General features: G+C 35.0%; 3 protein-coding genes across 9 annotated transcripts in view; all 3 read right to left on the bottom strand.

Annotated features, from left to right (window-relative positions):
* LOC142337628 (uncharacterized) overlaps window positions 1-14,354 on the bottom strand; it is a 93,319-nt gene extending 78,965 nt beyond the window's left edge. For 2 of the 5 annotated variants that reach the window (XM_075387000.1, XM_075386995.1), the window contains exons 1-2: window positions 14,140-14,354; window positions 13,564-13,830 (exon numbers count right to left, since the gene is read on the bottom strand). In XM_075387000.1, coding sequence (XP_075243115.1) covers window positions 13,564-13,775 — 212 coding nt within the window. In that variant the 5' untranslated portion in view covers window positions 13,776-13,830; window positions 14,140-14,354. Of the gene's footprint in view, window positions 1-13,563; window positions 13,855-14,139 lie in introns of all 5 variants that reach the window. The other 3 variants (XM_075386997.1, XM_075386998.1, XM_075386999.1) reach the window with 3 other exon arrangements.
* Window positions 14,355-32,148: 17,794 nt separating this feature from the next.
* On the bottom strand, window positions 32,149-46,047 carry LOC142338398 (uncharacterized). 2 transcript variants are annotated; one of them, XM_075388154.1, is made up of 4 exons: window positions 43,683-46,047; window positions 41,379-41,626; window positions 40,593-40,778; window positions 32,149-32,477 (listed from the first exon to the last, which is right to left on the bottom strand). In XM_075388154.1, exons 1-4 carry the CDS (start codon window positions 45,947-45,949, stop codon window positions 32,215-32,217), a joined length of 2,964 nt encoding a protein of 987 aa, XP_075244269.1. In that variant the 5' UTR covers window positions 45,950-46,047; the 3' UTR covers window positions 32,149-32,214. The 2 variants fall into 2 exon arrangements, with proteins under 2 accessions (XP_075244269.1, XP_075244271.1); XM_075388156.1 differs by having other exon boundaries at window positions 32,149-32,471.
* Window positions 46,048-53,594: 7,547 nt separating this feature from the next.
* On the bottom strand, window positions 53,595-59,722 carry LOC142338397 (uncharacterized). 2 transcript variants are annotated; one of them, XM_075388152.1, is made up of 3 exons: window positions 59,457-59,722; window positions 54,302-54,481; window positions 53,595-53,969 (listed from the first exon to the last, which is right to left on the bottom strand). In XM_075388152.1, exons 1-3 carry the CDS (start codon window positions 59,567-59,569, stop codon window positions 53,849-53,851), a joined length of 414 nt encoding a protein of 137 aa, XP_075244267.1. In that variant the 5' UTR covers window positions 59,570-59,722; the 3' UTR covers window positions 53,595-53,848. The 2 variants fall into 2 exon arrangements, with proteins under 2 accessions (XP_075244267.1, XP_075244268.1); XM_075388153.1 differs by having other exon boundaries at window positions 54,317-54,481.
* Window positions 59,723-72,089: the final 12,367 nt, after the last annotated feature.

Genomic DNA, 72,089 nt, shown 5'->3' with positions numbered 1-72,089 from the left:
TGAATAACTCCTTGACCCGATGAAAAAGACCTATTTTTAAAATTCGTTATTTGCGAAATTCGCAAATATCTGTATGAAAAAGTAACTTTTTTCCTAGGCAAGCTATACCAAAAATTCTTCAACTCCTTGACCCGATGAAAAAGACCTATTTTTAAATATACTTAATCAAAATAATTCGGAAATAAGAGGAAATTTCCGTATGAAAAACTAACTTTTTTCCTAGGCAAGCTATACCAAAAGTTTCTTCTGTTTTTCACTCTAAAAAGACCTAAGATACTACACACCGGGTTTGGTTGGATTTGAATAACTCCTTGACCCGATGAAAAGGACCTGTTTTTGAAAATATTTATTCGAAATAATCGCAAAATTCCGTACGAAAAAATAACTTTTTTCCTAGGCAAGCTATACCAAAAATTTTTTCTGTTTTAGACTCTAATTACCACAGCTATACTCGGTACCAAATTTGGTTCACTTTGAACAACTCCTTGACCCAATAAAAAAGATCTATTTTTAAAATTCGTTATTTGAGAAATTCGCAAATTTCCGTATGAAGAACTAACTTTTTTCCTAGGCAAGCTATACCAAAATTCTTTTCTGTTTTAGACCCTAGTTATCCATGGAATACTCGATACCAAGTTTGGTTCATTTTGAACAACTCCTTGACCCGATGAAAAAGACCTAGTTTTAAATATACTTATTCAAAATTATTCGGAAATAAGAGGAAAATTCAGTATGCAAAAGTAACTTTTTTCCTAGGCAAGCTATACCAAAAATTTCTTCTGTTTTACACTCTAAGTAGACCTAAGATACTCCACACCGGGTTTGGTTGGATTTGAATAACTCCTTGACCCGATGAAAATGACCTATTTTTGAAAATCGTTATTCGAGAAATACGCAAATTTCCGTATGAAATAATAACTTTTTTCCTAGGCAAGCTATACCAAAAATTTTTTCTGTTTTAGACTCTAATTACCACAGGAATAATCGGTACCAAATTTGGTTCACTTTGAACAACACCTTGACCCAATAAAAAAGATCTATTTTTAAAATTCGTTATTTGCGAAATTCGCAAATTTCCGTATGAAGAACTAACTTTTTTCCTAGGCAAGCTATACCAAAATTCTTTTCTGTTTTAGACTCTAGTCATCCATGGAATACTCGATAGCAAGTTTGGTTCATTTTGAACAACTCCTTGACCCGATGAAAAAGACCTATTTTTGAATATAATTATTCAAAATTATTCGGAAATAAGAGGAAAATTCCGTATGAAAAAGTAACTTTTTTCCTAGGAAAGCTATACCAAAAATTCTTTTTGTTTTAAAATTTAGTTACCAATGGGATACTCGATAACAAGTTTGGTTCACTTTGAACAACTCCTTGACCCGATGAAAAATACCTATTTTTAATATACTTATTCAAAATTATTCGGAAATAAGAGGAAAGTTCCGTATGAAAAACTAACTTTCTCCCTAGGCAAGCTATACCAAAATTTTCTTCTGTTTTACACTTTTAGTAGACCTAAGATACTTCACACCGGGTTTGGTTGGATTTGAATAACTCCTTGACCCGATGAAAAAGACCTATTTTTAAAATTCGTTATTTGCGAAATTCGCAAATTTCTGTATGAAAAAGTAACTTTTTTCCTAGGCAAGCTATACCAAAAATTCTTTTCGTTTTACAATCTAGTTACTCATGGGATACTCGATAACAAGTTTGGTTCACTTTGAACAACTCCTTGACCCGATGAAAAAGACCTATTTTTAAATATACTTAATCAAAATTATTCGGAAATAAGAGGAAATTTCCGTATGAAAAACTAACTTTTTTCCTAGGCAAGCTATACCAAAAGTTTCTTCTGTTTTTCACTCTAAAAAGACCTAAGATACTACACACCGGGTTTGGTTGGATTTGAATAACTCCTTGACCCGATGAAAAGGACCTGTTTTTGAAAATATTTATTCGAAATAATCGCAAAATTCCGTACGAAAAAATAACTTTTTTCCTAGGCAAGCTATACCAAAAATTTTTTCTGTTTTAGACTCTAATTACCACAGCTATACTCGGTACCAAATTTGGTTCACTTTGAACAACTCCTTGACCCGATGAAAAAGACCTATTTTTAAATATACTTATTCAAAATTATTCGGAAATAAGAGGAAAATTCCGTATGCAAAAGTAACTTTTTTCCTAGGCAAGCTATACCAAAAATTTCTTCTGTTTTACACTCTAAGTAGACCTAAGATACTCCACACCGGGTTTGGTTGGATTTGAATAACTCCTTGACCCGATGAAAATGACCTATTTTTGAAAATCGTTATTCGAGAAATACGCAAATTTCCGTATGAAATAATAACTTTTTTCCTAGGCAAGCTATACCAAAAATTTTTTCTGTTTTAGACTCTAATTACCACAGGAATAATCGGTACCAAATTTGGTTCACTTTGAACAACACCTTGACCCAATAAAAAAGATCTATTTTTAAAATTCGTTATTTGCGAAATTCGCAAATTTCCGTATGAAGAACTAACTTTTTTCCTAGGCAAGCTATACCAAAATTCTTTTCTGTTTTAGACTCTAGTCATCCATGGAATACTCGATAGCAAGTTTGGTTCATTTTGAACAACTCCTTGACCCGATGAAAAAGACCTATTTTTGAATATAATTATTCAAAATTATTCGGAAATAAGAGGAAAATTCCGTATGAAAAAGTAACTTTTTTCCTAGGAAAGCTATACCAAAAATTCTTTTTGTTTTAAAATTTAGTTACCAATGGGATACTCGATAACAAGTTTGGTTCACTTTGAACAACTCCTTGACCCGATGAAAAATACCTATTTTTAATATACTTATTCAAAATTATTCGGAAATAAGAGGAAAGTTCCGTATGAAAAACTAACTTTCTCCCTAGGCAAGCTATACCAAAATTTTCTTCTGTTTTACACTTTTAGTAGACCTAAGATACTTCACACCGGGTTTGGTTGGATTTGAATAACTCCTTGACCCGATGAAAAAGACCTATTTTTAAAATTCGTTATTTGCGAAATTCGCAAATTTCTGTATGAAAAAGTAACTTTTTTCCTAGGCAAGCTATACCAAAAATTCTTTTCGTTTTACAATCTAGTTACTCATGGGATACTCGATAACAAGTTTGGTTCACTTTGAACAACTCCTTGACCCGATGAAAAAGACCTATTTTTAAATATACTTAATCAAAATTATTCGGAAATAAGAGGAAATTTCCGTATGAAAAACTAACTTTTTTCCTAGGCAAGCTATACCAAAAGTTTCTTCTGTTTTTCACTCTAAAAAGACCTAAGATACTACACACCGGGTTTGGTTGGATTTGAATAACTCCTTGACCCGATGAAAAAGACCTGTTTTTGAAAATATTTATTCGAAATAATCGCAAAATTCCGTACGAAAAAATAACTTTTTTCCTAGGCAAGCTATACCAAAAATTTTTTCTGTTTTAGACTATAATTACCACAGGAATACTCGGTACCAAATTTGGTTCACTTTGAACAACTCCTTGACCCAATAAAAAAGATCTATTTTTAAAATTCGTTATTTGCGAAATTCGCAAATTTCCGTATGAAGAACTAACTTTTTTCCTAGGCAAGCTATACCAAAATTCTTTTCTGTTTTAGACTCTAGTCATCCATGGAATACTCGATAGCAAGTTTGGTTCATTTTGAACAACTCCTTGACCCGATGAAAAAGACCTATTTTTGAATATACTTATTCAAAATTATTCGGAAATAAGAGGAAAATTCCGTATGAAAAAGTAACTTTTTTCCTAGGAAAGCTATACCAAAAATTCTTTTTGTTTTAAAATTTAGTTACCAATGGGATACTCAATAACAAGTTTGGTTCACTTTGAACAACTCCTTGACCCGATGAAAAAGACCTATTTTTAATATACTTATTCAAAATTATTCGGAAATAAGAGGAAAGTTCCGTATGAAAAACTAACTTTTTTCCTAGGCAAGCTATACCAAAATTTTCTTCTGTTTTACACTTTTAGTAGACCTAAGATACTTCACACCGGGTTTGGTTGGATTTGAATAACTCCTTGACCCGATGAAAAAGACCTATTTTTAAAATTCGTTATTTGTGAAATTCGCAAATTTCTGTATGAAAAAGTAACTTTTTTCCTAGGCAAGCTATACCAAAAATTCTTTTCGTTTTACAATCTAGTTACTCATGGGATACTCGATAACAAGTTTGGTTCACTTTGAACAACTCCTTGACCCGATGAAAAAGACCTATTTTTAAATATACTTAATCAAAATTATTCGGAAATAAGAGGAAATTTCCGTATGAAAAACTAACTTTTTTCCTAGGCAAGCTATACCAAAAGTTTCTTCTGTTTTTCACTCTAAAAAGACCTAAGATACTACACACCGGGTTTGGTTGGATTTGAATAACTCCTTGACCCGATGAAAAAGACCTGTTTTTGAAAATATTTATTCGAAATAATCGCAAAATTCCGTACGAAAAAATAACTTTTTTCCTAGGCAAGCTATACCAAAAATTTTTTCTGTTTTAGACTATAATTACCACAGGAATACTCGGTACCAAATTTGGTTCACTTTGAACAACTCCTTGACCCAATGAAAAAGACCTATTTTTAAAATTCGTTATTTGAGAAATTAGCAAATTTCCGTAAGAAGAACTAACTTTTTTCTTAGGCAAGCTATACCAAATTTTTTTTCTGTTTTAGACTCTAGTTATCCATGGAGTACTCGATACCAAGTTTGGTTCATTTTGATCAACTCCTTGATCCGATGAAAAAGACCTATTTGGAAAATTCGTTATTTGCGAAATTCGCAAATTTCCGTATGAAGAACTAACTTTTTTCCTAGGCAAGCTATACCAAAATTCTTTTCTGTTTTAGACTCTAGTTATCCATGGAATACTCGATACCAAGTTTGGTTCATTTTGAACAACTGCTTGACCCGATGAAAAAGACCTATTTTTAAATATACTTATTCAAAATTATTCGGAAATAAGAGGAAAATTCCGTATGCAAAAGTAACTTTTTTCCTATGCAAGCTATACAAAAAATTTCTTCTGTTTTACACTCTAAGTAGACCTAAGATACTCCACACCGGGTTTGGTTGGATTTGAATAACTCCTTGACCCGATGAAAATGACCTATTTTTGAAAATCGTTATTCGAGAAATACGCAAATTTCCGTATGAAATAATAACTTTTTTCCTAGGCAAGCTATACCAAAAATTTTTTCTGTTTTAGACTCTAATTACCACAGGAATACTCGGTACCAAATTTGGTTCACTTTGAACAACTCCTTGACCCAATAAAAAAGATCTATTTTTAAAATTCGTTATTTGCGAAATTCGCAAATTTCCGTATGAAGAACTAACTTTTTTCCTAGGCAAGCTATACCAAAATTCTTTTCTGTTTTAGACTCTAGTCATCCATCGAATACTCGATAGCAAGTTTGGTTCTTTTTGAACAACTCCTTGACCCGATGAAAAAGACCTATTTTTGAATATACTTATTCAAAATTATTCGGAAATAAGAGGAAAATTCCGTATGAAAAACTAACTTTTTTCCTAGGAAAGCTATACCAAAAATTCTTTTTGTTTTAAAATTTAGTTACCAATGGGATACTCGATAACAAGTTTGGTTCACTTTGAACAACTCCTTGACCCGATGAAAAAGACCTATTTTTAATATACTTATTCAAAATTATTCGGAAATAAGAGGAAAGTTCCGTATGAAAAACTAACTTTCTTCCTAGGCAAGCTATACCAAAATTTTCTTCTGTTTTACACTTTTAGTAGACCTAAGATACTTCACACCGGGTTTGGTTGGATTTGAATAACTCCTTGACCCGATGAAAAAGACCTATTTTTAAAATTCGTTATTTGCGAAATTCGCAAATTTCTGTATGAAAAAGTAACTTTTTTCCTAGGCAAGCTATACCAAAAATTCTTTTCGTTTTACAATCTAGTTACTCATGGGATACTCGATAACAATTTTGGTTCACTTTGAACAACTCCTTGACCCGATGAAAAAGACCTATTTTTTAATATACTTAATCAAAATTATTCGGAAATAAGAGGAAATTTCCGTATGAAAAACTAACTTTTTTCCTAGGCAAGCTATACCAAAAGTTTCTTCTGTTTTTCACTCTAAAAAGACCTAAGATACTACACACCGGGTTTGGTTGGATTTGAATAACTCCTTGACCCGATGAAAAAGACCTGTTTTTGAAAATATTTATTCGAAATAATCGCAAAATTCCGTACGAAAAAATAACTTTTTTCCTAGGCAAGCTATACCAAAAATTTTTTCTGTTTTAGACTATAATTACCACAGGAATACTCGGTACCAAATTTGGTTCACTATGAACAACTCCTTGACCTAATAAAAATGATCTATTTTTAAAATTCGTTATTTGCGAAATTCGCAAATTTCCGTATGAAGAACTAACTTTTTTCCTAGGCAAGCTATACCAAAATTCTTTTCTGTTTTACAATCTAGTTACTCATGGAATACTCGATAGCAAGTTTGGTTCATTTTGAACAACTCCTTGACCCGATGAAAAAGACCTATTTTTGAATATACTTATTCAAAATTATTCGGAAATAAGAGGAAACTTCCGTATGAAAAAGTAACTTTTTTCCTAGGAAAGCTATACCAAAAATTCTTTTTGTTTTAAAATTTAGTTACCAATGGGATACTCGATAACAAGTTTGGTTCACTTTGAACAACTCCTTGACCCGATGAAAAAGACCTATTTTTAATATACTTATTCAAAATTATTCGGAAATAAGAGGAAAGTTCCGTATGAAAAACTAACTTTTTTCCTAGGCAAGCTATACCAAAATTTTCTTCTGTTTTACACTTTTAGTAGACCTAAGATACTTCACACCGGGTTTGGTTGGATTTGAATAACTCCTTGACCCGATGAAAAAGACCTATTTTTAAAATTCGTTATTTGCGAAATTCGCAAATTTCTGTATGAAAAAGTAACTTTTTTCCTAGGCAAGCTATACCAAAAATTCTTTTCGTTTTACAATCTAGTTACTCATGGGATACTCGATAACAAGTTTGGTTCATTTTGAACAATTCCTTGACCCGATGAAAAAGACCTATTTTTAAATATACTTAATCAAAATTATTCGGAAATAAGAGGAAATTTCCGTATGAAAAACTAACTTTTTTCCTAGGCAAGCTATACCAAAAGTTTCTTCTGTTTTTCACTCTAAAAAGAGCTAAGATACTACACACCGGGTTTGGTTGGATTTGAATAACTCCTTGACCCGATGAAAAAGACCTGTTTTTGAAAATATTTATTCGAAATAATCGCAAAATTCCGTACGAAAAAATAACTTTTTTCCTAGGCAAGCTATACCAAAAATTTTTTCTGTTTTAGACTATAATTACCACAGGAATACTCGGTACCAAATTTGGTTCACTTTGAACAACTCCTTGACCCAATGAAAAAGACCTATTTTTAAAATTCGTTATTTGCGAAATTCGCAAATTTCCGTAAGAAGAACTAACTTTTTTCTTAGGCAAGCTATACCAATTTTTTTTCTGTTTTAGACTCTAGTTATCCATGGAGTACTCGATACCAAGTTTGGTTCATTTTGATCAACTCCTTGATCCGATGAAAGAGACCTATTTGGAAAATTCGTTATTTGCGAAATTCGCAAATTTCCGTATGAAGAACTAACTTTTTTCCTAGGCAAGCTATACCAAAATTCTTTTCTGTTTTAGACTCTAGTTATCCATGGAATACTCGATACCAAGTTTGGTTCATTTTGAACAACTCCTTGACCCGATGAAAAAGACCTATTTTTAAATATACTTATTCAAAATTATTCGGAAATAAGAGGAAAATTCCGTATGAAAAAGTAACTTTTTTTCCTAGGCAAGCTATTCCAAAAATTTCTTCTGTTTTACACTCTAAGGAGACCTAAGATACTCCACACCGGGTTTGGTTGGATTTGAATAACTCCTTGACCCGATGAAAATGACCTATTTTTGAAAATCGTTATTCTAGAAATACGCAAATTTCCCTATGAAATAATAACTTTTTTCCTAGGCAAGCTATAGCAAAATTTTTTTTGTTTTAGACTCTAATTACCACAGGAATACTCGGTACCAAATTTGGTTCACTTTGAACAACTCCTTGACCCAATGAAAAAGACCTATTTTTAAAATTCGTTATTTGCGAAATTCGCAAATTTCCGTATGAAGAACTAACTTTTTTCCTAGGCAAGCTATACCAAATTTTTTTTCTGTTTTAGTTTCTAGTTATCCATGGAGTACTCGCTACCACGATTGGTTCATTTTGAACAACTCCTTGATCCGATGAAAAAGACCTATTTTTAAAAATCGTTATTTGCGAAATTCGCAAATTTCCGTATGAAGAACTAACTTTTTTCCTAGGCAAGCTATACCAAAATTCTTTTCTGTTTGACTCTAGTTATCCATGGAGTACTCGATACCAAGTTTGGTTCATTTTGAACAACTCCCTGACCCGATGAAAAAGACCTATTTTTAATTATACTTATTCAAAATTATTCGGAAATAAGAGGAAAATTCCGTATGAAAAAGTAACTTTTTTCCTAGGCAAGCTATACCAAAAATTTCTTCTGTTTTACAATCTAAGTAGACCTAAGATACTCCACACCGGGTTTGGTTGGATTTGAACAACTCCTTGACCCGATGAAAATGACCTATTTTTGAAAATCGTTATTCGAGAAATACGCAAATTTCCGTATGAAATAATAACTTTTTTCCTAGGCAAGCTATACCAAAATTTTTTCTGTTTTAGACTCTAATTACCACAGGAAAACTCGGTACCAAATTTGGTTCACTTTGAACAACTCCATGACCCAATGAAAAAGACCTATTTTTAAAAATCGTTATTTGCGAAATTCGCAAATTTCCGTATGAAGAACTAACTTTTTTCCTAGGCAAGCTATACCATTTTTTTTTTCTGTTTTAGACTCTAGTTATCCATGGAGTACTCGATACCAAGTTTGGTTCATTTTGAACAACACCTTGATCCGATGAAAAAGACCTATTTTTAAAATTCGTTATTTGCGAAATTCGCAAATTTCCGTATGAAAAACTAACTTTTTTCCTAGGCAAGCTATACCAAAAATTCTTTTTGTTTTACAATCTAGTTACCCATGGGATACTCGATAACATGTTTGGTTCACTTTGAACAACTCCTTGACCCGATGAAAAAGACCTGTTTTCAAAATTATTTATTTGAAATAATAGCAAATTTCCGTATGAAAACTTTACTTTTTTCCTAGGCAAGCCATACCAAAAATTCCTTCTGTTTTAGACTCCAGGTACTCACGGAACGCTCCATGCCGAGTTTGGTTTGATTTGGACAACTCTATGATCTTATCAAAAAGACCTACTTTTAAAATTATGTATTTGAAATAATAGCAAATTTCCGTATGAAATACTAACTTTTTTCCTAGGCAAGCTATACCGGAAATTCTTCTTGTTTTAAAATCTAGGTACACATGGGATACTCCATACCAAGTTTGGTTCAATTTGGATAACTCCTTGATCCGATGAAAAAGACCTATTTTTAAATATATCTTATTCAAAATTATTCGAAAAAATAGGAAATTTTTGTATGAAATACTAACTTTTTTCCTAGGCAAGTTATACCAAAATTTATTTTTGTTTTACACTCTAGGTACACATGAGATATTCCATACCGGGTTTGGTTGGATTTGAACAAATCCTTGATCCGATAAAACTTCTATATTTTTAAAAATAGAATAAGCGAATAAGTCGAAATTTCCGTATGAAATACTAACTTTTTTTCTAGGCAAGCTATACCAAATTTTTTTTTTCTGTTTTAGACTTTAATTACCACAGGAATACTCGGTACCAAATTTGGTTCACTTTGAATAACTCCTTGACCCAATGAAAAAGACCTATTTTAAAAATTCGTTATTTGCGAAATTCGCAAATTTCTATATGAAGAACTAACTTTTTTCTTAGGCAAGCTATACCAAAAATTTTTTCTGTTTTGGACTCTAGTTATCCATGGCATACTCGATACCAAGTTTGGTTCATTTTGAACAACTCCTTGATCCGATGAAAAAGACCTATTTTTAAAATTCTTTATTTGCAAAATTCGCAAATTTCTGTATGAAAAACTAACTTTTTTTCCAGGCAAGCTATACCAAAAATTCTTTTTATTTTACAATCTAGTTTCCCATGGGTTACTCGATAACAAGTTTGGTTCACTTTGAACAACTCCTTGACCCGATGAAAAAGACCTATTTTTAAATATACTTATTCAAAATTATTCGGAAATAAGAGGAAAATTCCGTATGAAAAAGTAACTTTTTTCCTAGGCAAGCTATACCAAAAATTTCTTCTGTTTTACACTCTAAGTAGACCTAAAATACTCCACAACGGGTTTGGTTGGATTTGAATAACTCCTTGACCCGATGAAAAAGACCTTTTTTTTAAAATTCGTTATTTGCGAACTTCGCAAATTTCCGTATGAAAAACTAACTTTTTTCCTAGGCAAGCTATACCAAAAATTCTTTTTGTTTTACAATTTAATTACCCATGGGATACTCGATAACATGTTTGGTTCACTTTGAACAACTCCTTGACCCGATTAAAAAGACTTTTAAAAATACTTATTCAAAATTATTCGGAAATAAGAGGAAATTTCCGTATGAAAAACTAACTTTTTTCCTAGGCAAGCTATACCAAAAATTTCTTCTTTTTTTCACTCTAAGTGGACCTAAGATACTCCACACCGGGTTTGGTTGGATTTGCATAACTCCATGACCCGATGAAAAAGACCTATTTTTAAATATACTTAATCAAAATTATTCGGAAATAAGAAGAAATTTCCGTATGAAAAACTAACTTTTTTCCTAAGCAAGCGATACCAAAAGTTTCTTCTGTTTTTGACTCTAAAAAGACCTAAGATACTACACACCGGGTTTGGTTGGATTTGAATAACTCCTTGACCCGATGAAAAAGACCTATTTTCAAAATTATTTATTTGAAATAATAGCAAATTTCAGTATGAATACTTTACTTTTTTCCTAGACAAGCTATACCAAAAATTCTTTTTGTTTTACACTCTACCTACAAAGGGGATACTCTATACTCTATACTCTATTTGGTTTGATTTACCTAGTTTTACCTAATTTGTACCTAGTTCCAAAAAAGTATCTGAATTTTTTCTATCACCGAACATTGTTTTGGTGACCAAATCGTCAATTATGTATGTATGTATGGATGTATGTTTGTATGTATGTATGTATAGATGTATGTATGTATGTATGTATGTATGTATGTTCGTTTGTATGTTTTTATGTATGGTTGTATGTATGTATGTATGTATGTACGTATGTATGTATGTATGTATGTATGTATGTATGTATGTATGTATGTATGTATGTATGTATGTATGTATGTATGTATGTATGTATGTATGTATGTATGTATGTATGTATGTATGTATGTATGTATGTATGTATGTATGTATGTATGTATGGTATGTATGTATGTATGTATGTATGTATGTATGTATGTATGTATGTATGTATGTATGTATGTATGTATGTATGTATGTATGTATGTATGTATGTATGTATGTATGTATGTATGTATGTATGTATGTATGTATGTATGTATGTATGTATGTATGTATGTATGTATGTATGTATGTATGTATGTATGTATGTATGTATGTATGTATGTATGTATGTATGTATGTATGTATGTATGTATGTATGTACGTATGTATGTATGTATGTATGTATGTATGTATGTATGTATGTATGTATGTATGTATGTATGTATGTATGTATGTATGTATGTATGTATGTATGTATGTATGTATGTATGTATGTATGTATGTATGTATGTATGTATGTATGTATGTATGTATGTATGTATGTATGTATGTATGTATGTATGTATGTATGTATGTATGTATGTATGTATGTATGTATGTATGTATGTATGTATGTATGTATGTATGTATGTATGTATGTATGTATGTATGTATGTATGTATGTATGTATGTATGTATGTATGTATGTATGTATGTATGTATGTATGTATGTATGTATGTATGTATGTATGTATGTATGTATGTATGTATGTATGTATGTATGTATGTATGTATGTATGTATGTATGTATGTATGTATGTATGTATGTATGTATGTATGTATGTGTATGTATGTATGTATGTATGTATGTATGTATGTATGTATGTATGTATGTATGTATGTATGTATGTATGTATGTATGTATGTATGTATGTATGTATGTATATGTATGTATGTATGTATGTATGTATGTATGTATGTATGTATGTATGTATATGTATTGTATGTATGTATGTATGTATGTATGTATGTAGGTAATTATGGATGTATTTGTGAACATGCTGATCAAGCAGACTATACTGCTCATGCTGATCATACTGTTCATGGTACTGATCGTTCTGATAAAAATTATTGATATTTGCGCTACATTTGTCTCCTTTCAACACTTTCGATCTTCACTTGCAGCCAACTGATTTTTTTTGAAAAACTGAACGAATAATTTGAAACAAATAACAGCAAGAACTCAAAAACCTAGGTTGGGTTATGGAATTTTTGGTCCACCATCTAGAAAATTTTATTCAAAAAGAAAATTTTCAATATGTGCACTAGTTCGGTGTCATTTCAAAATTTTTCAGTTCCTATTGCATCCAACTGATGACATGAACGAACTAAAGTTTGATGAACGCACACGAAAGTCTGGACATGGTCGCACAAAAATCTGATGAACGCATTAAAGTCTGGACATGAACGCACGAAAGTCTGGTAAACGCACGAATGTCTGCTGAACGCACGAAAGTCTGGCGAACGCACGAAAGTCTGGTGAACGCACGAAAGTCTGGACATGAACGCACGAAAGTCTGGTGAACGCGCGAAAGTCTCGACATAAACGCACGAAAGTCTGGTGAACGCACGATAGTCTGGTGAACGCACTAAAGTCTGGACATGAACGCACGAAGGTCTGGTGAACGCACGAAAGTCTGGACCGTCTTGGACGGTCTGGACATAGGCACTTTCCGTCTGGGACGGTCTGGACATATCGACTGTCCGTCTGGGACCTCAACCTGGGGCTCTTTTTTACATATTAACGTATTATGTGACAATATAAATTGTAATTGTGAAACTTAAAAAACGCTGGGGTAGCCGAAACAGAATAGATGCAACTTTTTATATGTCGGTGAATAAAAAATTACGACACTTTTGATTACAAAGGGATCAAGGAAACTCGAAAATATTTTCATCGCAGTAGACCAGTAAACAGATAGTAAACTTGATATATGCAAATAGCGCCGTTAAAATTAACATATAAGCAAAAAGAATTTGCTGTGAGTTTGAAATCACGTAATTGAATCGTCCATTTTCATATTTTCTACCTAAATTAGAGAGTTCAATTCAGAAAAAAGCTTAATGGTAATGTTTTGAAAAATCTTCTACAACTGGGAATGCGTGTATTAGCAACGTACTTGTTTCGAAGTTTATTCTGAGGTCGCAATTTGGTGATTTCTCCACTTGAAGATTTGTTCCGCCTACTATCGTTGCCACTTTCTGCTACCCTTTTACCTCTGAGTTTTGGATCAACAAAGTTGCCCTGGTAGATATATTGCTGGTTAGTGAAATTTTTCGTTGGGTTCTGTTTCTGCTCATCCTTGCCAACATCCTCATTTTTGTCACCCATTAATCCACTTTCTTTTGGGATTCAGATTTTGCGCAATGATTTCTTCTGTTTCAGACTATGCGTTACCATAGGATCTATTCTGTTTCGGACCCAGCTTAACGGGCATGCCCCCAGGCGTACGTGCAATTTTTTGCATAGTAGCGTGCTATACACAATTGGTTAGTGTGGTCATAAATACTGCGGCAGGTTACTAAAGCTACTGTAATACCCTCATCCCCCTTCCCCATACCAAACTTGATTATGTTAGAAGGTTTTTTAAATAACCCTGCCTCCAAAGAAAGCCAAGTTTGAGGGCATGTATCTACGAGCACATTGTGTCTCTTTGTTTAGTCTCTGTGGGGATGGGGAAATTAAAAGTCCGAACAGATTAGATCCAGATTTTTTCCTGTGGATATGAGCCAATGCTGTCGAGGGCAAAAGAATCAAGAACGGCTTCAATTGCTTTTATTTTACTGTTTCAGACACAGGTTGGAATATGTGATTGTTTTGGGACGAGTATTTGTTGATGATTCTTTGTTCAACTTAGTGTAGAAACTGAGAACAGCAAAGAACAAAGGTGGCCGAAATTGGCACGTGCGCTTAATTGCACACATAATTACTGTGTCCTCTTTTATCGGTTACAAGCACCACACCTAATTGTCTAATTGTCTCGCCATAAACCAATCTATAATGGGCTCTGAATATTAAAACTTTTACAGGCTGCGATGCAAAAGAAAGCCAAGCTGGATGTATTCAGCTACGCCCTCCTTGTGTTTTTCATGGCTCCCGCGTACATATTATATGTTGTTTATTTAGCACGTTAATATGTAAAAAAAACAGCACATTCGATAGTGGGGAATGCATTCGAAAGAGAATGCGGCATCATAGCCTCATCAAAGAGAGATGTCGCAATCTATTTCCACTGAATTAAAATGGAATCTCCGTTGTTATTTTATCCGTTTAATAATGGTTTTTTGGAAATGATACTACGAGTTTTCATAATTTTTTTAATGGTTCCGACCCACTCTTTAGTGGGGAGGGAGGAACTATATACTCAAATGTTTTTTTGTTTTGTCGATTTTGACCGATCGATAAATTGATCGTAGGGAGTTGTGAGTGGTACCATTAGAAAGCACGTACATCCTAGAATATGAAATTAAAAACACTTCAAAAGATTTGGCTCAATTTTGTTAAAATTTTTAATGATATTGCGTTTTTGTTTTCTTTAAAGATATAAGAGCGTTGCTGATTTGTTTGATTAAAGTTTTTTGGCTAAATTGTTGACAAAATTTTCAAAATTTGAAAATTTTATCAAAAAGTGTCACAACATTTGCTTTTTCTGAACCACATGGTGTAAGTTTACCAAAAGTAGAGACCAAAAAACCGCTGATGCAATCTCCGTAATCTCCAAAAGAGAGCTAGTTGACTTTCGGCGCCCTAGAATTGCGGCAATAAGTCTCCTAGATTAAAAATATTGCTGTGTTTTTGCAAATTTAACTCAAAAATTATACGAGATGCATCATTGTTTTCTGATTTTTGAAATATTTAAATTAAGAAAAGATCTAATTCACAAAAATTTGGAACGATTGAACGATTAGTTTGTTGGGCGCGTGGAAAAATCAGGCGTAAGCTTGATCTCAAAAGATTCTTACAATCAAGAATTTTTTAAATTTTTAATTGGGTGGCGCCTTATTTTCCAAAAAATTTTGTGTTCATTGTTTTTTCAACGTTAATTTTCGACAAAATTCTCAATTCACCGCTTAATTAGCGGTAGCTCCTAATCACGTGAAAATGGGTCCAAAAGTAGATAAAGCTTATTTTCAGAGAAAGGCTAATAGTTTTGACGAAGATTTTTGGTAACCAATAACTGAAATCTTGTTTTTTGCCTTCTCTGTAATTCGTTTTGCAGTATGATCTCTCATTCTAATTGGCCAAAGATTAAAATGTCTGTTTCAAGTTAAACTGCACTATGCTTTCGGGAGTAATCTAACAAATCTAATGAAATTGAGAATATTTGTTTTGAGAAAATGTCTGTAATTGCTTGAATTTCGCCAATATTTTATCTTGATTCTCTCAACTCCTGACGTATTCTCCGTAAAAAAACGCCCATTTCCTGTGAGTAATAAATTATTGTGAGTTATATAATAATTTTTTTTAGCATAATTGCATATTTTGTAAGTTCATTTTGTTTCCTTATCGAATTATCACGTTATTGACAGTTCCAATTGAAATAAAGCATAGCTCAGAGAATGCACTGCGTTGAAAAAGAGTGTATATGAGTGTGTTAATTGTTTTTATTGAATACTTTTTGCGTTAGTGTTGAGACTCATTTCGCTCGCAAAATTTAGTGAATTTTCTTTAATTTTGCCTATGCTTGTCTTTTTTTTGTTTCACGACTAATACCTGATAGTGCTAGGTCTCAATTGCTTCCCCAGGATGTTTAACTGAACCTGTTAAAACAATCAGATTATATTTCGATATTCCTTTTGCAATCTGATTTATCATTCTAACTTAGGAAATATTAAAATGGCTTCTTCAAGTTAAACTACACAAGGCACTTGGATGTTATCTAATATCTGTTATGACATATAATATAATTTATCTTAGAAAATTTCAGTGATCATTTGTACTTGTCAATTTTATAAATTTCATTTCTGGCAATTGTTAGCTTATTCTCATTAAATGCGGGTCTATAATTCTTTCATAGAAGACACAAAACATTTTTCGAGGTGGTTTTTTTCAAATAAGGGCTTCTTTGTTCATGTACTACAATTTTTCATAAAAAATTTGGAGATTTTTGTGCAAATTCACCCATTTTTGTTGTTCTTTTTTGTTTCTGAAGCTTAACTGTCACGTTACTGAATAATCAAATCGGGTTAAACGCTTAAAATACGAAATTTCACATATTTCTGGATTTTATATTTTACGATTTTAGGGGCTGTGACACCCTTCTTTTGCAGAATTTACTATTTTTTTTTACCTCTGACCTGTTTTTGTTAATTTTTTTTCTTTTCATTTGTCTTATAAATTTTGTATTTAAGCCCTCAAAATTGTACGATTAAGTTAACGTTTTGTTGAGACAAGAAATAATCTCTATGGTCGATGAACGCTTTGATTGATGTCCTTAGGGCTTAATCAATATTTTCAGATGAATTTTGAGAGTTTTAGGTAATTTTCAATGTTTGTGGTTCAATTTTCTCGCGGTTTAAATCTTATGAAATCAATGGTTTTGACACTGTGGTTTCATAAAGTTGTTAGTAATTTTTTTTCTCTCTAATGCTATTTTTTGATATTTTGTGGTTTTATGACTTAATTTCAATGATAACAAGAGCATTTAATTAAATAAACAGTCTTTTCTTTTAGTTGAAAACCTATGTTTGTTATAAGTTTTGGCAATATTTGTTTTGAAGAATGACAATCAACTTTTGAGCTTTGCCAATCTTATTTCTGTTAAATATTTCTGTCATTTAGTTTTTTTATAGGCAAGTCCCATCCATTATCCAGTGAACTACAGTTTGCTCTCCATAATTGTTTCATTTTCCTCAAATGATCCTTTTTCTTGGATCCACGAGTTATCAAGGTATATGCGTGATTCTTGCATATTTACAATTTATTAGATTTTTGTTTTTTTCCACAGTATCATATTATTGGTTATTTCTGTTACCACTTGAAAAATAAACAATTACAAAATATTAATGTTCTTAGGGAACAGATCAATGTTTATTTGGCCTGGTACACCTGTTTTGTTTAATTTTTTGCCTTTTCTTGTCGTTCTTTTTGTAGTCGTATCACATATCCTGGATAAAAAAAGGTCTCAATAATTTTTTTGGAGATATAAATGAATCTCCCAGTGGTTCAAGTTAATACATAAGTTTTTATATCAGTTTGGCATTGATTTTTCCTTAAAAAAGCACGTTTTTATAAAAACTTTGCCCTTTTCCTGTTTTCTTGTCGACTCGTTATCAAATTGTTGACCTTATTGTTGCAATGTGGTGAATTTTTATTTTTTCAAACGAAGTACCTGTTTATTTTTTTACTATATAGTTTTTATCTGATGCCAATTTGAATAATCAATCAAATATTTTAAAAAATGGACGAGTTTTGGTCCTAAATAATATTTTTTTTCGCCATCTTTTCTGCTAGTCACATCAATGACGGTTGGTATCATCGGTCCTCTAAGGTAAGCTTCTCTAAGGTAAGTTTTTTATTTCACTCTAAGGTAAACTGGTTTGTTGTACGATATAGTAATTTTTTTCCTCATTTGGTAGACAATTAAGTGAAAATGTAGTTGAGCGTTGTCGGAACATTACCTGCGAACGCACATTACCGAGCCTCCTTGTTTACTTTTTTTGAGGTTTTTTTCTACCATTTGATGATGATAAAGTCAAAAGAATAACAGCCAACATCTCACGATAATGGCGTTGAAAGAATGCGCAATTGATCATTTTTTTTATTTTTTTTGTTAATAGACTATTATTTTATAGACTTCGCTACCGTTTCTTCGCAGTTGAATAGACTTTAGGTTTTTGCCTGTATTAGTTTTTTTTTGTAGTCGTATTGCATTCTGGATAATGAGAAGTTTCAATCTTTGGAGCGAAGGTATGAAGGAAGCAATTCATTGATTTTATTTGATACCAAGTGAAACGAAACTTAATACACCTTGAAAAGACATGCAAGATCTTTTTAACTCTTGCAAAACTTGAATTATGTTGTCAAGATCTTGATTGACAACCATTTATTGGAACACCTTGATAAGATCTTGACAAGATCTTATCAAGACATGTCAAGAAATTTTCTTGGCGTAACTTGATAAGATCTTGATAGTTCTTGACACATAGAAAATTTTGTGTCTAGGCAACCCGGAGTGACGTGGTGGAAATATGAGCCGGGAATCCAAAAAAACTCAGTTCTTCCGCATAAACTTGTTTTTGGGGGTAATTTGGATCATTCAGGAAAAAATCTTGTTCCATTGTGCGTTGATTAAAGATCCCACGTCACGTGAAGAGCACTTACAATACATTCAATACCCTCCTTTGTTTGTTTTGCGTTTTGGCAAGCAACAAAATCATAAAAATAATTTGAAATCTGCGGTCAGTTTAATTCTAATATCTGTCCAAATTTCATCATAGTCTAGAAATTAAACGGTATTACCTGCGTTCACAACGTAGGTGTGATCTGCGGGTATTACCTGCGTTCTGTGGGTATTACCTTATCTGTGGGTATTACCTGCGTTCAGAACAATGTATACCAGGACGACCATTTTTGTTATAAAATAGAATGGTTTTTATGGGATTTTAGTGGGGGCTTTTCCGGTGGCAGTCATGTATAAGCTGTGTACTTTGTACATACCGAGCTAGCACCCACCTAAAAACTTAACTATACTGAAAAAAATAGGCTCAATTGTTGGTTGATGAACTAACGGGAGCTGGATTTTCCGACAATTCTTGACATTTCTTGATAAATCTTGATGAATCTTGATAAATCGTGCTTAATCATATGAATTCGTGCTAAATCTTGTTTGAAGGTGCTTTTTAATTTTTACAATTTTGTATAACTTGCCATGTCATTGTTAGTATTTCTTGGAAATCTTGCTGAGATCTTGTTTCTTGATAGCCATGAAAAGATCATACAAGTTCGCACAAATCTTGATGTTTTCTTGCCCTGTAACTTTTTGTGATTTTCCAAGAATAAGATATTCCATGTTTTATCAAGTTTCTTGTCATGGCTATGAAGTTTAATTTCGGCGGGTAACTAATGTTTTTCATAACTTTGAAATTAATGTTTTCAATATATATAAGTGCATTTTTTTTAATTTGCCCTCTTTGATTTTTGTGTCCTCAATGCAGACAGGTCCTCCCGGGTCGAGGTTTTAGGGAGATTTTTTTGTAGGAAATGCGGTGAATGCGGTGAATTTTCGTAAGAAATGCGTTGATTTCGGTGAATGCGGTGAAAAAAAATAAATCACCACTTTTCACCGCATTTCTTACAAAATTTCACCATGAAATTCACCGCATTTCCTACAAAAATTAACCGCATAGACTATTATGGCAAATAATGTAAGAAATGCGGTGAATGCGGTGAATGCGGTGAATGCGGTGAATGCGGCGAAAAACAATATTTCACCCTAGACCTAGATGTCAATTAACGTTAAAAAAAATTATGTAAGTTTGGCGCTGTATGCAGACGAAAACAGCGCTACCGTTGTCGCGTAGAGGCTCAACTGGGAAATTAATCAAAATTATTGCTTTTGGTTGAAACGCTTGAATAATTGCATAAAATGAGTAAAAGTTGCTCAACAGTGAAAAAAAGTTGCTGATGGAGATTGTCTGCAGTGAGCTGTCTGACAATGCCTGGTTTGACCAAAAAATCAGCTCAAGCGCTGACTCAGGTAACAAAAATTCAGCCGGGATTTCATAGAGGACAGTGAATTTTCGTAAGAAATGTGGTGAAAAAAAATTATTTTTCTGCGTATTTCTTACATCTTTTTGCAGTGAATCGCGGTGAATTATTTTTTTCACCGCTTTCTCAGTTGCGGATAATTAATTTTTTCACCGCTTAGTGCGATGAATTTTTTTTCACCGCGTTCTCTCAAGCGGAGAAATATTTTTCACCGCTAGATGCGGTGGAAAAAAAAATTCATCGCATCAAGTGGTGAAAAGTATAATTCGCCGCCACCGAGAACCCGGTGAAAAAAAAATTTACCACGATTCACCGCATTCACCGCAAAAAGATGTAAAAAATAGGCGGCGAAAATTTTTTCACCGTAGTTCACCGCACTTCTTGCAAAAATTCACCGCCAAACCTCGACCCGGGCTATATCTTTTCTGACGTAATTCCAGTCAATTGATTTATTTTTATCTAAACTCAAAGTTCTTTTTGAAATCTGATATGTCTCCATGATTTCACAATCCCGCGTGTTTGTGTAAAAAAGCAGTGTAACTTCGAGTGCAAATGTCAGAGGTGGATGATCAAGCGAGCTTATATATAGCTGTTTAAATAGGCTGTTAAGTTGTTTTCAAAATAGGAACCACAACTATTACTGGCCTGTCGTTAAATTTCCGAAAATACTTATTGGTTTAAATTATTACAAAAAGTAACCGTAAGTTAACATGGTTAATGATCTCACTAATCGTAATATTACCTCTTGATTAACATGAAAATCGATGAAGGAATTTTACTCACTTCTTTACACGAAGCTATATTTGCAGTGGCTATATTTGTTCCCATCGTCCAAATTTATTTAGGGGTCAAGCAGCTTTGTACCAGCTTGTCTTTTTGATATCAATTGTGATCAACCGACATACTTTGAAGACAGACTGAATACGGACAGCTTCTGAAATCTTGATTGGTCCTCGAAAAAATAGTTTTCAGCTTTGTAATTCTCAAGGAATATTTGAATTTTGAACATTTCAAAGTTTGTCACATTTCGAAAACTTTTACATGTTGTTTCACATCGCATAAAAGCCTACAAAATGCGCTCTATACATCAAAAAGTATCAAAGCATCGTAAAAAGAATGGCATCGTTAAAATTATTTAAACGTATCCTCAGAACAAATCAGCTTAACGCATTAAAAGAACATATTATTTGCAGCCGCGCCAAAAAATTGGCTCTGAACAAACTGTATCTATTTGAAATTATACAAGTTTTTAGCAAAACCTCCAACTGTTGCACATCCTCTAATTTTTAGAAAAGTTTCTAAGAGCCTAAGAAAATTAAACTACGGATTAGCAAGACCAGTTAAGTTGATTTATTGACAATAAACATAAGGAAACACCTAGGTTCATTTGATCTTCGGTTTTTGGAGTCGTAGTTCAGCTTTAAAATCATTCGCAGAAAACATGACAAAAATCAGAAACTTAGAGTTTCAGAGAAGCAAAAACATTAACTTTTACCATGGAATTGATAAACTGAAGCAAAAGTCAAGCGCCTCTAGCACCCTCAAATAAGAAAAACTAATTTGCTAGAACTACAGATTTCCTTTTGCTTATGATTGTGTCGTACACAATCAGAATTATGTCTTTAATCTTGAGACTCGAGTCTCAAGTTTCGAGGTTTTCACCTTTTTAGATTGCTGTTTCGCTTGGTGTGTTCGCTTTGAGAATTTAGCAGAGTTATTCGCCAAGTGAATTGTCTAACTGAGTCTAGTCTGCTAAACTTGAGGATGAAGACGAATTGCAGAATTAATCAACTAAAATTGGGTGACTGTATACGTTAAGTAAAAGTATGAGAATGAGTCTCAGTAGTCATTAAGAGTCATGAACAAAATGATTCCCAATGCGGGAATATAAACAGCCGAATTGTGAGTGAACAAGACAAGTTCAATCCGGGTGCAATTGAACTAAACATGGCTTTATGATAAATGTGTTTCCTATAAATTAAGACAATCATTGAATTAAGTACCTCGTGTATGGTTTTTACTGCACAATTTAAAATAAGTGCTATCATGTACGATATGTACGAAAAGTCCCCTTTTTGACAAATTCAAAAATAGCACTAATGAAAAACTTTCAAATAACGATACTGAAAACATGTTGATAGTTACTCGCTGATTATAGAGCAAATTACAATATATAAACTGGTTATGATAGCTAATGATATTTAGAAAAATTAAAAGAAGTTGGTGTTTCCATTTACTGTTTCGATCAAACTTGTTGTTTTCCTCATCTAAACCCAAGTTGTCATCAGGATTATTATCCGCAGGATAAATTCTCGGGTCTCTAGGTGAGACAAGGGTTGGCAATTGGTTCCATTTGAGTAGCGGTGTCGAAAGTCGATTGTATTGTTGATGGTTGGAGGAACTAGATATCGTTTGCTCTTCTTACGTTTAGATTTCAATCAATTGGGAGGACAGGAATTGCGAGACGACTCTCCAGATGAGTCGTCCCGGTCATATCTGTAATTTTTGGGGCTCTTTGTGTTAGGAATGTGTAGTTCCTGAGAGATGTTAGTTGTTGTAGCTTTAAATATTGTATGGTCGAATGTATGAGCGGGAATTTCTTCGTTTGATTGAGTGGCAAGATTTGCTCGCATTTTTGGCTTGCGCACTCGCATTGTACGTAAAATGTTTGATTAATTTGATGAAACGCTGCACGCGTTGTCACGCCGCGTATGAATGATGCCTAATGGTCCACTTTTTGCTCCACTGAACCTGGGACAACAATTGATACAGTTGGTCCAAATTTGTCTTTTATCGTTTTTGCAGATGACATTTTCTCGCCAGTTTGATTTCTATTGCAGACTCTTTAAGAGTTATCGCCTGATGCACATATGAAGATCACAGAAACCTGGGCTCATGATTCTCTGGCTCGCGTTCCCTGTTTTGGCCTCTTGAGATGACTTGCACATGTTTCACTCATGCTCCACGTCACTTCTATAGTGCCCCCAGTGTTCTTCAGGCAGAATTTCATAGAGGGTTACGGTTTCTTCGTCTAAATTGTGATATAGTATTTGTCACAACCTAAATCAGAAAGTATAGGTGAACTACTGATATTGCTAAGCGGAGTATTATCACGACAAACAAAATGTGAATCGAAAAGCGTGATCCCAAAACTTCATTCTTTTCATATGAGGAACTGCTAAATTGTTATTTGAAGCGCTGCTTTAATGTTAAATGAAATTGTTTCTTGATTTTCATCCTCAACACATGAAAGACGTTGCTTAATTGTATCAATAAGACGCGTTACTAAACCAACTGCTCCTTGACCAATTGCCGGAGCTGGAAATAAAAAAATACATTTTGTACGCAAAAAAGTTCATTGGATTATCAATTTGACAACGCGCCTGGTTTATTATCATATATAGTGGTATTCCATGAATTTGTTTATAATAAACTAAAAATTTCACTGCTTTTGACGCTCTTGCATTATAAGAAATTTCTGCGTATGTTTACTTGGAAAACCGATCAATAGAAGAAAAAATGTAAATCTCATTTTCCTTTTCATTGTTAATGGGACCTGCAAAGTCTAATGGGACCTGCAATTTTCCTTGATTATACACGGTTTATGAGGTTGCAACTGCTTGGCAGGTATATTTGATTTACATTTTTTACAAATTGACGTACACTGTTTGCATTCAATTGAGCGAACAATAAGCTCGCGGTTCATTTAGGGTCACCAGCAATGTTAGGCCATGCGAACCATCCGCAACCCTCCAGTGACTTGCATGCCTGTCTTCGATTACCGCGTCCTTTGTTCATCGGGAATTAAGACCTCCTAGTCTATGAAGGTGAACCCAGTCTGAATGGAATTAGGGATTGAGTTTTTTTTGCACGGCCTCATAATTGATTGGTATACAGTGTCTGACTTCTTTAAAAACTGCGACTATGCTAGTTAGGGATGCTTTCAATTTTTTATTTGAGATTTTCCCCAACACCTCATCAAATGATAGACTTAGGGAATAAATGTTAGTGGAGTACTTAGATTAGAATTGAAACGTGAATGGCGGGGCGTGTTGAGGGCAATAATCTGCTATAAACGATAAGCGGGGTAAACATTGAGTTGTGGTTTTGGGCGAAGATGTGCCTTTCATGGAAGATCCTTGATTCACCTTATAAGAGTTTTTAGAGATTGAATTTAATGAACAAATATTCGCCTGAATTTGGGAGTTGATATGGGTATAAAAGTACTGTTTACCAATTGAGCACGTGAATTTTTTTGCGGTATTTGAAATATTAGTGTTAATTTGGAGAAAAGATGCCTTGCACATGCTTCTCTCAAACTCCTCGTTGCATCTATAGTTGCCCCTGTGTTCTTCAGGCAGAAAGTCATTAACTGTTAGGGTTTCTCCGTCTAAAGAAAGATTTAGTATTTGTCAAAGTTGAAATCAGATTATTTAAATGAAGTACTGATGTTGCTTAGCGGAGTGTTATTAGGACAACCAAAATGTGATTGAAAAGGCGTGATCTCAAAAACTTTTTTGTTTGCATATGCGGAGCTGCTAAATTGTTATTTAAAGCGCAGCTCTAATGTTAATGAATTTGTTTTTGATTCGCTTCTTTAATACACGCATGACGTTGCTTAATTGTATCAATAAGACGCATTACCAAACCAACTGCTTGTTGACCAATTGCTGGAGCTGGAAATTAATAAAAAAAATTTTTTAAGCAAAAAATTTAATTTGATTATCAATATGACAACGAGCCTGGTCTATTTCTATAGATCGTGATACACCATGAATTGGTATATCATTAACTAAAATTTTAACAGCATTTGACGCATTTGCATTATAAAAAATTTCTGCGTATGATTATTGCGAAAATTGATCACTAGAAGAAAAACTTTAAATCCCATGATCCCTTATATTGTTAATGGGACCTGCAGAATGTACTTGTATTGTTTGATTGTCAATCATACACGGTTTTTGAGTTTGAAACTGCTTGGCATGTACAATTGATTTACAGTTTATGCAAATTGCCGTAGACTGTTTGCATTCAATTGAGCGATCAAGAAGCTCACGGTTCATCTAGGGCCACCAGCAATTTGGGACCATACGAACCATCCCCCGCTGTGCGGTTGATTTTCATGCAAATCTTTGATTAGCGCGTCTTTTTGTGCATGGCGAGTTGCAACCTCCTCATTCATAAAGGTCACGCCATTTTCAATGGAGACAGGGATTGAATTTATTCAGCCCAGCCTCATCCTCTTGTATTATATAGTCTCTAACTTCTTTTAGTATTGCTACTATTCTAGTTAGGGATGCTATCAACTTTTTGTTAGAGACTTTCCCCACCACCTCTTTAAATGTAAGAACTTATAGACTATCTGTTAGTGGAGTACTTAGATTAGAATTGAAACGTGAATGGCGGGGCGTGTTGAGGGCAATATCTGCTATAAACGATAAGCGGGGTAAAAATTGAGTTGTGGTTTTGGGCAAAGATGTGCCTTTCATGGAAGATGCTTGATTCACCTTATAAGAGTTTTTAGAAATTGAATTTACTGAACAAATGTTCGCCTGAATTTGGGAGTTGATATGGGTATAAGAGTACTGATTGTTTACCAATGGGGCACGTGAATTTTTTTGCGGTATTTGAAATATTAGTGTTAATTTGGAGAAAAGATGCCTAGCACCTGTTTCCCTCAAACCCCTCGTTGCTTCTATAGTTACCCCAGTGTTCTTCAGGCAGAAATTCACTAAGTGTTAGGGTTTCTTCGTCTAAATAGTGATTTAGTACTTGTCAAAGTTGAAATCAAATTATGTAGATGAAGTACTGATATTGCTCATCAGAGTGTTAGCAGCACAACCAAAATGGGATTCCAAAGGATTAATCCCAAAATTTTTTTGTTTGCATATGAGGAGCTGCTAAATTGTTATTTAAAGCTGTGCTCTAATTTTGAATGAAATTATTTCTTCATTTTCTTTTTTAACACATGCAAGACGTTGCTTAAATAATTTTTTTTGATTACCATTATGACATCGAACCTGGTCTAATTTTAAAGAATATGGTATTTTAAAAATTTTTAAATAATGTTCAATTCATTTGACGCATTTGCATTATAAGAAATTTTTGCTGATGTTTATTTGGAAAAAAGGTCACTCGAAGGGGGTACGTAAATTGCATGTTCCTTTCGTTGTTAATTTGACCTGATTGTTCTAATTATTTTCTTTGATTTTGAATTATACATGTTTTATGAGGTTGAAACTGCTTGGCAGGTACACTTGATTTACAGTTTATGCAAATTGCCGTACACTGTCTGCATTCAATTGAGCGATCAAGAAGCTCGCCGTTCATGTAGGGCTACCAGCAATTTTGGGCCAAACGAACCATTCCCCAACCATCCGGTGACTTGCATGCAAGTATTCAATTAACGCGTCCTTTTGTTCATGGGGAATTAAGGCTTTCCAGCATCTGAAGGTCACGCCAGTTTGAATGGAGTTTGGTATTGAGTTTTTTTGCCCGGCCTCATCATTGCGTAATAAACAGTGTCTGACTTCTTTAGGTGCTGCGACTTTGCTAGTTATGGATGCTTTCAATTTTTTATTTGAGATTTTCCCCAACACCTCATCAAATGATAGACTTAGGGAATAATTGTTAGGGGAGTACTTAGATTAGAATTGGAAGGTAACTGGCGGGGCGTGTTGAGGGCGGTATCTGCTATAAACGATAAGTGTTGGCGAAGATCCAGTTGTGGTTGTGGGCCAAGATGTGCCTTATGTGGATGATAATTGATTCACCATAATAGTGGCTTCGGAAACTGAATTTAATAAACGAATTGAGTAATTTTGAGTGTTGATATGGGAAAAGAACCTTCTTTTTTGTGTACCAATTGAGCACTTGATTTATTCGCGGTATTTGACTTATTAGTGTAAATTTGGAAAGGTTTGTGGAAAGGAGATGGATTTGATTGACAGTTTAGCTTAATTTGATTGAAACCATATGGGAAGCAAGCGACGCTTGTATCTCGTATTGGGACGCCGAGTTTAGTAATGGAATAATCTTTTTTTGTTAGGAGGTATTTGTTTTTGCAAAATGAGCGATGAGTGACGGGTAATTGGAGTGTCATTGAACGCCAGAAGCAAATTTTGTACGCAAAATATGCGGATTATTAAGCTTTGTATTTTGAGTAGTGGCTTACTGGGCAAGCGTTAATCTATTTTGAGTAATGCTTACTTGCAATGTGTTAATGGTGTTAGAATTAGTGTGATTAGGCGTTGTGGAATTAGTAGTAGTTTAACGCCGACCGCGAATCAAAACAATTCAAAACAAGCATACTTCCTATGCATGATTTTTATCCGGATTAGAGGATCTATATGTAAGCGTTTTAAGAGGAGTGGTTTGCTCATCAGACATGATGAGCAAAGAATTTATTTAACTGAATAAGAGGAAATAATTTTTTCATTTGGTAATTGCTTATCATAGAATTGAATGTTTGATAGTATAGCCTCTTTAAATTCTTCATGATAATTTGATATAAATTTTGCTGGTGGATATGGATTTCGGCAGATATAGTCCACTAGACCCATTTTAGCTCCGGGTAATTACTCTTTTTGAATTGGAATGGTAAAAGGCGGTCATCTCGGCGTGACAAACGGCTGTTATAAACGGCTACTGGTTAGAAAGATAGTTTTTAAAAATGCAAAAAAGAGCTCTATGGTCTGCTATGACTGAACTTTGTTTACCATAATTGAAATTTTTAAATGCACAATTGACCAAACTACTGAAATTAATTCCAACTCAAATGTACTATACCGTTGCTCAAAGCAGTTTGGAAACCTAGAAGCAAAGGATATGGGTTTCCAACCCTCGACTGTTAGTCGCTAAAGAGTTGCTCCGACGCCGAGCGAGAAGCTTCAAATATAACAGTTTCGAATTGCTGGCTATATTGAACATTTTCACTGTGATTTAAATGCAAATTTTAATAGCAGTAAAAGGAACGAAATGTTTTTAGTCCAATTATATTTCACTGTTTTGCTGGTCTTAAAGTATGGCAAAGTTGAGTTAAGTTGGGTATAAGTTTACTGATAGAGTGTTTGGAACCATGGAAAGTAAGAATCTTTTAATAGGTGTTAGGTAGATTAAATGCAAGAATAGCAAAAGTTTGTGATTCGAGATGGGAAATACCTGAAAGTTATGTTGTAACATAGCCATCAATTTTCTGGCAATGTAGCATTTTTGTAGACTTTTAGAAAGGTTGTGAGCATCAAATTTTGTAAGACAATCTGTTGGTAAAATAAAATGATCTTCTTCAGCAACTTTACTTACGATTAATTTATAATCAAGAAAGCAGAAATTGTTTTTGAGGCCTATAAGATTATAATCTATTTTCTTGGAACTTGGGGAGTATTTTAAAGCCAGTTTTGATTCCATAAGTGCCAGTTATAACTCGTTGATGTATCGGGATGGAGATTTAGGTTAGTCGACTATAGGCGTTTTTGAGATCTATTGTGGAAAAAACTTTTTTTCATAGGCTCAGTGTGGTAGTTTGTCATAATTTGTGATATAGAGTCAACTAAAGTGGCAAAATCAGGCATCCGGTATTGATTTTTGTGGATTGATTTGTTGAGGTTTTTTTGAGTCGATTGCTAGTTTTATAGTTTGATCTCTTTTAACTGTGATGAAAATGGGTGAGATAAAATATTGATCTGAACAATTTTGTAGCTTCTTATATGTCTTTCTTCATTTAAGTTTTTAATTTCGTTATTTAATCTTTCTTTTAAATTGATTGGTAACCGTCTCCATTATTGGTGTTTGGGCTGATTCTATTGTGAAATTTTGATTTGACAATGTGTACTTTAAATCGTCAAGCTCGCGAGACTAAATTTGGCAATTGTTTTGCTATTCTGACTTTGAATGGACACCGTGTAGTGATATTGTTGATCATGCTATTTCTAATAGATTTTCGAGTTTGATTGATTAAAATGCAATGGCAACCAAACAAATCAAGGCCAATGATTAGTCTTTGACCATCTCGGACTACCATAAAGTCAGCGTCCTTGATTCGTCAACCGTTACTTGCCACTTGAGCTTGCATCATGCCAACTACGGGAAATGGCTCTTTTTTCAAAGGTTTTGAGATTTTTTGCGGGTGCGGTTGTTAAACATTGCGTCAGAGATGAGTTGTTGATTATTTCGGTAGCTAGTAAGTTGTTCAGGATGTTACAGACACCGGAATCAATCAAGAGAACCACGCTGCTGCTGTATTCTTTTGTTTAATAGTAAGAGTGGTACTCGCAACGCCTGCTACAATATTGTCATCTGCGCTTTCATAATCAGATTTGCGTTCCCGGTTATAATTCAATAGTACAACACACATGAACTGCGCAACGTCGTACACAGTCACAATTGTGTACTCCATCTTGAGACTCGAGTAATCCTTCACGTTTTAAGATTGCTGTATCACTTGGCATGTTCGCTTTACAAAATTTAGTAGAGCGATATGCTAGACAAACTGTTCCTCTAAGTTTCCAATGCTAAATTTGAGGATAAGGACGACTTGCAGAAATAATGAAATAAAATTGGGCGACTTTACACAAAAAGCAAAAGTATGATAATGAGAGTCATGAACAAAATGATTCCCAATGCGGGAATACGCTCAACAGACTTGTGAGTTGACAATAAAAGATAACTTGGTGTAGAAACGAACTAAGTTTGACTTTATGAAAAGCACCTTTCAAATAAATTAAGTACATCCTTAAATTAATTACATCGTATATGAATTTTACTGCTTTTGATAAAATAATAATTATCATTTAAGATATTTACGACAGATTTTATTTGTTTTGCTCAACAGAAGTGTAGAAAAAGAAAACTTTGAGTGTTTGTCGGGGCTGTTTCTTTTTGACTTATACTTTGATATATCAATATTGTTTCCACGTCGTAATCGGGTTTAACTTAAAATACACACAACTTTTCAAATTTAACAATGTCAATTTTTTTAATTTTTACATTGTTCAAAATTGTACATCAATCTTTGTTTATGTTGATCTATACATCCTAAAAACTCTACATTTCCTTCTATTCTTCCGTTTTTGTTTATTTGATGCTTTTGACTTATGTAGTATTTTGTTTTACAAAGATTTTCGCCGTCAATCATGAACTCAATAAGTTATTCAGTGAAATGAAACTTGTATCTTAATTAGGTAGCAAAAGCAATGGAAGAAGTTAAATGGCCACTAAAGATAGGGTAACAAGACAAAAACTTAAAAAACGTTGAGAATTGCAAAGTTTAAAATCTCATAGTTTTGCATAAGGTTCAAAAAAATGTTTTCGCACTTAAATGTGTTTATTAACCTGTTTGCAAGACCTAAAAAAAACTTCCTTCGCCATCGTAATGATTAATAAACATAGAAAATAAAGAAAATATCAGAAAAATTGAATACAATTTCAAGTTTTAATGAAAAGCTGCTAAAATTTTAGATATTAGTTTCTTCTCAGCCATTTTTTTCAATACAGAGGCAACTCAGTAATTTTAAGCCTTGAAAAACTGACACAAAAAAACTGATTAAAAGACAAATATCAAAAAAAATTTAGAATGTGCATTTTTATCAAAAACAGCTGAAATGTTTTACACTAAAATATTGAAAACAATTTCATTGCAATTAAAAACTACGCAGAAACTTATCATCAGAATTTAGAGGGTTTCCTGGTACTTGAAGCTGAAAACTATGCATGAAATTATTATCAAATTCTCAAAGAGTTTTTATGGACTTTGAGGCCGGAAGGGGTCAAAAAGTGACAGAAATTTTCATAAAACTGATTAAAGTTTTAAAAATTTGTATCGTTTTTTGTGGTTATGTTTGCATTCCAAAAACATTATAGCTGATAAAATGGCCATAAAAACTATTTATATCTTGCCTAAAAATGACCTCTTACCCAGGAATTAAGGCATTCTCAGCAGCTGCACCACTCGAAGCACTTTAAGGACTACTAAACAAGATTGGAGCCTCTAATCAAACTTAATACCCACTGGGCTTTATCTGTTGATCCCGTTTTGAAAGATCAAGGTTATGAAAATCCGTGAAAGCCTCTTCATCGATGCGTCAAAAAAGGCAGAGCACCAAAACAATCGAATTCTTGAATTGTAAAAAAAACCACGATGTCCCCAATAATAGCCGCTATCGCGTCGCGGCGATTAAAAACTGTCCTTCCTCGACTCTTTTTTTCTCCTTAACACTTTCGGTGAATCAAATACTTAGAGAAAAGTAAAACGTGAGGCTTTAAGAAAACTTAATGTTCTCCGGGCCATTTCTATGCTATTTGTGAGGACGAAAAGTGAAAAGAATCAGGCGGCAAAACAAAAAGTCAAAATTTACCAAGCAAAAAGTATAAATTCCGTTTTAGAGCAACTAAAATCTCCTATTCGTTCAGGGGTTACCACATGTTATGAAAAGTAGTACGAAAATGAAGTGACTATAATTTATTGTGCGCTTTTCGGTTGTTTTTACGAAAAGGAAAAATTTTGACTTTCAATAAAGCAAGGTAAATGATTTTGGTTCCGATCTGCTGACAGTTTTTCACTCGAAATTGAATACCACAATAATATGATTTTCGCAATGAAACAATTTGTCAGCATGGGGCGATTTGAGATTGCAGACTGACTGTTTCACAATTATGTTGATTCTTCGAATATAAAATTTGACTGCATTATCCCTGGAATCAGACTCTAAGACTAGCATAGCATTATAGCAGGATCTCTACGTAAGCAATAATAACTAGGAAGAGAAAATCCATTTTTTTTACATCTCATCATATGACGGGTTGGAACATTGTGGTAACGCACATTACCAAATCTGTTTGTTCTATTCTTGTTCGAACATACTTTTTAACACAATATAGTGCTGACAAACCCATTTAATTTGCCCTGCTTGAACAGATTCAAGATTGAAAGAACAGAAAAACACATTCTGGTCGATTTTTTTCCAAAAAAATTATTGAATGAAAAAGTTTTAATGCAATTTTTAATTACAAGGAGTACTTGATTAGAGTTTATCGTTCCACATAAGTTTTCAATATTTTTATTACATTAGGCGAGCGTTCTCTTTGCATGTTTTATCTTTGGCGTAACCGTCCTTCTATATCCAAAAAATGGCGGTTCCCCATGTCCAAATCCAGTGTTAGCCTGCGAAGCCGGAATCCAGTCACCATTAGACGGACTTTGGGCCTGTTGATTCCTTTTTAATGTAAACAGTTCAATTTTCTCTCTTTGACTAGTTGGTGGTTTCCAAGTGCTTTGTTTGACTCCACAGCTTTGCTTCCATTCTGGGTCGGCGTTTAGATCCTCATGCTTTAAAAGCTTTTTATCTTATACTTTTTGTTGTACCTCAGTAATTATTACCTCAGTTCACAAAGTGACTGCTTTGACCCAACAATCCTCTTGTCAAACCATTGCGGCCACACACCCGGCGGATAGTACGATTCAAATTACCTGAACATTTTTGTGTCATAGAATAGAGAAAATGTTTTTTTTTTCCACTCCCCAAAAACGCAACAAGTTTTATATATTTTACAAATTTCTATGTTTAGTAGCGATCAAATGAAAAATGATTTCATGACATTTGAAATTGAAAAAGATTTGGACAATTTGATTTCAGAGGAGTCTTGGCGAATAGGTTTGCCCATTTTGATAAGAGAAAAAAATATTTCCCATGAAAACAGCATATTTTAAAATCTTTATAGAGAACAACCTTGATTCTTGTAGATACTCACTGCTCAAATGTCAAAAATGCGATTTTTTTTCCGGTAAAAAGTGAATTTACTTTAAGTGTTTGTAGAAGTATGACCTATTCTTTACAGAAAACGCCACAAAAATTTTGCCATTCATTTCAAATGCTCAAAATTCTTTTATAATGTTACTATCAATCAGAAGCGGCGGCGATCAAGCTGTTTTGAGCTATGATATGAAAAAACCCAAACACAGTGGCTAAACTTCTTTGATCGAAGCAAGAGAAGTTGCTCAGTTTCTCGATGTCCAAAGAGTTTACCGGTATCCCCTATTTTTTTCTCGAAAGTAATCTCAAATTGCTTAGAAGAGCAACCGAAATTTCCAGAATGCTCCAGCTAAGAAGTCAAAAAATTGTGGAGTGAACATTTTCCATAGAAAAAGAGCTCATGATTACAATTAATCACTCAAGCATAAAAAGACTATAGTGTGCACGAAATGAATTCTTTACAGACCATCTTGCGCTTATGATCGGCCTATGACGTTGCTTTTTCCTGACTAAATTCTGAATAGATATTTTGTTTACACTTTTTTCGAAAGATCAGAAGAAGTTTTTATCGCTTATGGCAAATTGAAAGCGTTTGAATGAAAATGAAGGATGGTTTGGACGTAGTAAAAAACCCAATTTTTTTTTACTTTATTGAATGGTGAGCTCAACATATAGATCATCACAACCTGGTTCTAACAGAAATTTAGTTATTCTGTTTTATTTTATTTTAAAAGATGTTATCTGGGCTACATGCCGGTGCATGGTCTGGTTAAAAGTATAGTTTAATGTTTCGAAACCCATCAAAAATTACTTTTGGAAAAAATGTGTGAGTTTCTTTCTTGTTGTATGTGAACAAAAAATATTTTCGGGATCTGAAATGATAATTGTAGAATTATTCCTACGATTGACCCACGACATAGATTGGACACCGTGGCGTGCAAAATGAAGTCTGAACGAAATGAGTTGTTTGTCTGAAGTTAGACCAACTGCCCGAGTCCGCTGGGGATAGTTATCTTGTAAGATCTTGTAAGATTCTGCCAGAAACTTACAAGAGGATGCATCGTACAAGATTCTGCCAGAAACTTACAAGAGGATGCATCATACAAGATTTTCTAAGAGAAGCCTACACGATGAGCGTTGGTCTCACAAGATTCTTATAAGATAAACATTTGTCTTTTGAAACTTTTACATGATTAATTATCGCCTTACAAGCGTTTCGCAAGGCAAACGGGGGATAAAAATTTGGAGATTTTTGACATGACAAAAAGAAATTTTGTAAATTTTTGTTCAATAATGTAAAACTTGAAACTCAGGAAATATATTTTTTGAGGAATGCAATATAACTCGGTAGTAGTTGGCGTACGAATATAGATTTTTTTTTTCTGTTTCTCCAGATTGACTGTTTCTCCAAACAAGAAAACTCTTTCAATAAGAAAATCTACTTAACGACAACTGATTGAACAACTTTGTCATAAAAGCATAGCAAAGAATGAGAAATAAACTATAATGATTTCATGTTTTTGGAAGTTGCAGTGTTTTTTATTAAACCAAAAATAAAAGTAACAAAATTGTTTTGAGGCAGTAAAATTTTGAGTTTGTTGTCTTGAAAAACAAATTTGATATGAACTAATGCTCAAAAAAATTGCTCAGAAATGCGCAATCATTTCTGAAATTCTCCTTCATTAAATGAAGAAAACTGCGCGCAAAAATATCAAGGAGAATGCAGTTCAACCGGAACGAATGCGTTTGAAACTTAGAAAATAGCCATTCGTCTTACAAGATAAACATTTTTTTGTACGAATTTTGTCAGAACTTATAAGACAACCATCTTTTATAAGAATCTTTCAAGATCTTACAAGGTAGCCATTCTCTTTCTCCTAGGGTCTTTAAGAGACTATTAGATTAGAAATTAATTTCCCAGGCTCATAATAATCATTATAAACTTTGTTATTGTTTTTTGAGGTGAAGGTTTTGAAACAAATATTGCATATCAAAAACAGGAGAATGTGAGAACACGTAGCTGTGGTAGATATCAGAAATACGCATATCAGCTTGACTTTTGTGCATCAAAAGTTCATGAACAACAATTAAAACAGAGACCATCAAAATTAAAACTGATTTCTGATTCCAAATTTGATCTTTGTTTTCCAATTGCTTTGTAAGTTCTCAGGTCTTTCAAGCCTTATAACAGTATAATGAATAGAGTTTCAGTGACTCACCTGTAATGAATGTCAGTCAAAATTTTTACCTTCAGTTTTTATTTTATAAGTGTCTGCAGAAGTCATTTTAATACGTGAGATAATTTGTGCACGCTTAAACAATTATAACGCATCTGCAGGGTGGCATAATGAAGCACCAATAAGTTTTCTTTTCACATCAAGGCACGTAGTCAAATGGTGAGGAAAAATCAAATATTGAAAATGAGGAAGTAGACAACGTAAAAAAACTACATCATCTTTGCCCTACCTCGGGTCCAAAAAACAAGAACATTACAAGATTTTTAAAGTTTTAACTAATTTGTTTTTTTGGAACTAAGGAATTCCAATCGATCCTTTTTTGGCGATAAACTGTGAAACCATTAAACTGCAGTCTCCTAATATTTTTAGTAACAAACCAAAGTTTGCTAAAATGTTGCTAAAACTCCTGAAGCTGATATCTAACACATCTTCAAGCCTTGTGGAAAAATTATTGGCCACTCAAAGTAAATGCTTGAAATTTAATGAAATGGATTTTAATAATTTGCAAATTGTTCCATACTAAACGCACGCAAGGAAGACCCTGGGCTAAACTGGCGTACTTGTACTCTAGAAAACTTTGATTTTATTTTTTTTTCAATTACCATGCCGACAAATCCGTTCCAAGTTTTTCAACTATATTTTAAGTAAAAAATAGCTGATTCTTTACTCGGAAAATTCTTAAATTTTTGGAATTAATATAACTTGTTTGCCAAATGGTCTAATTATCAGTTAATTTCAAAAATGGTCAGCGCATCTCTTCATGTTCTGTACAGCGGTGACTAAATATCGAGGCTTATTTTGCTCTCTCATAGCGGTTACTTAAAATACAAAAAATTTGTATTGTACTGGTGCTCTATTTTATGTAAGATGAGTTCACACATTTTGTGATGACTTTGAGTATTCAAAATTGGACAAACAAGTAAGCACCAGGAGCATTAGGTTGAAATAAGATTTCCTAATATGGCTTCAATAAATGCTTTTACTATGGGTGTTACTGTATTTGCTGAGAAGATCAGAGTTCAATCAGAGAAGGTCAATTTGTGATTTTTTTTAAAAAATTCTTTAATTGGTTTGAACCTTTTTTGACCTATGGCTACTGAATTGACGTTTTCACAGTTCAGAGGTTTCTTTTATGTTAGAATTTCTCTCCATTTTCATTTTTTGTATTTGGCTTGGTTTTATATGGCTTGGTGATGCCAATTTGAAAACATAGCTGGCAGATTGCCAAAAAATAGCCGCAATAGCTTCGTAGATCTACAGTCTCGAAAAGATGGTAAAAGAAACAGACTAAAAATGAAACGTTATCAAAACGCTGAGCTGTTCAATGGTAAGAATGCTTTAACTTACTGCTGATTCTAATAGCTGCCCTTCAATACCCTTCAATTAGAGTGACAAACACTCATTTGACATAATTTCTATGAAGTAAAATAAAGAGAAGTCAATTTTAGAGTGAGGAAGTCATTTTTGAGAGTCACTTGCGACCAAAATTTTAATCGCGCAAACGAACAAAAAACTCGCTCTAATAAGAGCGAAAATGAAGTCCCGCAGGCAATTCAGTTGAATTGCATGAACAAACAAACAAACGGAAGATTTGAAGTGATTGTGATGCCATATGCTTGTAACCAAAAATCTTGACGACGAAATCAAAAAATATAGCTAGAGCAATCCTGAATTACAATTCAAAGAATAGAGCTGAATAACGGCTTCATAAAAAGTTTATTTAATTTTGAACTATAGCAGTAAACAAAGTTCATGACCCTAGTTGAGCGAAACCTGACGAAATAAAAAACAGTCAGAAAAGTTTTTCCAAGGACTTAGTATATTAGGAATTTAAGAAAAATAAAAACACATTATAAAAAACTGACTGAACTCATGCTTAGAATCAGTGAACAAAACAACAACTTTGTGACGATCAGTGACATACAAAGAACATAGCCGGCAGATTGTCGGAAAATAGCCGTGATAGACGCTTGTGGCTTTCCATGAATCGAAACAACTAAAGAACTAAGAAATTTTTGGTTTAGATTCGGACTGTCATTTTTAGGAGACACAAACGCTCTATGAGAAAAAAACCCCGAAAGAGCAAAGAGTAATACTCAAGGATTATGGCATATTTGTATGGCACTACTTAGATTCACACTATTGATCTTTAAATAGTAAATGTTCATAAAGTTTAATGTTCCATAAGTGACTTCAGAAGTCTTTTTTTGAGGTAGGTAAGTTCAGCTATCAACCTAGGAGCAGAAATTACGTCACGCATACAAATTTTAACTACAAATCACTAGAATTCACTGAATTCATTGAAACATAAACCGACAAATGTCGGAAGAATTGCTCTTGAACGACAGGCGAGGCAATTTAATTCATGGTCTTTAGTATAGATAAATTTTTCTTTATGGGTGCAAAAATCCTCAACCCCACCGGGATTTGAACCACTGCCCTTCCAATACCTGGACACACTGACTAACCACTGTATGATTCCCTAAAACTTCCTATGCTGCAATCGTTTTCATAAAAGCAACAAGCTTTACTTCAGAGCACTAAAGATCACTCAAAAATGATGAACGAAAGAAGCGTGAAAAAGTCACTGGAGAAGTCAAAGAATGTTCTAGAAGAAAAGCACAAAATTGTCAAGCAAAAAATTTGCATAAAAACGACACACACGTTTACAATAATTGCTATGATCTGCGTTCAAGAGCAATTAATAAGTCAATTTCAAGAAGTCATGTCGTAAGGATCATCGATGGAGACGACGAAATAAAAAACATATCAGGACAGGTCCTGACGTACAATTCAAAGAATTTTCATTGACTAAACCAGCAACTAGACCTAGAACGGACTATGAGTGAATTAAGAAAAAATTAAGACTAAAAAGAACTATGAATGGATTGGGCAAACCATTTAGAAAAAATCTGATCCAAAAATTCAAAAAAAGGAAAAATCAAATTGAAATTGCAGAATGTGAACAAAAAACTTAAAACAGTTTTTGTTCAAACCCCCTTTTTCACTCTACCTTAAAATTAGAGTGAAAAAACTTCACACCACAAAACCACTCGCTTTTTCGCTCCACTTCTTGTTTCGGCGTGACCAAAATCACTTCTCCAAATTGACTTCAAATGTCATTAAAATGTGTGAAGAGATCTTAAAAAGAAGATAACGCCCCAATACAATTCAAATTCTAAAACCACGAATTGTAAAAAACCACGGTGTTTCCAGAAATAGCCAAATATAGTATCGCGGCTAATAAAAAAAGGACGGAAAAATTAAACGGATAAACTAGATAAAAACGGCGAAATTTGCAAAACTCATTAAATCTTTCTAAGAAAAAAAACTCATAACTACCTGTCAAAACTCTTAACTATAGCAGCCATTTCACTTTAGAGTTTTGTAAAAATTGCCCACACTTATTAGCAATCAATCAATCTTGTCATTAGAGAGACTAAAAAACTATAAAACTAAAAAGTGAACCAATTATTTTGTTAATAAATACTCTTTGTCAACAGATGATGAAATCTGTCAACAATTACATTAGAAGATAAGACAATAGTAATAAAAAAACTCGTCAAACCCAAAAATGCAGTCAAATGCTGAAAAAAGAGTGTCAAAATCATACAACGATTGAACGTAAACAATTTTTTTGATTAAATTTGTTTCTATATTCAAACTATGAGACCAGTCACTAAAAAGAATAAATTGTAAGACAACAAGAAGTACAACAAAATTAACTTAAAAGTTAATTGAAAACTTTTAAAAACAAAGAAACTCAAAGTTATCAAAAAATCACTCGTCACGAATTCAAACCATTGACTAGTTTCATACATGCCTCATTAGCAACGAAAAAGAGCTGTAATTAAAATTATTAAGTGCCAACACAACAGAAATAAAATTAAAAGGGGCAAAAATCAAATGTTGACTAACTTATTCTGCCAAAAAATAGTGTCAAAATCAAAAACATAGCTGGCAGATTGCCAGAAAACAGCCGCAATACCTTCGTAGATCTACAGTCTAAAAAAACTGTATAAAAGACAGACCAAAATAATTACTATTTTCAGTAAAAGATGAGATGTTATATTCTGAATAAAAATCTGTATAAGTTATTTCCTTCTCTATTAGCTGCTCTGAAATAGTCTTCATTTAGAGTAACACACACTCGCTTGACCTTATCTCCTAAAAATGAAGTAAAGAAATCCAATTTCAAAGTGAGAAAGTCAGTTTTCATAGTGAAGTAAGTCACGTCTGACCAAAATTTAATCACGCCGATGAACAAAAAAGAACTGGCTTAACTAAGAGTGAAAAAAGGCATCAAGCACTTCCTTCAGTTGAAATTGCATACAAGAGTGAAAAAAAAGCAGATCTGAAGTGGCTGTGACGTTATATGGTAGTAACAAAAATCTTGACGATGAAATAAAAAAACAAAGAGAAGGCCAATAATAGTTCCAGCAAACGCTGTGCGGCTGGTAAAAAGGATTAGCTAACTGTTGAGTAGCTCAAAAAATTGCGAATAGGCACAATTAGAACACATATATCATAATAATATCGAAAATTAGAGGAGACACTGGAACAGGAGATAATCTGTTCATATAAATACTTCTGACTTTTGAAACAAATCACGCTTAAAAGCTACTCGATTTTCGCTCCCTCTACTTTATCACTCCAGCGTGATTAAAATCCCCACTCTAAAATGACTTCTCGCTGACGTAAAAATGCCGAAAAAACGTGAGCAGATCTTAAAAACATAACCGACTAAACGTCGGAAGAATTGCTCTTGAACGACTAGTGGGAGCTCTAATCAATTGCAGCCTGCTTCAGTCGGTGGGGGGGGGGGAGGGGTAGCCTAAATGGGACTAAGAAGTTCTATAGTGGGCTTCAAATAACCACATTAGAGGTTAACATATACCACTATTAAGATTTAAAGTAAAAAAATGACACCAGTTTCGGCGCATTTTTTATTTGACTTTTAGTATTAAATTGCCGCCAATTGAGTTCAGCTGCTTGAAATTGTGATTGAGAGAGAATTTTAGATCACGCGAAATGCAAAAAGTCAAGGGCGTAAAAGTCACTCGAAAAGTCAAAACCGTCAAGCGAAAAGTTTGCATAAAAAAAAAGACACACACGTTTACAATAATTGCTATGAACTGCGTTCAAGAGCAATTAAAAAAGACAACAGATCAATACAATCCAAATACTTTGGATTGTAAGAAAACTAAGAGAATGCCAATAATAGCTTCAGTTATTGCTTTTGCGGATATTGAAAAAGATATAGCGGTTTTGAGAATCCAAATAACGTTTGGGAGATAACTTATTTTTTTTTACAATGATCAGTTTGTTATCAAAAAGAACAAACTGATCATTGCAACAAAAGAACAAACTGATTTTTGATAACAAACTGATCATTGCCTCAGTTTGTGAGGCAATGATCAGTTTGTTATCAAAAAGAAATTGAGAAAAAGCTCCCTGTCGATTCTGCTCTATAGCTGTTGTGAATTGCTCCGGTTGCTGTTGCTGATATGATTGGGTGACGTCATTATCTTTGCGACAAGTACAGTTACTCGCACAGGTGCAAAGCTTCAGCTCCACCACTATTCGTGGCTCAGTTGCTGGTTGGGATGTTACAGAAGTCAGCTGCTGAGGAACATCTTCTTCTAATGAAAAAGACAGGTAACATCGAAACATCAAACGCAATTTGGAAAAAAATGTGGAAAAACAGACTGGTTTTCCTAACAGACTGCAAGAAAATCGCCTGTTAATAACGTTTAATATGTGACGCTTCAAAACGGAACATTAGAACAAAGCACTCAGTGGAAAAAAATTTAGAAACTTAGACTTGAGATATGCACCGGCAAGATTTAAATATGTTGAACTAATTTAGAACCATGTCAGCAATGAACTTAAGTAATGAATTTTAACAATTTGTAAAAGTTTTAAATCTGCAATGCCAAATTCTCCAGATTCTCAAGTCACAGTTTTTCCTATAAACAGCTCCAGATTTAAAACTGGTCGGTTAATGCCAAATTTTCTGAGTCAATTTAGCAGAGTCACGTAACCTATACTTCAATTATAGGTGTTTTCCTTTTCTCAGATAAAGAATCAACAAAAATTCGGATGTATTCTGTTTTGGCCTTCCCAGCTTAGTGGGCTTATATTTTTTATGCCCCCAGGCGCACATGCTATTTTTTTTACATAGTAACGTGCTATAACATAAACTTTGTAACGGGGGGGGGGGGGGGTATTTCAAGAAATACCTTTGTTTTCAACGTAATAGTTTGGTCTGCTTTTGTTGGATTCTGTTGGAAAACTTCCAGCAGCAGTTGTTACACTGTCAGTCTTTCCTTTTGCGTCTCTTGGAAAACCCTGCGGTTCATTATCTTCAGTCTCAGCATGTGAATTGTCATAATAGTAAAAGCATGTGTCGTCATCTGCAGTCGTGTATTGCGTAGCTGCTTGAGAGAAGAAATCGGCCGCTGAACGATCACCCCTTCTATCTGTTAATATAAGCACGGTAACTGTGGACACATAACTGGCAGATTACCAGGAAATAGTTGCGATAATTTTGTAGACCTGCAGTCTCAAAAAGCAAATGACTATAACTAAGACTATATAGGGGGAACTTCCTTTTTTGATTAGTTGCTGAGATTTCGTATGTCGGTAGGTGTGGATAGGGAATGGGTGGGTGGTAGTTGGGGGAGGCGGGTAGGTTAGGTACCTTGGAAAGACTTATATGGAACACAAAATTCCAGAAATGACCTTTTCACCTTGAATATTACCATCAGTTCTTAATTACAATACATTACAAACTGAGCTACTATTAAAATCCAAGTGTTCGAAAAAACGTCAACGCTCGGAAACAGAACTCAATGTTCAAAAATAAAAAACAAAATTCAATTCATGACTTTAGCTTTAAAAAAACCTGTAGAATCTCGATACTTCTCAACCACTCCTAGAAAAACCTGTGCAATACCATACTCCCATTCGAGGAGTAAAAAACAGACGATAGAACTAAAATAATCTTCGCTGACGATTTAAAAAGTTTAGCAGTGGACAAGGTATACTGGCAAATTCAGGATGACCTCGATGAAATTGAAAAGATGAAAACTGGTTTGATCTCAATAAAATGCTATTGGGAATGGAAAAATGCTCGAAGATAATTTTTGGAGGTCAAATTTGTATGTTCAACTTGCTTTCGCTCAACAAATCAAAAGTTGTAAAAGATTGAGTTATCATTGTAGCAAACAACTTGGTATAGAACGCTCACGTTGAGGAATGACCCAGAAAAGCCAAAAAAATGTTTCACTTATTGAAAAGGAACGTGATGATCACGGTGAAGATCTTCATGAAACTAGGCTTTTACAAGCCTCTACACTTGCCAGTTCTTTTATATGATTTCCACCGCGCATCAACGAACCGAGCTGATCTCCACTTTTTGGAACGATTTTGATAGAGTTTGTGAAATGTAAAACTGGAAACAAGTCAATCATTTTCCTCGATCAACTTTGCTTGCTGAATATTTTGCTTCTATTTATGGTAATAAAAATGAGCGACGGGCTATGCTTTGCAATCTTGTGCTTGAAAAAAAGATAACCTGAACATGCTTAATGTCCAAATGAATAGTGGAAGGTGTAGTGAGATATTAAAACTACCCAAAACAAGAACTGAAAAAGTTAGAGACGAATTTTTCTACAGAACTTGTAGATTAGCAAACTGACCGGATAAATATGTTGAGATTACAAATTTGACTGGATTAAAGAGTAGGCTGCTCAATTTGACTTGGAAATCTTTTTATACCGATTGTTTTGATGTCAAGGGCTGCACATGGCAGTATTTGTGTAAATGCGGCTTCTGCACTGAAATATGTGGGGATTTGAAACATTTCTTCGTTCTGAAACATGTGGACACTTTTTTTAGATCAAAGCAATGGGACCAAATGTGCCCTGCAGCTGTCTGCTGCGAAACCACAACAACAAAAACAACAACAACAACCGCAGCAACAACAACAACAACAACAACAACAACAACAAAACAACAACAACAACAACAATAACAACAATATTAAATTGCTACAAACTTCGTTTGGGTCCAATTAAAAAACACAGCGCCACATTAGAATTCAAATATTATGGTTTGCGAAAAACCAGCAGACGGAATTTAACTGCTCCACTTAGTTATTGCTTTTGCCGATTTTTTTTTAGGTTTTTGACTTTTGAACGCAAAGAAACTTTCATATCTTTAGGATCCTGCGTCTGTTGCCATGTTTTTCTTTCAAGAATCTTTCGAGATAGCGTGTAATCTTGTACGACCATCTTCTTTCACGAAAATTTTTTGCACGACCTTTGCAAGATGATCATCTACACATTGCACGAGTACAGTTTAAAACCCAAGCACCTTGACAAGAGTGTTGGCACCTAAACTTCTTGCTCAAGGAACTGGTTGACGATTTAGACAGAGTTGATTTCCAAACTACTTTAGGCTATTGTTGAAAAATAGTTTACAGCTCTTTATGAATTTTGAAATTGTAATTAAACGCTGAAAAAGAAGCTAAGTGTTTGTACCTGTCTTTATTACTAATGTGCGATGACTCGACGTCGCAAAATGTGTCAATCCGACTTAGAACCTCTGGGTTGGGACTTGTTTGATTGTCCACTGTAATCGTCACCTGATCGTTAAATCTGGATGAGGACTTAGTGGACGGGTTTTCACTAGAAGCTATCACTGCTATCTCAGGGCCATCTCGACTACTGTTACAAGTGCTCATATTGTCACAATTCCAGGGAATTGTACCTATGGGAGCAGAATTGGTTCCAATGTCTCTTTGATTTGCAGGACTCTGGTTCATTAACCCATCTGGCGATGTTGTTCTAGAAGTAGCCCTGAAAGGACACTCGGGGTTCAACGGAGATCCGTCTTCCCGTGGAGGACCCCAACGTCGGGGTGTGTAGGAATCGACCTTGAAGGGGGGTTCTGGGTAACAATTTCCGTGGTCGAAGTTAGCAGATGTCGCCTTTCCATGTCTTTGGCATAGTTGGTCTGATTTCCCTTTCCAGAAGTCATTTCTGTTCTCGGTGTCATCATTATCGTCGTCAATTGAATCAGGCGAATAATTTCTTCCATTATTCTTTGGTGGAAGTTTATGTGTGAATTGCGATCTATACTCGGTGGTCAAATTTTTCATGTCTTCGCGGTTGTTTTTCAAATCTTCAAAGTTGACCAGCTCGCTGTGTCTTGACGAGCCTCTGGACTCCATTTCATCATCTTGAACTTGACTTTCCAGGTTATTGTTACTTTCAAAATCTGGCAACGGACTTTTATAACCGAGAATGTCAAGGCTCTGTACACTGTGTTCATAGTTCTCAGAACTGTTGTCGTCACTACCGCTTTCTCCACCTGGGTTGCAATTCGGTGAATCTCCAGGAACCTTGACAAGATTCTGATGAGTAAGGCCTTCTGTTGTATGCGGGCAATTATTTTGGGTATCCTTGGAACTCTGTCCATTTGTTTCGTTTGCTGTTGATTTTTTCAGAATTGGGCTGCGTGATAAATAAGGACTCAAGCTTCTAGAACAGCTAAGAGGCGAACAACTTCGGGATCTGTAAAATCCGCCTAGGAACCCAGACCCGTAAACATGACATAAAGGGCTGGTTCTTGTCCGCATATTTTCGTATATCGATCGGCTACTTACTGATGAACTATAACAACAAGGTAAGTGTCTAGGAGATAAGTTGACGCAAAATGGGGATGAAATATGCCGTCGCCATCGAGGAATGAAATAAGGCGACCTTCTTCGGCAACCTGGACCGCAAAAACAAGGTGATCTCCTTGTTCTTAACCGAGACAATAAAGGACTGTCAATCAAATTACGGTAGCTGGTACCCCTATCAAGACTGTTCTGATAACTTTGCCTTCCATATTTAGAGTTCACTTCGCACCTGCGTTTCATCTGGTCATCAATGCTTTCGTATACATGTTCTGAGTTTGGACTCTCATATTGATCATTTCTTGTTTCCTTTACATAAATCGTTTGTTTATGTTTGTCACTTGACTTCTGACCGATAATTGGGCTCGGCTGGTCAAAAGCTGATGAAACCTGGCTGATTACCGTTTGAGTAGCACTATTACACGAAGATCTTCTGCTAGAAAGTGGAGCTGAACTCATATCTTTAGAAAAGCGCACTTTTCTGGGACTGGCACCTGAACCAGCTGACCGATGCGATGAGGAGCCTCGACTTGAGTATGAAGAATCAGAGAAATAACCAATACTATTGTCCGTTTTTCTACTTTTAGTTTGCATATAGGGTCCGTTTAAACTTGCCTGGCCAGTTGAAACAGTTCTTTGTACACTAAAGTTGGGTTTGAAATCATTTTCAGTTCGAATTGATGTTTGCCAGTTTTCTGTAGATTGTATGGATCTATTTGGCTGGTAGTCATTAGGGCTTCTGTTAGATGATTGGCCAGATCGAACTTCCATATTTGGAGGTCTGTGTCGACCCTCATCAGCATCAACCTGGGAGAAGTTTTCGGATTGTCGGAATCTTTTATGTTTTTCCATCCGCTCCTGATGTCTTTGATCTCTGCGTATTTCCTTACTACTCGCATAAACACCACGTTCGTGATGTTCACCGTTTTCGGAACCAGATGATTCCTGGTCATAATCTGCTTCTTCCCTATTTTGGGGCAACTTTTTCCGCCTGGCGGGGTTTTTCCAATTCATTTCGCGCGGCGAACGCAGAATAACAGGATCTTGCTGTCTATGTTCACGTCGAGGTTTCCTTGGAACCCAATTTTGTGGACTATTTTGGTTGCCACTCTCAAATTGGGCCATAATTGGTTCTTGGTGAAAGACAATACTCTAAATTTGCTTTTACTGATGAGTTGCTTTCGTTATGTAATATAGATTGTTCACGCTTCTCTTGGGTTTAATTGTCTTGGTAAATGAAATTCACAAAAAAAAATCGGCGTGATGAAAACTACAATCCGTGAACAGCTTATCGAACTTTAACCAATAAAAACCGTTCACATCACAATTTTGCATGATAATGCGACACATATCAGATAACGGAAAGATATCAGATATCACATAAAGTTTAAGAACGATAGCAGAAAAAAAGTAGCAGAATTCTGAAGATATTTTTCAAATATCAACAAGCCAGATACAACAAAGTTGTAGAATATAAATTGACAAGATAAACACTCCAGAAATGTGCTGCTTGCTTATTCAAAAGAACAATTAATTCAGCAGTTTGGTCTCAGTACTCGTCGGACAAATCTACACAGTTTTGCATTGTTTCCACAATCGCTCACCCTTTTGAATCATGTTTTATTGTTTGCTTTGAGTGTTGAATAACTTTTTGCGCACTCTTTTTGTCTCGTCAGTCCATTCGTACCTCTACCACCTCACCCAGGCAACCATCCTACTCTAGACCTGCAATTTATGAAAAGTCGTAAGAGTTCTTGAGGGGGGGGGGGGGTTAAACATTTGAATTAAATTTCATGGTCGAGCCCGTACGCTAGTGTCATGCTATATTAGTACTCAATCATTAAAAATTACATTCTGGATTTTTGGATTACCCTGTTTCTGATCATGTCACTTTTAAAAAATTACAGGACAACTTCCAGAGTGATTCAATTGTGCATGCATTAGTAATTCTGATCAACTTCTTTGCATAATTTTTTTACAGACGGGTTTTCTTCTTGACATAAGTCGAGGCTAATTCTTTTCATAAATTTGGCCAAAAATCTTTCCATTGGCCAAGTAAAAGTCTTTTTAATTGCATTTTTGGTCAAGCCGGATCTTTTTATAGTTATCTTGGGTCGAGCATGCTCATTTCATAGGTCGAGCAAAAGTCTTTTCACAAGACTGTTTTCTACGCAAAACTGGAAGTTTTTATTTTTGTTCTGCTTTTTGTACATACAGAAGCAGTACCGGTGCAAGACCAAACAGTTTTGCACCAGATCAGTCCAACCTATAATATAGCAGAAAAACTACTAAAAAACTAGAAATTTTGCGGTTCTTAAGATAAAATTTTTATCACAGCTAGACTATATTATCACGATAGTTGATTGAGTGAAGATGTGGGAATTTAACTGTAGTAGTCTTCTTCACATAAGCAAGGATGAAAATATGGCGTTATTCATTTTAGCCGTTCCAATTTATAAATTATATTTTTTCAGAAATAAGAACGAAACAGATTTTTAATAGATTGTGGGTTTTTCTAAATTGCAAAACATGAAAATACATGTAAAATATTTTTTGTCCGGGACACGTTTTATCATCATGCCAAATTCAGGCACTTTATTCTCCAATCGATTTCCAGAACAAATTTTATTATGTAACTAGAGAGGTTTAACTTCAAGGACGGTTGTTTCAGTTCCAGACGAAGTCGAGGACATCAGGCAACGTCTAGAAAATTCTTTTCAAACAACAAATCTGTCGAGGATAGTCTTTTAATGCCCTAAATTGGTCAATGACTGCCTTTCAAAAACTCTATTTCTAGACTAGGGAAACAATCATTAAACTTTAATTGCCAAAACATTTCCAGCAAGAAGTTATGTTTTTGTAAGGTAACACATGTAATCTAACAGAAAAGCGAAAACGGATATGGAAAATTTCCAATAGCAGAAGCATATTTTGTGGGTCGTGACTTACTCTACATCAAATCGATTGGTAGTAATAGGAATTTTATTAATTGCTTTCAAAGTTTGTAGCAGTTACATTAGTTTTGTTGGTCTTTTTTAATGCAGTTAATTGCTTGATATTTTATATGACGCACTCAATAAACTTGCCCCTTCAATTAAGCTAAAGCTAGCATCACCAAACTATGGCCAGCTACTGGAGGAGCTAACCGATCGTTTGAGAGCATTTCACCCGACGTTAGTCGGTTATGTTCAAATTTTTGGGAAAATATTAATGGCCACACAAATTACCCATGCAAACGTGCCACAATTCTAATTTATAACTTACTATGTAATGGAACGTGCTTCTTAATTTCCTGTTGCCAAAAAGTACTCAAGTACTCGGGTGTTCTAACTGAAATAACCAGGTGAACTGTTCCTCCATAAGTAAACTGTATTTTTGTATTGTGAAATTAGAAAATCCGTTCTCAAATCGAATAGATTTGACGTGAGACTTATATCGCTGTTGAATATAAAAACTTAAAGCGTGAACTATTTGATCCGGTGCTTCTGTCAGCGTTTTGATAATAGTCTGTCTTTTATGCAATAACGTAGAACGTTTAGTTCTAAAGACACACTACAAATAGAAAGCGATCAAGCTTAGTTGCAAAAACTTGATGTTAAGTCTTTCATATTAATGGCATGAAAGTCAACTCGTCCCAACCTTTTATGGACTTAAGGAGAGTGAGACCCCATGGTCACTCGGAAATCTTTCTGAGGACTTTCATGTCTTAATTTGTTATCTTAGTCAGTTTATAAATCTTTTGCATTTGAAAAAAATGCGTTTTTTAATCAATGGTGGCAGCTGTTATAGAATATCAGCAGGTCGTGAACATTTTTAAATGTGCGGAAAAAACTGCTGAACTTTCGAAAAGTGGCATTTGGAGAGCATAAATTTTTGTGCAATTTAATATTAAAGTGATAAAAGTGAAGTTAGTCGAAAGAATTAAAAAGGGTCTTAATTTTTCAACCAGTACTCTGTACAAGAGGCGATGTGAAAAGTTTATTAAAACCGGCCCACTAAAAATATTTTAGAATTCAGAAAGCTGAAAATGTACTTTCAAAACATTGTAAATTTTTGAAAACCACGAAGAGCGATAAATTGAGCGGAATGGACAGGCGGAAAGAATAGGCAAATAATTTTCGGCCAAAAACTTGTTTCTTGTAACTTTCATTTCAGATTTATTTTTTGGTACATAATTCGTTCTGAAAAATGTATTCGTTTTTTAATAATATGACTATTAACATAATTTGGTGTAAAATGTTAATTCCAACACACATAACAAAGCTTTATTCTAGATAATGACATACTATAAAATGGCACTGGCTTCATAACTGCGGGTTGTATTAAGTACTGAGGTAATTAAATAAAAAAAGACAAGAGCACTCTAAGTCATAGGTAAAACTATCTCTAGGTTTTGTAATAGAATATCTATTACGAATTTGCGTAAATTTTACGTGGGACTTTTATCGATGTTCACTACAAATCATAGTGAACTTGTATATGAAAATTGTGATCCAGTATTCCGATCACTGTTCTGATAATTGTATGTTTTTAGGCAACAACAGGAAAAGTTTATTTTTCAAAACATTTTTGTCCCCATCTTTGTTTGATTTTCGGACACATAAATCTCGTCTTCAGTCAAAAACTTTACCAAAGACTTTTTCTACTATTACTTTGTTGTTATATTCAGTTTATATTTATTTTGCACTTGACAAAAAGGCGTTTTTAATCAAATCTAGGAGCTGTATTAGAATATGAGCAGCTCTTGACCAATTTTGAATGAGCGGACAAAAGGAAACACTTAACTGTCATTATAAATTGAGGTGAACCTTGTTATGTAAGTTAGGAAATTGAATTCAGTCGATTGAGACAGAACAAAACATGAATCTGTAATCAGTCTATAAGAGTTGCTGTAAAAAATTAGCCAACGAAACTGAAATCATTCAAAATTCAGAGCGCTTAAACTGTACTTTTAAGTGAAGGTAGTTTTTAGAAACTTATTAAGAGCATATATTTGCACCGATTGAAAGAAATTTGAAGAATAGGCAACGAATTTCGTGTAGTTGTTTGCAGCCAAAACTTGCTGGCTGATAACTTTGCATTTCTGAGTAGACTTTTGGTGCACACTCTGTTTTGAGAAGACTTACGATTAATTTTTCGTAAGCGCTATCGCAAAATTTAACACGGGTCCTCTGTGGAAAGAAACGAACTACTTGTCCCCCATTTTGCGGAATTATACGGAAGTTGAATGGAGAAATGCAAATGGAGAAGGTCTACTCGATATATAAAGATAATTTTTGGCAATAATTATGAAGTGGAGAAAAAAAGGAATTTTAATTATGTCAAATATTTATCTCATCATTTCAAAAAAAAATGTTTTTATTTTGCAAAGAAGAAGCTCGTTAAACGAAACTTAGTATCGGTAACATTTGTTTTTAACGTTATTGATGAAACAGAAAGCAGCAAAAAGTAATACTTTTTCAGTCGATTTATTCAACTATGAAATCTAAGACAGGATTCATTGAATGAAAGTTTGGGAATTTTGCAAACTTTTTTTAACGTTTTCTTGAGTTCACATAACTTGTGACTTTTGGGTACAGAACTTGGGTTTTTGATTTACTTTAAGTGAAAAAAAATTTTGCCCAAGATAATCGCGATATTTTAATAGATGACGCTCGTTAGAGGTTTTCGGACTTTGGCAACACAAACGCCGTGGTATGAATAAAAAAGAAGAGAGAGGGAGTTTTCTTATACCAGAAGGATAGATAGATATAAAATATCAAAACGGACTCAAACGACTGGCGGGCGATTCGCTTCGTCAGCAGTTGGCTACAGTGTGGGGTAAAGCGGGGTTAGCTTTTCTCAGGGACGCCACTGCGAGCGGGAGACGAGGTAGGAAGAGTTTGCAGGTTTACGGGTAGAAGGAGGCGAAAGGCGATGAAATGCAGTGTGAAGTACCCGGGGGAGGGGGAGTTAAGTGAGGGCAATTTATGTCTCCTAATGTATTTTCAATGAATCTTATACCACAGCCCTTTTTTTATCGCTAATTTGTGTAGCACCGTCATAACTGTTTTCCTGTATCAATATTCTTCGTATATAATTTATTCTAAGCAAAAAACGGATCTAATTAGAGGCACTTCCAAACATATAAAATTTAGTGAGGCAACCTATATAGCAGGCCCAAAAATCGTGCGGCAAGTATTTTTTTTCTGAGAATTTTATTGCTTATTAGATTACGAAAGTGTTCAATCCTTGTATGTCAAAACTTTTTCTGGCAACCCGTAACAAATCTTGGTCAGTACTTCTCCAGTGAAATACGCGTCTTGTGACAAGTCAGTACTGATCACGTCTTTTTCAAGTCTTAAGGCTTGTGAAAACCTGTCAGGACCTGCTCAAGACTTGTCAGGTCTAACTCATGCCTTGACCAAGACTTAGCAAGTCTTGAGTCATGTCTCGAACAAGGCTTGTCGGGACTTGAATCAGGTCTTGACCTAGACTTGACAAGTCTTGATTATTGTGCACTTAAAAATCAAAGTAAAGTTTCGAGAAGAAATTATTTATTTTTAGCTAAAAATGGTAAACCTAACCGACTAATTGCCGGGACGAATTGCTCTCAAACGACCGGCGAGCGTTTGGCTTCGTCATTACCTAGCCACTGTTTAGTGAGTTTAGCTTTGGCTTGATTGAAGGGGCCTGGGATTAGGATAGTAGACGATGACATCACGCCACATAACAGCCGCTGAAGTGTGGCATCAACAAAAGAGTTAAGGAGAGAGAGAGAGAGAGAGAGAGTGCGAGATTAAACGTGAGCGAGAAAGAGAAGTAAAGAAACGCCAGCAAACACAGAGAGAACGAGAGAGAGCTAAGAACTTGTTCCATGATGAGGTTCGAATCTACAACTTTAAGTTTTCTAGACTTGTTTGTAAATAAATCATATAGAAAAAAAAACTGAAAGTGCAAAATTCAAGAGAAAATTTTCCAAAATTTGCAGTAAATAAAATGTTCAAAAACAATTTTCGTCTCTGGATATTTTTGATGTAACCCATCTGCAAGACTTAGAAAGCTTCGTTGGCCAGTAATGATCGTTAAACTCAGAAAACGACAAAAATTTTCAAAACTTTTTAAAACAATTGCAAATTTTAACAAAAATTTTGCTAAACTTCCTGACATTAATATCTTCAGAACACCATTCCATTGTCTCAGGAGAATATCCAGTATGCCTATTTCACGCCATAAACAGTTTCACTGCCTCACAACGATCCAAACACTTGGAACATGATAATAATTTTTAAAAATTTTCCAAATTAAAATTTGTGAAAAAATTTCTGAAACTCGAGTCATTAAAATAATGATAACCCTTCCATTAACTCAAGAAACTAAGCATCATGTTACTATCAAATCTCGAAGGAGATTTCTTGGCTCTTGAGGCCGGAAACACCTAAAAATAGACAAACAATTTCAGAAAACATGAAGACTGCCAAAAACTTTTCAAAAAAAAAAAAATGCTAATACTCGCCAAATGTTGAAATCTTGAAAATTTTTTGATTGGATCTAGAAACTATAGAAAAAATTGTTATCAAACTCTAGAGGAGGTTCTTTGGCTCTTGAGGCTAGATAAACCTATAGAGTGACAAAAAATGTCTTGCAAGTTTTATAAAACAAATCGATAAAATTTGTGATATTAAAAAGTTGAAAACCATTCCATTACCACCAAAAACTATGCAGCCACATATTATCAAACTTTTAGCAGGTTTTCTGAATCAGAGTGGCTGAAAAATCTTGAATAATGACAACAAATTTAAAAAAATGAAAAAATGCTAAAATTCGTGATGTTAAAATCTTGAAAAAACTTCCATTACGTCTAGAAACTATACAGTAACCTATCATCAAGCACTAGAAGAAGCTCCTTGGCTCTTGAGGCTGGATAAACCTAAAAACTGACAAAAATTTTAAAATCCATGAAAAAATTTGAAAGTTTCTTAAAAAAAATGCAAAAATTCGCGAAGCTGAAATGTTGGGATGGCAACAGTCGGGTGGGCGGCAACAGCGCGGTGGGGGGCAATAGTGTGGGGTGTCAAAATTGGGGGGGAGTCTTCAACCTTTAAGAACCGCTCTTCACACCATAATTATAGGACTTCAAAACAGTTTGAGCTGATACAGAGCTGAAAGGCTCCAAGAGCAGTTAATGCTCACTGGGTGCTACCTATTTATCCCGTTTTGAAGACAAAAAGTCAGTCAAGTGAAAACTCGCATAAAAAGACCGACAGGACTAATATAATTGCTACAAACTTCGTTTGAGAGCAATTAAAAAGAAGTGTTTACGAGAAAATTGTTGATCTAACCAAGCTATTTCTGATTTGAGCATATACCAACTTAAAATATCCCTTATAGTCACTCTGATACTAAAATGTTTTGCATGGTCACAAATAAGTGGCCATGTCGGGTATCCTTGAGCGATATCAGATTTTTTAAATTCACTGTCAAGTGAACTTTGAGGAAGTAATCGCTTTTTTGCGTTTTTTTTTTCCATTTTGGTGAGTTTTATAGGCAAGCCACTCAAAATGATGTGATTTAAGACAAGCCAAGCCTAAAAAAGTGACATGATCAGAGCTCTGATAGAATACTGATCAAGACCAAATTCATTGAATCAGAACTGATTAAGGAAGTCTGATCAAAGCTGATTTTAAATGGGGACTGTAGTGTGGGGAGCCATCTGAATACATTTCGTCTGTGACAAATTGAATATGAAATCAATTTAGCTAATATATGTTTCTGGAAGATCAATGACAACTACTTGGAATGCTTTATTTTGTCTGTATAGGTTATAAACATATTCAAATATTCAATTGTTTTCTGTAGTTTAACACACATTTACGACCGTCTCCAGGAAGGAATTGGCTCAGGAAGCAAAATGGATTTTGATTTCCTACCACCCCCCCCATCACAAACGGAGCAAAAAAGAGTAAATTCACTCCACTCTTATATAAATTCCAATTCAAACCTACAAACAGTCTGAATTTTTATATCGCCAATCACACTTCCTATCTAGCGTGTATTTGGTCGACGTCTGTTTTTTCTTTTCCTCTCTGCTTCCTTTTGTCTTGTTCGATGCTGCCAATTAGGACTACGCTTGCCACCCTTCTTTTTCTGCCTAGGGCTGCGCCCCCTGTAATAGAAGTCATGATTTCAAAAGTACACAATTACGAAAAAAAACTGAAATTGAAGACTCACGTCTATTCAAATTGACGCCTTAGGAAAAAAGTTTAATTTTTCGCAATGCCTTAGGAAAATCTTAGTCCCGTTTTGAAGAATGCTCTTCGTATACAGTGATAAGGAGTTGACGATATACACAATTGGAATGCAATGTTTAGTACCGAAACCCTATGAGACCGTGGTGGGGGCATAAATAAGTCAATTTATTGTTTTCCTTGTCAATTTATTGTAGTTTTACCAGAATCACTGTCTAAATAAGTAATAAATAGTAATGCGATGCCTGACTGTTGTATTCCAGACCTCGGTGACGGAGATCTGGGTGGTCGCCTTCTCTGAGCCTCAGTTTCCCTGGGGTATCTAGCATTACTAAAACCTGCTCCTCCCCTAGTCCTAGCTGTTGTGTAGTTGGGATAGGAGGTCGGGTTCGGGATGTCAGGGTTAGAGTAGTAGGGGGCTGGACCATTGCTGAAAAACCCAAATTCGTATACTTTTAATTTTACTCGACGATGCAGGCCCAGAAAGAGGTAAGAGACCCAAGAAAAGTTTGGTCAGAGGGACTTGGATGGTCGGCCAAAAAATTGTCCAGATTATAAGCTCCGTCGCCCACGATCCCTTGTCCGCTATCCAAATTAGTCATGCCCAAGCCTGTCTTGGGTTGCCGACCTTATGCTGGGTGGCCTTAGTTAAGACCATTAGAAGCTTTAAGGATTACCCCAAGCAGACATAACAACAGGAAGACCAGTATTTACTTTAAAACTGTTTGGAATGCTGTGGTTGTCATGGATTTGCAAGGCCTAAGTTTTAATGTCTGGTTGGAATGTTATTGAGTTTGTTGAAACAGAGGTAATTTTTGACCATCAGGAACACAAAAACGTTTAATGTTACCAGAGAATCTGACAGAACGAGGTTCCAAAACAAAAAAAAATACATGGCTACATCTCAGCCCATAATTTTTAGCTTTTGGATAGTCACAAGAACGCACCAGAGTTAAAAAAAATGGTCCAAACAGATGTCGAAGTTTGGGCCATTTTCTCCAAGTTTCTCAAAGTTTCGACCAAGCTTGATTGGAAGCAATTAGAGAGCACGGATTTCTGGAACAGGATTCGAAGAAATTTTTAGATGTCTGGCAGCTTTGTTACTAAAATAAAGTTTCCTCCGATTCAATTAAAAAAATGATTTTGACGGAATCACAGATCTTTGAACATTTTTTAGGATAGTCGGTTGCCAGTTTAGAACAACAGAAAAATTGTATAAGTTAAATTGTATTGCCTCGATTTCTCCCGACTGATTGCAGTATTGAAAACACAAAAATTACCAATATCTATTGGAAGTTAACATCGATGACGTTGATCACTTTTTCACAGGAGTGACAACTGCACACTATTAATCATTAACAATTTTGTTTTTGTAAAGAGGTTGAAGACGACTATTAATATTTTTCAACAAAAATATATAGGAACTGAATCATTTTATATATTTTTAGAAGATTTAAGCAGATGGGCTGATTTGACAGCATATATAAATTATCCTAACTATTTTATAGCGAAATACAGTCTTATTGCTTAAATGCACGAGCAGTGTCCTTACACAGTGCTTTCATCACTGTTAAATTAAAATGAAATCAAATTTCAAAATGGTTACTCAAAGAGAGGCAATGTGAGCAGGAGAGATTTGCACGTTTTTTAGTTGTCAAATTATAGGGAAAGTTTCATTTGTTCGAGCACTCTTTAATCAAGTGGCTGCCTTGAGAGCAGAAAGACAAAACTCACTTGAGTTATTTAAAAAACAAATAGAAATTTGTTGGACGCCAAAATGATTGCACTCATTCTGGAGAATTTCATGTACAACCATTAACAATCAGGTTTTTTACAATAGCATTTTCAAGAAGTTGTTAGTTTGCGTTTGAGTTTGGGACACTGGCTCTAATTTCTACACTGTTACTGGGGTACGAAGCCATTTTAAACACCGTGTGGGATTTTTACCGGCTTTTCCTAATTGCAATTACTTGTCGTTGTGTACTTCTGGCAAGCAACGTTTGCAGTTGTTATTTTTGTCAGTTATTTTGTCTGGGAAATGACAGAAAGATAGAATGAATGAGAAAGAAAAAAACTAGAAGAAGGGCTCAGCATCAATCAGTTATGTCTGTTTACTCAAGAAAGCTGCGTTGCGTTGGGGGATCGAACTCCCGCTGTGTTTTTCATTTCGTATACTGATGTGTTGCACCAATATATAGACGTTTTTGCTGGAAAATTACCTTTACGGTACGATATTCATTCAAGTTTATGGCTACTGAACTTGTCTCAAGTTTTGAATCGAACTTTTTATAGGTAATTAAGAAACTTTATAATCATTGATGCCAAAGTTTGCCGGTTTCGACTTGTGTCCTATTTTATACGAATGCTGAGTTTTTTCACGCTTGAGGAGAATAACCAAAAATTTGTGCACAAAACTCTCGAGAGTCCTCCTCAAGAGAAGTTTCCTCACTGCATGAAACGGGTGATTCATCTCAAAAGCTTTGGCGACGGAGCCAAGGATCCCTGGAAGATTGCCCCAAAGAAACTTCCTCTGTTTGAAGGGTTGATACCGGATGGTCTGCCGGAAGCTCACAGAGCTTCGAAGCGTCAGAAGCGTATTTTAAAGACTAGGAAACGGCGGGGACTTTCTGATTCGAAAAGATCGAAGAAGCTTCCTGAACCTAGGTTTGATCATGACTTTGATCCAAGGGTTTCTTTTGGGTCTTAGACGGAGATCACTGATGTTTAAATCAGTAAAAAGAAGAAAACAGAAGGCTTGATTTTCAGGTAGCCTACCCAATCAGGAAGTCCCATGTGCTTTTGCAGTTGTTCTTTGGACCCTGCCTCTTCTTTTCTTAAGACGTAAAATAGATTCAGATTTGTTCTTTTGTGCGCGCTTGATGAAATCTTGTGTCAGTCAAGGGTTACTGAAAGAAATGTACTCTGTTTTGGCGGTATCTAGTTTAATTTTGAGCCTATCACGCCATTTTATGAGTTTGTTAAGTAAAAATTGAATTTTTTTTTTACTAACAGGACGTTGACTTGTAATATGAAACAGAGTCATCTGCGATTTGGGAAATGTGCGCCGGAGTTTCAGGAATGTCAGTGACATGAATTAAGAATAATATAGGCGCCCCAACGTTACCATGGGGGACCCCAGCTGTTGGTGAGACGTAAACGTTTCTTTGGGAGAGGAAAAATTTCACTAATTTGATGATTTTCTTCTGAATACTGATTTTGTTAAGTTGTCAATCAGCCCTGTTCTCCAGACTGCATCAAAAGTTTTTTCTATATCAAAGCAGACAAGTCCCACCATTTCTGACCATTAGTAAGCTCCATCTATATGCTTATTCAAGAGCATATTGGGAGCATTACATTGGGAGTATCAGTCGTATCAGTTGTGCATCTGTTTGCACTGAATGCACTTTGTTGTTGTCCAAAGAGTTTGTTTGCTTTACAGTGGTTTAGGATAAGATTTTCGACACAAGTTTCACTGATCCTTGTAAGGAAAATGGTAAGGCTAATTGGTCTGTAATTTTCTGCTTCCTTCCTGTCGTTTAGAGGTTTTTGGAAGCATTGTTTCTTGTGAATATTTCAATAGGCATGGCACGTAAAAATTGTTGATTGTGCCCGAATAATTATGAGTATGAAAGCGTTAAAGTTTTTTTGGTTGCGCCTTCAGTAGTTAATAGCTTTTTTGTCTGGCCCGGGACATGATTCACTGAAATGCTTCAAAATTTTTATTGAACTCTTCTATGTTTAGGAAACTGGCTTCAGTTATTTTGTTTGGATCGGATTCCAATAGAAATTTTGTGTTTCCTTCTGTCTCATGAAAATACTACTTCAAATCCCTATTTTTGTGTTGTTGTTCTTTCATTAATCAATCAGTAGGCTTTAAAACATTTCACTTTTTTCATGGTCAGCTACATCAATTTTGTCCTTAAAGGTTTTTTTCTAAATGTCATACGCTTGACTGTTGTTTATCGCTGATGATGGCTTTAATTGCTCTCCAGAACCCCTTATTTCCTGATTGTTTCAATGTGTGAATGAATTTTCTGTTTTGTCTTCTTTCTTTCGAATTGAATGCCATTCTAATTTTTCTTTGCAGGAAAATGACCTACCTTCTCAATCGATACAAAGTGTCATCATTTGCATGTTTTGGTTGCCTACTTCTCTTTTTCTTTTGCCTGATTAGGCTGATTATCTCTTGACTTTGCTCGGATACTTTGGTTGCGAAAATGATTGCACTCAGACTTTTGCGTTTTTCATCTTGAGTTAAAGAAAGTAATTGATGCTGAAGAAAACAAATCCATGCCTTTAAAACCAATCCAAGCAGAAAACAAATTCAAAGCTGAAAACCCAAATGAAAACAAATCCAAGCTGTTTTAAAACTCAATTAGCTAGTTGAAAATTTTTAGTATGTCTATACAAATTGAATGAATTTATGCTAAGTTCAAGCATGAAATCTGCATGTAGTTATTGCAGTATGTTTGAACGCACAAAAGTCTGGAGATTAACGCCCAAATGTTGGGTTTTGGATGCACGAAAGTCGAAACATGAAAATCCGCTGGTCTGAAAATAAACTCGCACAATCTGTTAAAAAAACACAAAAGTCTGGTGACGCACGAAAGTCTAAACATGAACGGACAAATTATTTGACGAATCGAGTTTGACAAATTTTGAACTTGACGCATGAAAGTCTGGTGAACGCTCGAAAGTCTGGACATAAGATTTTTCCGTCTGGGACGGTCCGGACACAGACGCTTGCTGTATGTATATAAATTATGCAACTGCTGTATGTACAAACGCTTGCAGTCTGGGCCGGTCAGGACCAACTGTTTTCCGTCTGTCACTACCTTATGATCTGCAAAATTCAAATTAAATTGAGCAAGTTCCGTTCAATAAAACAAAATTGAAAGTCTGCTCTGGAATTGGAATACGTCTGTCCAGAACTGTTGCTGATGTTGCCCTCTTAAAGTAATTCAGTTGTATTTTTTATAATTGACCGTTTTTTGTACCTAAAAACGCTCATTCGGTTCTTTGCCGTTTGTGCCCTCCCAATACTTTATACACTCCTGTTACAGACTGTAAATAGAAAGGATCCCATTTTTCATTATTTTGGATGAAAAATTCAAGAATTGCGCCGACAACATACCTCTTATTTTTTTCAGATTATTTGAAAATAACCTGTCAATACTTAAATATACTGGTCAAAGACGGTCAATCTAAAATTACCTGTCGAAATCGGACATTTTTTTAACTTCATAAACGTCTCCAACACGGTTATTCTTCCCCCAAAAAAACAGTCAAGAATTGTGATTTCATATGTACAAAATCAGAAACAATCATACTGATAAAAAACATGTGTTTTGAGCATTTTTCCTGAAAAAATGCCAGAGTTTTGGACATTATTTCAAGTTTGGTACCCGTAATGTTGATTGTTTGCGGTCATAGCAGCAAGTAGTAACATGTCGTCATTGTGACAACGTCCATATCCCGGGTAGCCATAACAGTGACTATTGTCGTAACAGAAAGTCATCTTCTTTAAGTTTGGATTAAATTGAAGGAAAAGTTTTGAATAAGTCTGATATTTACAGGATACTGATATTATATCAAATTTGAGCTGATTTTTTTTGCTTTTGTTGTGTTAGGTCAAAAACCCAACTTCTAGGCTTCGAGTTACGAGTAAAAAATTTAGTTACCTCAGGTATACTGCCGCTCTGTAGATTGTTGCCAAGTTGCACTAGATCTCTGGGTACCAGCAAAGCACAACAATAAAGGGCGTCACTAAAATATTTAGGGTCAATATTATAGCTTGTCCCAATTCCATACCTGCGAATGGGTTGCCCTCAATAAGTAGACCTGAGCTAAGTTTCTTTCTCACTTCTTACCTCGCAACGAAACAATAAAAACTGAGAACTCAAGGTTAAATCAGTTAAAATCTCATTAGACCACCCATTTAAAAAAGTTTATCAGTCCTCTAACCAAACAGTACCTAGGTCTAATGGTACTCTACAGACTTTGCCGTTTTCTAAGAGTACTCTGAGAAAAGTATGATAAATAGAAAATCTTTGCATCGGAACTCCGTTAGTTTAGTATATTACTGGCGCTCTTTAAAATTGCTTTTCGTGGGTGTTTGCTTTCAATTTTTCTCTTTAGGAAAATCAAAAAGAGATTAGATCTGTATAATCAGTGATTACTGAATTTTCCATCTATTTTACAAACATTAGATTTTGCATATCAAAGAAGCTGATACCGCTGGTCCGCATAGGAAAGGGGGTAGGTCGTTATCTATGTTGAGTCTTAGCTTTAAGTTTCAATTATTTTTGTTGCACATGTCCTGTTTCAATTTACACATTTTAAGCAGGACTATCATTTCCGGTTTTACAACATTTCGCCATCGTCATGACTTTTCTAGTTACAAATATTGCCAACAAATCAACTTACAAAAAGGCGGTAAAAACCAATGATCGTAAAAAGTTATTCTTTTGCACAAACATCATCCAGGCCCGCAAAACCTAACCCTAATCTGGCCGTGGGTTTGGTGTACACATGCATAAGTTTAACTGCCGATCAAGTTGATTTTCCTAAAGTGGTCTTAATCTCGCATGACCTAGCTATGTTGTCGGGGCCGGTGAATTTCCGTGTAACTCGTCCCAGCGGCCTCTGACTGTAAACACCTCGAGAAGCCAAACAACATCATCCACTTCCAAAACTGCTTTGCGAGATGTCTACTTCTGTCGTTTTTTCAGCGAAAGAACATGCTCGGTTAGCAGCCTCTTCCAAATCTTCTGAAGTCTCTGCTTCACCTGTGTCGAAGCCGAATTCTTCAATGTAAGTGTCTCGTTGAAAACGGCTCCAGGAACATCTCAAAAGGGCTTTCCAAGCCAGAAGTGGTTTGGGGTAAGTGGGTTATCGTCGTAGTAGTTGCTTCGCACGTGGGTGTGTGGATGCGAATTGACAAGACACTCGGTTTTGCCGACGATCGTGACAAAGACATCTGGGGTGAGTTTCGTAGAACCGAGGATCGAGAGAAGAGCTCGTTTGACAAATTGAACGAGTCTCTCTCACACCCCACCGAAGTGAGGATCAGAAGGGGGGGGGGTTGAGCTTCTATTCGACAGACTGCAATTCTGCATCACGATGGATATCGGCAAATAATCCAATGTAGTCCACGCCTACATTAGTGAAGGTGACTGGTGACTGCGTTTCCTGGAAACGGACGTCTGGCAGGTCAGCTATCGGTGGCTGTAGTCCCTGTGCTCGGAAGCGACGACAGTCGAAACATTTGAAGGCCAAATTCCTCAAGAAGTTTCTCATTCTAAGAATGTGGCATCTCTGTTGTATATAGTTGCGGGGTGTATTCAGCTCCAGTGTGCACACAAATTTTGTGGCTTTTCTGTATGTAGAGTTGATTGCTGTGCTCTTTATAGTCCAGAATAATGCGGTGCTTGGCATCAAAAAGGTAGCGAGCTTTTTTTTGTTCTGCCACCAACTCGAAGAAGTCCACTTTCAAAGAAAGAGGACAACTATTGCAGACGATCTTTCTTTGACAAAGGTCTGTGTTGTTTCATGTCTTTGATGGCGTTGTTGAAAAACGTCTCATGCAATTTTCTGAAGAGATAAATTCGGGCTTCGTTAATGTCGTCGAGTTTTAGTTTGCCTCTTTGTTTTGATCTGAGATTCTTTTTGAACCTTATGGCAAAAGCCACAGAGCGCATTAACTTCGTTCACTTTGAGAATCTGTTGACGTCAATAAAACATTCATCGTTTGGAGTTTCCGTTGTGTTTTTCGTCTCTTCCTTGTTACTCAGAGATTTCTTCCAACGCCTTTTGGGATCACTAAGGAAAACTGGCGGCGTTTTCCGCTGATATGCTGCCACTTAGAGGCGTCTGTGTTGTTGCAAATCTCTTGTACTCTAATGGCAATAAATGTTTTCAATTTGTCTTTGCTTTGATCCAGTCAAGGACAGCTTCACTATCGCTCCAAAAGTGTTTTGAGATAACTGGTAGGGTTAACTGCTTGAACACAAATAGAATAGTCTGTACCCTAGCACTGCTGCTTGCAACTCAAGTTTCGGGATGCTCATTTGCTTTAGTAGCGCAGCTCTAGCTCTAGCTAAAACAAACATAGTTGAAATGGTGTTAGCTGACTGAGATCTGATGTATATGACTGCTAAATAAGCCAGCCGTGAGACATCACAGAAGCACTGTAACTGGTTTATTGGAGATGGCTCGTTCGCAGAAACAAAACATTGTGGCATTGCTATTGCTGGAACATTTAGATGTTTCCCTATCCAAGACTTTATTGATATCTGTTTCCCATCTGACAAGAGATCATCCCATGCTAGTATCCTGCAAGATGACTTTGAGTGTAATCACTAATAGGGCAATGAATCCGCCAAGATGATAACGCCGTGGATTTGCTGGTCGGCATTGGAAAGGGGGTAGGTCGTTATCTATCTTGAGTCTTAGCTTTAAGTTTCAATTATTTTGGTTGCACCTCTTTTGTTTCAAGTTACCCATTTTAAACAAGAGTATCATTTCCGGTTCTACAACATTTCTTCATCATCAGGATTTTTTTTTGCTACAAACATTAGCAACAAATCAACTTACAAAAAAAACTGGCAAAGCCCAATGGAATTAAAAAGTTCTTCTTTAGCATTAACAGAAGATAGAAAATCTAAATTTGGGATGCAAAATTAATTTTTGTGTGGTGCTTCTATCAATCTGAGCAGCAAGAAATTTTGCATTTCTCGTAGTGTATTTGAACATTGTGCAATGATGGATAGTGAAACCAGTCAAGCAATTTTATCTTTAAGGCTTAAGTTTCCTTTAGCGTTGCAGTTGTTCTATGTCCGATGTTTTCCAAATCAAGGCACGGTTCCAAAATCTGTTTTTGGAAGAAAAAATTGTTGAGGAAAAATAGGATTTCTAAGCTATTGCAAGAAAGCAGAACCTCTACACTTTTTTACAAACTTTTGTACAAACACTTTTGTTGTGCTGCTGTTTTTTTTTAATTTGATACAAGTTAACAATCTTTGGTTCTTCTTTCTGCTTCAATAAATGTAGAGATTTTGTAGCACTTTTTTGTTTTTATCTTTTTGTTCAACTTCTTGATTTGCTATTTTTTGATTTCAGGGAGCAATTTTTGTCAAAAACGGATCATAATTTACCAAAAAGGGTCTTTTGAGAACTATTGTTCCCGTATTCGAACAGAGGGTTTAAAAAAACTCAAGTTTTTTTTTGTCAAAATGATTAGTGTTAGCCTTTGTTTCATATGCGCTCGACCGCTTCTCAAATCTGCCCGGCTTACTCATGAAATCCTAAATGGAAAACTATTTCTAAGAGTTACTTAGAGAACTCAATGTAAAAATTATCCAGGCTCTAAAAACTGAAGGCTCAATATAGCAAATTCATCGTGAGTTGAATGGCGAAATGCGCATAATAAAGAGACATTATCACCCACTTGATAAGATGATGGCCCTGTAATTAACTCAAATTGCTCGCCCTGTTTGTTTCTGACTTGAAAAGGAGTATTACAGTTGTGTCCGATATTTAGATGAGTAGTTTTGCAGTAAATTTTGATAAAAATTTTCTACACTGGCTAAACTCAAACAGCAAGAGCAAAACCAAAATGGAATTTTTATTGTTTACTCTAGTGATTTCAAAAGAACAAGAGAAAGAAAGAGAGAGAGAGAGAGAGAGAGAGAGAGAGAGAGAGAGAAAGAGAAAGATATATATATATATATATATATATATATATATAAATATATATATATATATATATATATATATATATATATATATATATAGAGAGAGAGAGAGAGAGAGAGAGAGAGAGAAAGAGAGCAAGAGATCAATGTGTGATTTTTTTTATGATTGATCAAATTTTTGTTTTCAAATAAGACTGTTTGACGTCGTCTTCTTTTGCTTAAACTGAAATTCGTTGCTCAAAAATTTTCAAAACATAAATCAACAATATCAAGGAAGTTTTGAAAGCATTTGTAATGTTTTTGATGATTAGATTGAACTGTTTTGTTTGTATGAGTTTTTTCATTTTTCTGTGTGTATTTTCAGGCTTTACGTGTAATTTTTTGGCATTTGAGCTACTGTTTAATTTTTTTTGCCAAAAAAGCAAAAATTTTGCCGTTTTCTGATGAGAACTATGACAGAAAAAAATAGGATAATTTCCCTTGTCGTAATTTTTTCTCAGTTTCTCCTCATGTTCTTCAAAATTAAAGAGATCTGAAAATGTATTAAGGCTTATATAGTACTTCGTCTGCTATTTACTGTTCTCAGTTGCATCAGACAACACGCATCTTTTTTAGATTTGCGTTACTATGAAATGAGTATTTTCTTGTGTTTTTCATTTTAAGGTTCATAAAAACTTTTCTATTGTTATGTGACTTAAACTGCTTTTTTGTTGTCTTCATTCAGTTTATTTCTCGAAGGATAAATGTTTGGCAAAGAGGACTCTGGCTATTAAAAATGATGCAAATAAGGATATAGCCTGAAAAATTGTGATCTAGATTACAGTTGTTTAAGTACGCAGCTTGTCGATTGCAGTGCTATTGTAATTAGAAACACTTGCATAACAATCGAAGGCCACATAAATGGGTGTAAAAACTATCTCTAATTTTTAAACGTCCGGCTGCGTTTTCACCCAATCGGTTCTCTTAATAAGTTGGATGAAAAAAAAGCACCAACCGGACGCGTAACCGTCGCTTGGTTGCAGCCACCCTGGTGTGAGCGCAATAACTGTTGAGGGCGCCCAAGTTGCATTCATTTGTTGGTCAGACTGTCTTAGCAGCCAAACACAAAAAATTGAGTTTTCTTGTTGGCTTTATGCCAATCAACAGAAACCCTTACCAGTCACAACTGAGAGATTAACTGAAAATAAATCAGCAAAACAATGTATACATACATACACTCACGCAAGCACACACAAATACACACACACACAAACACACACACACACTCTCACACATACACACAGACACACACGCACAAACACACACACATACACACACTCACAGACACACACTCACACACACACACACACACACACACACACACATATATATATATATATATATATATATATATTCATATATATATATATATATATATATATATATATATATATATATATATCTATATATATATATATATATATATACATTTATATGCATTTGGCCTTTCAAATGTTTTATTTCTGGGAGCTTCAAAAACATAACATAAGCTAATACAAATATCAAAGTTTTTGTAACCTGAACAACTAAAAATTTCAAATTGAGTTTAATGGTGATGAAACAATTATTTTTGGAGCTAATTAGTTCTATTCGGTTGACTAAATTCGCCATACAGCCGACTTACGACAACTAAATTAACTTAAAAATTCAATATTTTAGGGAAAAATTTTATCTGTTTTCTAATTTTACACAAATAAATGAGAGCATAAAACAATACCTAAACTAATTCCCAGACTCATGAAGAGACCAGGCTGGTCCATTAAGTGCTGAGAGAAGACCATGTTATACCCACCACAAAATATAAGTCTAACTTTAACCATAACGATGGTTGAGTAACCCAAGATGAACCCTTTCTAGACTTTTTGAAGTCTTTTCATTACAATGTCTAGACTAGGGAATCAATTATCATTATAAAATCAGAACCGGAAACAGTTTTTCAGAAATCATAATAAAATCAAAGCTGGAGACATTTTTTTGTTCTAAATTATTCAAGTCCCTGAAGAATTTTTCTGTAAAAATTGTCTGGATTTTAAATGAGATTTCTTAAATGAAATTGGTCAATCTTTCTAGTTCTTGTACATACTGATAAGCTGCTAGAAGTTCATTTGAGATATCAATTCAGAAAGTTTGAATTCTCATCTTATGCGAACTTATTAATTGCTTGCCAGATTAAAACTGTAGAAATTTTATTGAACTTTTTAAAAAAAATTCTTGTATGATTGGATGACGTATGAACCGATAAGAGAAAAAAGGTAGGGAACCTGGCGATCATCATCTATGAAAAGGAGCAAATTCAAAATAAAGAAATGATGCTGCGAGAACGGGAAATTGAAATATTTTTGGGTACGACAGGATTAGACAGCCTAAGAGTGTTTTTGGCTGTTTATGGCTAGTTTCGTTTAACTACGACTGGTGCAAGACACTACATGAAGTTTTCCTAGAACTCTGGTTATGGGTCTTTGAAGGGGACGGAGTAAAACAATCAGAATGATTGAGTTAACCGAGCTGAACAGATACGAAATCTGAAGTATAGAACGAACTCAGCATAATAGTATCGATAATGGCGTTCTAATATAAAGGTATAAGTGCCATAAAATTGGGCATATTTCAGATTTGGAAAAGATATGTCGGCTGTTGTCGGGGGTTGTACAAATGAATATGTAATTCTGAAGAATACAATAGGAAACCATAACACCATCCAAGAAAAGGAGAGCAACAAGAAAGCCCGAGTCAATGTCGCGTCACGTGATGCGGTTGAAGTGTGCATGCGGCTGCGTAATCGTCTAGCAATTAGAATGTAGAAAGTCAGGTTCAATAGAATCGTAAATGGTATGATTGCTCCCGTCAAAATAGAATCCACTTTGTTTTCATATTTACCGAAAAGGCAGGTATCACATTCCCCATCGTATGTGGCAGCAAAAGTTCCACTCTGTCATACAAAACAATGTATTTGGGAACAATTTGGAGCAATTTATATGTATCTTAACTAACTGGCACCAGGTTGCCCACCTTAGACGAAACTTTGAAAACTTACTAAGACTTATACGCTGCATTAGAAATCTTACAAAACTTTGTACGCCACCGTATAAGGCCGTAATAAGTTTTCTACGGCACCGTATCCAATTGATGTAATTGCCAATTTCTAAAGTCTACCTTCCTAAAACAGGTTTTAAAAACAACGCTTTTCTCATAAAAGTCATTTTTTCGTTGCTTTTAGACACTTTTCACATCTATGAAAGATTACAAAACTTAGTACGGCGCCGTATAAGGCCGTACCAAGTTTTGAAATTTTTCCAAATTATTGTTTTCCAACATTAATTCGCTCTGCAGGTACGCCTGACGGTGAAAAATTTTACTTTGAAACGGTTCGAAATAGCAAAAACCTATTACGCCACTTGTGAGGCCGTGCCGAACTTTGGAGGTCTAATTATATCTTCTGCAGTTCAGGTCATTAATCAACCAGAAAAATGTTCAAATCCAGAAATCCATCAAAAGCGACAAAACTGAGATTTTGTTCCAAAGGAGACTAATGCTTACGTAATATGTCTGAAGAAATTGTTAGCTGTAAACTGAAGTTCGGAAAAACAAAAGGTTTGCTGTTTAAGTGGATCAAAGGAAACTTGCTCTGTTTTACAAATTAAACTGTCAGTCGCACCTACACACATCTGGTGATTAGATTTCCAAACTGCTTTTATAGTAAACTGAAGAAAGGATCTTTTTAATTGTTTCCGGTTGGTTCATATAATTATGCTCTAGTTTCTGTAAAAAAAACAATTTTTGGAACATCTAAGAATTCATCAAAGATTTGTGTGCAATTCCTTCTTGTCTGTGTCTTTATCTATTTTGTATCAGAAATTGAGTTGAGACTTTTGAGTTGAGTTTCAATTCATTCCTAAAGTTGTGAGAGTATTACATTTGAATTTCACAACTTTTTCGTCAACTGAATCTCTTTTGTAGTTGATGTCAATAATCAACCGGAAAAAATTTCAACTCCAAGTATCCATCAAAAAAGTCCAAGCTGAAAATTTCGGTTTTTATCTAAGACACATACGGTGCTGTATTACCGCCTTAACAAATTTTCCAAGGTCAGGCAACCTGGGGCGCGATAAATCTCAGTTCTGTTCAAAAAAATAGTTTTTGACAAAGTTTTCACTCCATAACTGCAGAAAAGAAATAATTTTTGTCTATCACAAACCAAGATTTTTTCAGTAAAAAGAAAAGTTGGATGGCGAAAAAATTAAAGCTCTCACAGTTGAGTTGTCACCCCATTTCAAGTTTCTTTGATTCTTAGCAGGATCATATATGATTTCATACTGTCCATGCTTGATTTTTTTGTACCATCCTTGTATGAAGCCAAAAAAATCATATATGATCCTTGTTTATTTGACAAGAAATGATGTATGATACTAGCAGTACCGTTACCAATTATCAAACATATATTTTTCAATCTTTTAGCAACTATTTTTAATTTTTTTTTTGGTATCGCATCACCAATCTGATACCCCAGCATCACTTTGTGATCAGCCAAAAGACCCTAACGTACAGTAATATTTGCAAAGTTTGGGAATAAAAAAAGACTAAGTCCAAATACATAACACAAGGCTGGATATTTGTGATGATTTCAAAGAAACATAAAAATCTTAGAAATTTTCTTTATTAAAGTCTCAGAGAACAAAAGAAGATTTTACCTGACGAATTTTTGTTGCTTATTCGATATGTAATGGCCACAAAACTACACTCATTCTAATTTGGTTTTGGCGCTATCATTATCTTAATAACATAACAATCAGATATCAGAAGTAAATTCTCTCATGAAATGTTGATGAAAAAAGAAAATCGCCTCCGGGATTGGGAACTGAGATCTATTCTCATTTCAATCATGTAAAATATTTTTAGCTAATCTATTTTTTTTCTGTATCTTTTTCCATAGATAATCACGATAAATACGAGATAAATTTTGTATATTATCAGTTCCAAAATTAATTAACGATTCGACTTATTGAAATCTTTTGACCCGTTTTCGACCCCGAAAAGGGTCTTTAGACCAGCTACAGATAGACGAGTTTTGGATCTACAGAATGCAGAATTAGCTACTGCGTGAATTATGCCTTTTGTGGCAAAATGTCGCGCAGGGAAGAAAGAGGACAAGAACAACACCGATGGTACTATACAGGACCTACAGGTAACGGATCTCTTTCTTAGTATGGGCAGTCAAGATGCAATCAATAAACTTAGGAGCCTGATTATTCCTAGGAACTTGATAGACACTCCATATAAAGACATCAGGTTGGCGATTCAATATTATTTTTCCCCAACAGAGAGAGTAGTCACGACAGAAAGGGCTAAATTTCTGTCCGTAATACAAGGTGTAGGGGAGTCAAACGATGATTTCCTAGCGCCTTTTAGAAAGGAAGCACGCTATTGTAACTTCAAAAAACGCAAAAAAGCGGCCAACCCCGTAGAGGAGTTGACAAAAATAAAATTTGTCTCAGGTTTGCAATACTTAGACTACTAAACGGTATAAAAGCAGAACCAGGAAAATCGGTTACTGAAATGACCAAGAGTTACAATTCAGAGGTCAACCAATGGCTTTTGAAAGTTCTTTATCAGGTCATGAGCCTCTTGCTGTGAAACAAAAAGTTGGGTTAAACTTCAACAAGACCTTTCGAAAACCAACTGAAAAATTTATGGCTAATAAAAGCAACAATATGCGCACTAGATGCATAGGTAAACCTTTTTCTCTTAGACCCTGTCCAGCGCTCAAGAAAAAGTGCACCACCTGTGAAAAGGTGGGACATTTCTCAAAAATTTGAAGAAGCAAACCTCAACAAAATTTAGGTTATTACAATAAACAGAATAACTTTTCTAAAGAAGAAAATATTTCTCCAGACCAAGCATCACCAGTATTGGAGATGAGAATGTTTTATATCAATGAACAAATCTTAAGCATTTGTGTGACATGGGACTACATCTCAAAAGATAGCTGCAATGTAAAAATGCAGGGAAACACAGTTGCAGATAGCACAGTGATATCATCAAAAATTTGGACTGCGCTGGTTATTCCTGATTTGGATGGTAAGATAAGACATCTCGCAGCTTATGATAGTCATCAATTAACGCTTCTGGGATCACTTACTTGTGACGTTGAGTGGTACGGAAGCAGGCTCACGCAAAAAAACTAACTGTTGCGCAGTCTGATAAAGATTTTGAATTGCTTGGTAGAGACCTTCTACCCAAGCACGGTGTGAACAACTTCACAATCAAACACCTACCTGCTGTGAAGGGGTACAGAAGTCATGTGAAGTCAATACCAGGATCACAGTCAAAGTTCTGCAAAACCATAAAATACCTCCAACTCTTCAAAACAAGGTCACAGAGAAGGGTGAACAGATGGTCAGACAGGGCGTCCTCGATCCGATACTACCTGGAGGAATCACTATTGCATCTTCGGTGGTGTGGCAGAGAAAGAAAGGTGGAGAACTGAGACTCTGTGTGGACTTGAAAGATGATATCAATGGCAAGGTCAAGGATGGGGACTACCCAATACCAGACATGGAGACGATCTTCCACAATCTACATTGGGCCTCATAATTTGGCAAAAATGGCCTCTCAGAAGCCTACTATAAATTTGAACGTGACCAATAGGCAAAAAATGTAAGCACAATCCAAAAACTTCAGGGACTGTTCAAAATGTTCCGACTACCTAAAGGATTGAAAAACTCGTCTTAAATCTTTCAGAATTGCATCGAATCAAAACTCAAAGGAATCAAAGTGGTTTTGATCTTTCAGGACGATGTGCTGGCCTATGAAACTACCGAGGAGGAGTTAGACAAAATAATGCTTGCAGCCAAGAGTCAACATTGTGAGAAAAACTTCAATATTAATGAGAAAAAGTCTAACCCAAAACCAGTCGAAAGCGTTGTTTTTTTTGGGATACTTCATTTCAAAGGCGTGAATAGCAAGGGAAGAGCACGGAGTGATCCAAAACGTATTGTAGAAAAAAAATTAAAATGAACAAGCACCAAATAACCACAATAACCACAAACAACTCGAATTGTTTGCTGGGCTAGCAAAGTTTTACGGAAGAAAGATTCCTTATTTTGCCACAAAACTGCTTCTCTTAAATAACATGAGAAGTAGCGATTTCTCATGGTAAAAAATGCAACATAAAGACTTTGGAGACATAGAAAAAGAATTATGTCCTAATCCACTTGTACAGCCATAGAGTTTTCAAAAGGAAGAAACAGTTACTACTGACGCCTCTGAAAAAACCATTGGCAAGGTTCTATTGCTGGAAGGACATCCAGTTGTACATGTATCGGGAAAGCTGACTCCAGTGGAGCAAAACTACTCGAACATAGAACGGGAAGCACAGGCAACTGTATTTGTGGTCACAAGAGTGACGCAATTCCTTCTGGAAAGACAATTTATCCTACAGACGGACGACAAATTACTCAAATATCTCTTTGCACCTGGCGAGGAGATTCGGAAGACAGCATCAGCTAGAATCACAAGATAGGCAGTAGCTCTAATGGGCTTCGACTATGAGTTTAAGTCCAAAGAGCTGATACCCCATGCATAATTTTTGAGCAGAATGAATTCTGACGAACTCAACTCCGACACCGATCAAGTATGCTTCGCAATCAGTAAAATCTACTTTGCTCAGAGTGATTTGGTGGCTTTTTCCGAAATCAAAGCTGTATTTGGAACATAAAGACTCTTCCAGGACATAATGATATGAATCAAAAGCGGCAATTGGAAACAATGATCAAAAGCGGAAAAAAGATTCCAACAATGGAATGAACCTGTGAAGAATGCATTTGAGGCATCAATCAGAATGATAGCAAGGTGGCCTGGTATTACGCAAGACGTTCAAAATATTGTTGGTAAATGTATGAACTGTCAAATGAACAGGCCTAGCCTGAGACAAACAGTCTCGACGTGGCCAAAAGCCGACGTTTGGGGACGGCTCCACAAAGACTGGGGTTATGTTAAGGACCAAGGCAATATCTTAGTAATTGTTGACGCGGGTTCAGACTGGATCGAAGCTTTCCCCGCGAAAAATAGAACATCAGAAACAGTTAAAGTATATCTGATTCAAATCTTCGAAAATATAGGAATACCAAAAATTTTGGTATCTGATAATGGCCTTGAATTTGTAAGTAGTGACCTTGAGCAGTGGTGTGAATCAATGGAAATTCAAAAAAATGGAATTACCCGTCTACCATCCAAGAGCAAATGGACTAGCTGAAAGAGCAGTTCAGACAGTGTAGCGGGTACTTCAAGCGTGGACTCCCAATCTCA

Source organism: Convolutriloba macropyga, chromosome 4 (genome assembly GCF_964194025.1).
Source record: "Convolutriloba macropyga chromosome 4, txConMacr16.3, whole genome shotgun sequence".
NCBI lineage: Eukaryota > Metazoa > Xenacoelomorpha > Acoela > Convolutidae > Convolutriloba > Convolutriloba macropyga.
The sequence above is the reverse complement of the archived record's forward strand: the minus strand, read 5'-3'. Positions and strand labels throughout refer to the sequence as shown.

What these genes read in the sequence shown, in the direction of transcription:
- LOC142338398 (XM_075388154.1), bottom strand. Translation starts at nt 45,949, where the DNA reads ATGGCCCAATTTGAGAGTGGCAACCAAAATAGTCCACAAAATTGGGTT. An exon ending in CACATTAGTAATAAAGACAG is followed by an intron (nt 41,627 to 43,682) that starts GTACAAACACTT and finishes TACCGTGCTTAT; the next exon opens with ATTAACAGATAGAAGGGGTG. An exon ending in AGCTATAGAGCAGAATCGAC is followed by an intron (nt 32,478 to 40,592) that starts AGGGAGCTTTTT and finishes AAAAGCTTTTAA; the next exon opens with AGCATGAGGATCTAAACGCC.
- LOC142338397 (XM_075388152.1), bottom strand. Translation starts at nt 59,569, where the DNA reads ATGACTTTCTGTTACGACAATAGTCACTGTTATGGCTACCCGGGATAT. An exon ending in GCAAACAATCAACATTACGG is followed by an intron (nt 54,482 to 59,456) that starts GTACCAAACTTG and finishes TGGGTTTTTCAG; the next exon opens with CAATGGTCCAGCCCCCTACT. An exon ending in CCGAGGTCTGGAATACAACA is followed by an intron (nt 53,970 to 54,301) that starts GTCAGGCATCGC and finishes CTTCTATTACAG; the next exon opens with GGGGCGCAGCCCTAGGCAGA.